Raw genomic sequence first — 72089 nt, forward strand, 5'->3', positions numbered from 1 at the left:
CTTGACGTAATCTGCAGACACGAATTGACCGCATCACTCAACTTTAACTATGAAATGATAACACATTTGTCCTTGCGTAGGCTATAGACAAGAAGTGACTACACGGGACAGCTTTTACCAAAAATTAAATGACAACACATGTACCTTGACATATGGAATCTCTGCCCAGTATCAATGCCACAACTTTTCCATTCTTAAAGAGGGAATCCAATGCTCCTGCCCTCCTCTAAGCCCTTCCACCCACTCTTTTCTTCAAGAGAGAATCCAATGCTCCTGTCTTCCCCACCATAAATAACCCAACCTTCATATATGGATACACCACTCATTTCTCAGTTCTCTCAACTGCAATATCTTTCTCAACTCCACCAAGCCACCAAGAAACATTGGGGGATTTTCATCCCTCAGGGGATCGAACCACTGATGTACTTCTGTAGTGACCGTTGTAGGCTTCACGAGTCACATGACATCTCATATACCTATGGGATGCGCTTCTTCATGTGTGCCAACTACCAATACGACAAGCCTCAACATGGACCATATGAGTATCCACTGGTATAGCAACAAAGATCAGCCATATCTTTTCTGATTTCACACACTGTTTTACTAATATCTCATCTTGTTCTATTTGTCCAGTCCCCTCCACCGATCTGTGACTTTATTCAATGGCTTGACATTGAGCAAAATAAAGACCAGAAGTGGTGGGTCGACATGATCATACGGTGGAGGAGGGAAGCTTACACACATCGAGAATACGAGCAACAGTAAGAGGAACTACGCCTGAAGTGGCAGGAAGAAGAGCGCATGAGGAAGGCAACGCAGGATCATACCACGGTTCAGGCTCGGGAAGCTGAGAGGGCAAGGAAGCGAGAGAGGGCTTGTCGCGCTAAGGCAGCAGGTCTCGATGCCCTGCGAAAGGGCAAATATCCTAGGTGCACTCAGTAGAGAGTATCTAATGTAACCCGATATTTTTCCACTCCCTAAGGCATGCTATGATTAGGAGCGGCGCACTATTAAGTAGGTCTTTATACGAATCGTACATGCTATCTTTTTTTTCTTGTCGTGTCATCGTGGTTACACTCACATGTAATGTTTTCCATCATACGTATAATCTTATGTTTGTCACCGTTCGCAACCTCATTGCCGCGTAATATGCTGCGAGTGCTTCACATATATAATTTGTTCACAAATATTGATTTTTATCCTCCAAATAATACATAAACTACTCCAAAATCTCGCTTCCCCAATATGCCGTTTTGACCACTTTTTAACCATTTTAATTCCAAATTTTGCAAAAAAATTAATTTCAAATATTGAGTAACATTTTCCAGTAAATTTTGCAACTTAGAAAAAATATCCTACCCACCCATTGAAAGACGGTTGGCAATGTACCTGCCCTTTCATTGGGAGGGAGAGGCCACCCGCCTTCTTAGGGGCGGTAAGGTTTCCTAACCGTCCTCTGAGAGGGCTATAGCCCTCTTATCTCAGGGGCGATAAGAAGACTGCAAGCGCCTACTTTTGCAATTATTGCGATGAGGAATCTATTTATTTCAATTTTTAATCAAAAAATATAAAAATAAAAAAACTCGCCAAACTCAGCGCCGCATCACGATCGTTGGGGCCGTTCCAGTCTTGTTCGGTAATATCTGTCAATGGCCCATAACAACGCTCGCCATTTGCCATACCTTTTTTTTTAGTGGGCGATTTGCCATACTAGTAGTTTGTGTTAGGAAATAGGAAGTTTTGCAATAGAATTTCGGTCCGTTTTAATCTTTAAAGATTTGGTTTTTAAAATAAATCTCTATATCTTGGAGAGTAATTCAATCTTAGAGATTTTTGGCACTATATATACGAGGCAACACTCCTCATTGTAAACATAGATGAATAAAGAATGAGCAGTTTTTCCCTTGCATTATCTCCTTTTGCAATTGTTTTCTCGAGGAACCACTGGACTACACCCGGTAGCAAAATAATTTCTCAACACGTTATCAGCATGAAACTCTACTAGAGACCACGCTAGCAGAATGCATCTACCTGCGACCGATCTGCATTACATCAACATCGTTGTCAAGTGAGTAGGTCATGACCTAGCCTATATGCCCTGCGCGGCACGAATCTGTTCACAAGAATTGAAAGGTATGATCAATTCGGTATGTATTCTCGCTACTGTTGTTTTTGCGTCAAAATAGATCTAGAATCGCATCGCATGTACAGTAGTGGATCGTATGAAAGCATTGCATCAAGCATGAACAATATCTTGGAACAAATCTGTACATCACAACATTAACAGTACCAAAACAGTAGCGCATACGACATAGCATCGTCGGCGCAATCATGATTGGTGGGGCCCACAACCGCCACCTCACCGCAGATCAGAATCCGGTGGCCGTCACCTTGCATAGAACACGGTAGCTCAATGGCCACCACCACAAGATCGAAAAAAAGGGGCGAGGAAGCCGGAGGCCTTCTAGCATTCACGTCGTTCGAAGCGGTGCCACCACCGCCGCACCGACCAACTGCAACTCATCGCTCGCCGTGCGCCCGAAGTAGTTGGGCCATCGCCCGCCAAGCATCACCTTTGCGTCGCCCGGAGCAGTGTTGCTGCATCGCAGCCCTAGTAGCGCCATTGCGCCCTACCACACTATGCTGAGCCACCGGGTTGCCCACCTCCGTTGCTTGGCTGCACCAAAAAAGCATCCACGCCGGAGCACTGTCCGATGGACGCCACGTCGCCGCTTGCCTGCCGAGCAGCGCCCCGCTTGAAGCCGGTGGCCTGCCGCCACCAGCACTACCGCTTGCCTCCACTCTGACCACCACACGCACCGTCCGAAGCGATGCCACTAGACCACCCAGTCGCCCGAAGCGCGTGTCACCACACCGCTCTTGCCGCCTGAACTACGCGTCACTATAGCCCCGTCGGAGCACCACGCTGCCACTCGGAGTCCTGCCGACACCGGCCACCACAGGCCCCCGCGAGCCATGCCGGCGCCATCCCTGCATAGGCACTAAGCGCTGCACGCCCGCTCCACTCTTCTCTCTCACTCCCTTTCCCTTTAGTTGATCCCGCTCTCTTGCTCCAGCGCCGCTCTGCCCTCCTCGCTCCCTTTCCTTTCGCAACACGCGGTTATCTCACGTCGCTCCGCTCTCCTCAATCTCCTTATCCGCATGCCCTGATGGCTCGACCCCGATAAAAAATTTGTTCAAGGACGTCTGCCTGCGAGAACGGCCGCACGCTCGTCGTCCTGGGCTTCACCGCCGCCTACACAACGGTGCTACGCGCGCTCACCGCCGATGCAAGCCGCGCCCTAGAGGCAGCCTCCGAGTCTGCATGCGCCGCTGCAGGCACCCAGGTGGGCATCCCAACCATCGTTCCACTCATTCGCATGGCAGCAGTGGTGAAAGGCGATGCGACATCACTGTACAAGGATGCGTCGGCTCTAGTGGAGGCTCGGGTGCGTGACCTGCTGGGTCAAATGACACCGTGTGAGAAGGTGACGCATATGGCCTAGATCGAGCGCACCTTCACGTCATACTGTCGCCCTTGCCGAGCTTGCTACCGGCAGCATCCTCAACACCGAAGGCATCACGCCCCGCGAGCATGCCTCCCCCACCGACTGTGCTGACATGCAGCGCATCATTTTCCCATCCAACCTCGGCATCCCCATCATTTACGGCACCGACGCCGTCCATGGCCACAACAACGTCTACGACGCCACCATCTTCCCCCACAATGTCGGCCTCGACGCCTTCAGGTATCGAATTGCGCCAGTTGATGCTGCACCGGTTTGGCCATCTCGCCGTACTAGCCCTTGTGGTGTTTTGCTCAGTTCTAGCAATTGTATGTGTTAACCTCCCATGGACGCAGAGCTCACGCGTAAGATCAGCGAGGTGACCGCGCTCGAGGTCCGCGCTACTGGCATCCACTGGACCTTCACGCTTTGCTTCACCGTGAGTAGAACTCAAAACTTTCCTAGTTAACTGGTGGTGTCTATGCGGGATCTCTTTGATGTACGTTTGGTCTGGTGCGTGTCAGGTCTGTCAGGATCCGAGGTGGGAGAGATGCTAAGAGAGCCACAACGAGAACCCATAGATTTTATGCTTCCTGACCACCATCTTCACAGGGATGCAGGGGCAGCCACCGGCAGACCACCCTCATGGCATGGTTATCCGTTCCTCGCTTCGGCTAGGTACTTCAGTGGTGATGTTTAGCGTGTTCTTCGCATGCCCACCACATGTTTGTGGAAATGCGTCTATGTGGTTTCCAAGGAGAACATACTTGCTTGCGCCAACATTTCATAGGGGATGGTGGCACGAACAAGGGGGTCAATGAGAAGAACGCCATTCGCTCATATGAAGATTTGGAAGGCATCCATATGGCACCTTACCCTGATTGTATAGCTCAAGGTGTGGCAGCGGTGATGGCATCCTACTCTAAATGGAATGGGGAGCCATTGCATTCAAATAGGTATTTGCTGACAGATGTTTTGAAGGGCAAATTAGCCTACAAGGTAGCAGGAGCTTATGGTGATTGCTTGGTATATTTGATGTAAGCTTAGGTTGTGATTATGAATTGTGCTCTTGTTTTAGGGTTTTGTGATTTCAGATTGGGAGGGTATTGACAGGCTCTGTGAGCCACGAGAGCCTGGAGGGTCAGATTATCGCTTTTGCATTGCACAATCAGCTAATGCGGGAATGGACATGGTATGTAGTTATCGAGTGTTCACATAAACTATGTTCCGCGGCTACTGGTTCTCCTGCCTTCACTGAGCAATCTACAGATTATGATACCTCACAGATTTGAGAAGTTTTTGGAGGATCTCACGTTCTTAATGGACATGGTATGTAGTTATCAAGTGTTCACATAAAACTATGTTCTGCAGCTACTGGTTCTCCTGCCTTCACTGAGCAATCTATAGATTATGATACCTCATAGATTTGAGAAGTTTTTGGAGGACCTCACGTTCTTGATGGAGACAGGGGAGATACCAATGTCTCGGATTGATGACGTTGTTGAGTGGATTCTTAGGGTCAAGTTTATTTCTGGACTGTTTGAGTATCCATTTTTAGACCCATCTCTGCTAGACATAGTTGGTTGCAAGGTAACATGTATGTTTGTACATCTATTTTCTTGTGTTGTTTCAGTCAATACTTCTCCTTATTCTTCTGTTTGAGATGTTTCATAATTGGTATCATCAACCATAGACAATATGTTAAGTTGTTAACCTTTTAGGAACATCAGCTGCTAACACGTGCGGTAGTTCACAAGTCTTTGGTACTTCTAAAAAATGGCAAGAACCAGAAGGAACCGTTCCTTCCATTGGTCAAAAATGTAAAAAGATTACTGGTCGTAGGAACACATGTTGACGATCTTGGATATCAGTACGGTGGGTGGACGATAACATGGCATGGAAACAATGGGAAAATAACTCTAGGTAAGAAGAAACTCAGATTTGCAAAAAATAATTAATTTTGTATTAATAAGTTTTTTTATGTACTTCATGCAAATTTTTGTACTATCAACCAATTGTTCGGTCCAGAAGATTATATATTGTAGTACGATGGAAAAGCTTACATGCTTTGCTTTTTTTTATCAATTGCAAACAGGGGACTGGGCTTGGCAGTTCTGATTCTAAGGGATGTTTCAGTAAGTGTTTACATCTAGGTCCTTGTATGTTACTTTCATTTTGTGCTACTTTTTTTGTGCAGTTGAACCTACAAACACGCTCAGTTTTTTTTGAAATTCTATTTTACATAATTGTTTTGTTCTCATTGTAGATTTTCAATTGAGCACTTCTTTTAAAAGTTCATTTTTATTTAAATTTCTCACACTCAAAATGTTAACTACTTGCAGCCCTAGTGGCATAGTGCAAATCCACTAGTCTTTTTGTTATGTTGATCCAATTTCCCTTTTTTATGTTGAGGAAAACATAAAGTAGTAAGGAAACATAAAAAATCACCGGGATGTGAGCTATGAGCACGATCCCGAGGTGAAATGCAACAAAGCTAGAGGGGAACTTGGGAGAGATGGGCCTCACGTCTCCTGAAAGGGTTTATGTGTTGAGCTCAAGGAGGGCTTGACGACGGAGGGCTTTCTTTTGGTTATTTCCTGTAAAGTTATCAGTACTTTATTATAGTTATGGGCAAGCACACTTGACTCTCTATTTCTTTTCCACAATTGCAGTCTGTAGCAAATATTGAGCTGATACGACTATAATCACTCAACTATATTATGTCATGCAAAATATCTTTGCTTCCGATGCAACACACATGCAATTCTCTATTCAATAAAAACACATATAGATCATATGGTTTGAAACCACCGGAAATTGTGTTGCTTTGCGGAAAAAAAATCTATGAACTACCAATAGTTTGTCATCTTACTGACAATATTTTTCAGCTTGAACTTGCAACTTTCATGTTACCCTATGTATTGCTTATGTTTCTGTTGCAATACACGGACACTCATCTATCATATCTAAAATGAGGAAAGCCCGTTGCACTGATTTCAATCATGGTTCCAGGGGTTTCTCTAGAAGGAATCCAAAATGATACTCGTTGAATATAGAATTGAAATAATAATAATCCTTGTATAGATATACATGTGTTTCGCTATTTTTATTTAATAATTTTTTACATCCATTATAACATATGAGCAGATAACTAGTAATCATAAAAAGTTCTAACCAATTTGGTGGCAGAGGGGATGATACAACGCCCACGACGCCCCTCCTGGGCCACGCGGCCTGTATCCTCCTCACCTCCTGACCCCAGCCCAACAGCCACGCCGCCCCTGATCACGCCCAGTCGACCGACGCCCCTGTTGCTCGCCCTCGCCCTAGCCGCCTCACCGTCCACGCGGCCATACCGTCACCGCCGCCGGCCACCGGGGCGCCGAGCCACTCTCGGCTCTCGCCGTGCTCGCGACCTCGCGCCCTCCAGTGCTCCAGGCCTCCAGCCTCGCCGTGTCAGCGTGACCGGTGACCCGTGCTCCGCAGCTCGCCAGCTCGGCGCCTCCACCTCCGCCGGGCGCCGAGCGGCGGCCCGCCCGACCGCCCCAGTGCCCCACGCCACTACGCTGGTGCCCCCGATGAGAGTAGATGCAGTAGTAAGATTCGCGGCTAACAAGCTTGATCTCTTTGTTGACCGTATTTCTAGTGCCACCAAGCTCAGAAAGCCGACGATTTGCGATCTCAGTTCTTGTCTCTCTGTTGTCAGAGCACACGATTCTTCAAAGAGAAGATCATTCACCAACTGGAAAGTCTGAATGTCTCTGCATCACTGCTATTGATGTAGGTTTGTACTGTTTGATTTGTTTCATTCTTCATAGACTCATAGTTCATACTGAATTGTTGATTTGTTTGATAGATTGATACTGAATTGTTGAATAGTTCATACTGTTTGATACTGATGTAGGTTTGTACTGTTTGAATTGTTCATACTGAATTGTTGATTTGTTTCATACCTCTCGTTCATACTGAATTGTTCATTTGTTTCATACCTCTCATTCATAATTTGCAATTTATATTCATGTAAAACCAACTGGTACTCTTATTCGAACAATCTGTATTGCATTTTTCTTAATTTGAACCTTAATTTCATTAGACTTGTGATATAGTGCATATGATATGTGATATATTGTGTTAGAACAGGCACACCATTTCAATTTTTTCTGGATCCACCACTGGGTCAAACAAGTAGCTAACAGGAACAATAACGCTGCTAGTGTTCTTTGTTTGTTCTTAAAGGGCGCTTCAACTCTCAACTTTTGTAAGAGCCACATGCATGATCTGTTTTATTATTTGGTCTGAATTCTTGTCATAAAGCCAGTAACTTGCCTTGTATGATCTGTATGGTCATGTGGCTTAGCCAGGAATACACTTCTAAAAGCAAATACCAACTTTTAAGGTGAACCGCCTAGTAGTTTCATGTAAGGGTGTACTTGTGAGTATGCATTATAGTTAAGAAATCCGTTTTTTAGTGATACCTTTACCCATCGACAACAATGTTTTTGAAGCATTTCATCTCCTCGGACAAAAGAAAAATCCAAAATGAGATTATCGGACTCTAGTAAGCCTTGTAGTTGGACAGAAGCACCCAAGGTTTTTGTGGGATTTATGGTCCTTGTAGTTGAAATGACTTCTCCTTAAATTGGCTTTAACTCACTTTTATGGCTCAATCTTCAGATTAATTTGTGACTTTTGGGGTATTTGTATCATTGTATGCAGGAATTTTCTTTAGAAACTTTTGATGCTCACATGTAACTGAGTTGAGTTTTTTTCATAAAGCATTTTTGAAATGTATTATTTAGCTCTGGGTATTGCATTACTCATGTATTGAGGGTTGGTCAGTTGTTGCTTGAATGTATTCACTTGTTTTAGGTGAAACAGGCGCCCACAAGAGGACAATATTATGAATGTTTTTTGCTCCTTCCTGTTGTTAGCTTGACAATGCCATGATCTTAATTCTCAATAGGAGCCATCCACCTGCTTACACCGCATGATCTGTGTTACTGTAGTTTAAAGGTACACCAGTCCCAGAGAAAAACACCTCGAATAAGTAAGAAATAACTACGTGTAAGCTGGTCTTAACTGTAGTTTCAATGTTTCATGAAGGATCTACATGTTGTTTAGCAACAATTGAAAGATGATTTTTGATGCAAATAAGAAGACCCATTAGTTTACTATTATCATCCTTGTTTCACAAGTTTGTTGAGGTGCTTAACTTCCATGAATGACTGGCAATTCATAGGAGTTGTGTGGACATGTGATTTTGCCCCCTTATTGCTTATGCATGAGCAAGTTTTGCTCATCCGTTGGATGTCAACTGTTTTATCATGTACCACAGGTTTAGTTTTGATATAGCTCACATAGTCACATGTCATTTGAAACATATTGTTGGATGCATTTAACTTAATTGCTGTTGAATTTGCTAGCAGTAACACTATATGCCTCACTTACACTTCTTCAGGTTTCTTAGAAGAGAAGAGGAATATCCAACATGGATGTCATGCTGACAAGTGACTCTTCACATCATGGAATTGTAGAAAACAGCCCATATAGAATACCATATGATAGACATGCAGAAGGTGGCCAACTTGGTAATTCATGGTATTTTAGTAGAAAAGAAATAGAGGAGAATTCCTTGTCAATGAGAGATGGTATTGATCTGAAGAAAGAGTCTTATCTTCGCAAGTCATACTGCACCTTTCTGCAAGATTTGGGGATGAGGCTTAAAGTGTAAGAATATATTATACCACAAATATTTATCATTACTTGTATTCCTGAAATTATAACAGTCATTTCATCTGTGATTTTCTTTTATTTCTTTCAAGTTTGTTATGTTATTTCACTGCAGCTTAATTTCTTCCTAATCAGCTTTTGTTTCCTTCTCATTTCTCCCGTCAATAACTTTTTAAATGCTTTTATTACTTATGCTGTGCTCACTGTATGTTACAAATATGAGGAAAATCTAGAGTATGAATGACAATTACATGGCAAGTGCTTGTAGATGACATTTTTGTATTCTAGAGTACTGTTATGTACTGACTTTTGGGGAAGGGTACCTAAGGGCGTGGATTGGAGAGATACATTTGATTGGTAGGAACTAGGGAGCAGCAAGAAAACAGGAGGAAAAAGTAGCATGCATTAGGGAGAACACAGAGAGGGAGAGGGATAGAGAAATCTGGTTTACTCTTGTTTGCCTTCCTCAATCCTCAGCAATGGCTTTGCCCTTATATAGGTCCCCTAACTATCAATATAACCAAATAGTAAAGATAAGATAGAATCCTAACAAAAGTTAAGTAATCTCAACAATAAGAAAATAAGGATAAGAGGATCCATCAAGTCTGATCCTGAATTGGCTAAAGATAGCGCTGTAATTGTTGCCTTCCTGTGCCCCTTGCATGGCCCACAGCCACAATAAGTACATTATGTTGCCTAGGCCATGCATTTACTAAATAGATACAACGTTTGGTGGGAAGATCTAATGAGAGTAAATAGTTTAAACATATACTATCAGAAACTTTGGTTAGAATATTAGGATAATCAAATGTTTTTCCGAATATTACAAGAACCCTAGTGTTTGAGGAGGCACAGAAGGTGAATATTTGAGGATACATAAAACAGATTTGTAGAGGTAGGTAACAAGAATTTTGCGAAGTAGACTACTTAAATGGCGACTTAATCATTTGTGCTACCATTGCATTGAATGGACTTGTCTGGTTCCTCCTAGTATTTTAGTAAATCATACTGAATACTAAATCATGTAATATATGTCCTTGTTTTAGATAGTTTATAAATCTGGTTAGTGAACTACCCAATTTATACATTTGTCTTACAGTTTGATTTATATCCATACTCGATGCCTTCTGAGCTTTGTATCTAGGCTCTATTCTCCTTACCAGCATCTAGAGATCATTCGGTGCTAAATATATTTGATATGTTGATGGTAAATCCGTAAATGTAGCCTCTCAATTATCAAGCCATATCACTTTCTGTTTGCTTGATAGATGTGCTACCACATGTCTGTTAACCCATTTTTATGGTTAAAAATTTGCTACATAAGTACATATACATGTGAGCACATCAGTGCTGTTCTTGTTTTTTTAATAAGGGAAAAAAGTGACTCGATGATTCTTCATAAACACAATACTGTAGGAAACTGTTTATAAAAACCAAGAGACAGTTTGCTACTTTGATTGGTTATGTAATTATGCTATAGTAACTAGTACTTTTTTTAAGGGGAAAATAGCTGGGGAAACCCCTACTGTGGTATATATATTATATGAAAAAAAAACTGAATAAAACCTTTAAGAGAGGCAAAGACAACTGGAGAGAGAAGAGGAAAAAAACTAAACAAAACAACTAAACCAAACAGAGAAAAGAAGATTAAGAGTCTCATTCATCCTGTGTAGTTGGAGAGCAACATCATTCTTGTTTAGGTAGAAGATTAACTAGTGCTTGTCAGGCATGCAACTTAAGGCGGTAATATCCTTGTTTAGGTAGGACAAAGTAACTGTGTTGTGATAGTCTACAAGCCAGTAAACATCCCTTTATGTAGTAGCATGGATTATGCTCCTTATTCCACTTGATACCTTTATATATGTAATGTATCCTTCTAACGACAAATAGCTTTATAATGTAGGCCTCAAGTTACAATTACTACAGCTATAGTATTCTGTCACCGGTTTTTCCTTCATCAATCTCATGCAAAAAATGATAGGCGGCCAGATTGTTACGGCGGCGTGGCAAGACGCGGCGACCCACCACCTTCATAACTTTACAGCGACATGGCGCGTGGCGTGGCGACGCTATACACACGTGACGAATACACGCATTATAGTCTAGAATATTAGCAAATTATAGTCTAGTCTACAAAACAGCTTAAGCTTGTGCTACTGGCCTACTGCTAGTCTACATAACAGAGCTTGAGCTTACTTAGTGCTAGTGCCTACGACTAAGTGCTATGTGCATGTGAGACTAGTCCAACAGGTCAGAGAGAAGCTACAGCCACCAGACCAACCCAAATACTCTCATAGTAGTACTAGTGCACAGTGTAGAGTGGGAGGCACCAATACCTTGTGAACACTGCCACTGCTAGCCCATGCCTTGTTGTCCCCCTCCTCCCTCCACACTCACGCTTTCACACAGACCACACAAAGAGCAGTAGGATGACAGCAGTCCCTTCTCCATCCCATTTCTCTTGTTCGACATGAGCACGACCACATCAGCTCTCTCTCTCTCTCTCTCTCTCTCTCTCTCTCTCTCTCTCTCTCTCTCTCTCTCTCTCCATGCGACCTTAAGGCAACTCCTGGGCGATGGCTGCTGCAGATCTGGACTCTGGAGGTCTGCGCCGGCCACCGGGGATGGAGAGGCGGCGGTCGGCGGCAGACGACTACTGGTGACGGCTGCTGTAGGTCTGAACTCTGGAGAGCAGCAGACGACGACCACTGGCGGTAGGGAGGAGAGGTCTGCAGCAGCCACCAGGGATGGAGAGGCGGCGGTCGGCGGCAGAAGGCTACCAGCTCGCGCCATACCCGCTTGCGTTGTGGCGTCGGCGTGGCGAGAGCCAGAAAACCGCCACGCCGATATGGCGACGCTATGGCGTCGCTATACCGACGCCATGACAACATTGATAGGCGGGTAAGTCTTATAATCTTATTAAATATATATATGGGCTTGCTGATGTTTGTGGAACCATTTTTATCTCTTTGTGTTCTTGACATGTGTCATGCCCGATCTTCCCCTTCCTCTCCTCTCTGCCTCTCTCTGTTGTGTGGGACCTAGTCGTCAGCTCCATCCTCTTCCGCTGCTCTTTCCTTCTCTGCGTCCGCCCGTTGGAAATCCTTCAATGCCGCGTGAGTAACGGAAGGAAGCCACGATCGTTTGGAAACCGACGCCGCAATGAAGAGGGCAGTCACACCGGTTCATTTTCGCGATGGAAAGTTGACCGAAGAAAAGGAAACCGAGCCCAATTTTTCCGCCACTCGCCGTTGCCTTCAATCCCCGCCGATCGATTCAATTCGTCATTTCCCCTCTATAAAACCTCAATTGACCCCTCGGCCGAGCGTCTTCGCACTCCACCGCGTTCAATTCCGCAAACCTCATCGAGTTTCCTCAAACCGTGAGCTCTAGCGCCGTCGCTGGACCTATTTTGCACCCCGCCGCCGTTGTTGAGTCGCTCAGCGCCTCCCCGATGCCGTCCGAGCCTCCGCCGGTGTTCTCCGTCCGCACGTCGTTGTCCTCGACCGTTCGCCGTCGAGCTCCGACCATTGCACGCAGCTCCATAGGCCACCGAAGCTCGTCGTTGAAGCCCCGCCGTCGCCGAGCCTCCCCAGTCTTCTTCGACGTCCGATAAGCCATCAAACGGAGTCGCCACAACCTCTACTTCCTCTTCCACCGCTCGTCGATGCTGTCCGACCATCGCAGCATCATCTTTGCCGTCTCCGACCGTCCTCCATCGCCCGAGGCGTCGCTGTCGTCGAATCGCCAGAGAAGAGGTAGGCGCCCTCTCTGTCGTTGGATCGTCGTTGTGCGGCGTAGATTAGAAGTAGCGTACCCCTTCGCGTTGGTTGATCTCGGCCGTCCGATTGAAATCGTGCGCGTAGGATTTAATGAGTCTCGCGCCGAGTCAGCCTAGCCTAGTCAGCAGCCACGTGTGCGTCCGTGTCCGACGTGGCTAGTCCAGTTAGCGCTTTTCAGTTGAGTCAGCAGCCAGATCAGCGATTGCGCAACAAACTCGATTTTCCTTTAGAAAATTAATTCACGATAATTCGAATATTCCGAAAATAGTTTTTCTGTATTAGAAAAATTCCAAAAAATAGAAAATGCTTTATATAATTGTTTTATTAGGTTTTCAATTCTGTTTTAATTCTAAAAAAATAGTTTTAGGGATAGAATAATGTTATTGTTTGGAAAAATAGTTTAGAAAATATATATTAATTATGATAATGTTTAGAAATGAATTCTTTGATAGAATAAATGCTTTAAATTTGTTTTTATGCATATAAAAATTAGTTTATTTCTAGAAAAATGCAAATAAATTTCATAAAATTGTTTTAATCATTTCTATGCTATAAAATAATTCTACAAAATTTTAAATAAATGTTTTAGGCCTTTTAAAAATTAGGTTTAATTCCAGAAAATAGTGTTTGTCGTTTTTAGTCGCTTAGAATTTCTTTTGGTCGTAGTTTTCGCTTCGTTGCTCCGATTTGGACGGTTCTTGTGCCCAAATCTTCCTGAATTTGTGCCCTACCTTGTTTTAGTGTTTGTCTTATGTGTTTGCTTTGTTTAGTGTCTGTTCTTAGTGGTGCTTGTTTGCTCGCTTGTAGAGGAGTTTGTTCCGGAAGTGTTCGAGAATATCCAGGATCAAGACTTAGGAGATTTCAAGCAACTCATCGGAGAAGTCAAGTGTCCTTGAATATTTTGCGCCTACTTTTGTAAAATTTTGCTTTACAAATTGCATGCTCGTCAAACATGATATTCCATTGTTATGGTTTACTAGTTTTTCCTCAATCTTCCTTGTAACCGTAGATTGGTTTTCATGTTAGGTAGAATGTATTTAGTTATACTTTCTCATGGGTAGCATAGTCGAATTATGTTAATATTGATGAACTTTGGTAAAAGTTCTTAGCCTAAGATAGTAGGGTCTGGGCAACAACAACAACAACAACAACAAAGCCTTTCAGTCCCAAACAAGTTGGGGTAGGCTAGAGATGAAACCCATAAGATCTTGCAAGTCTAGTCATGGCTCTGGCACGTGGATAGCTAACTTCCACGCACCCCTGTCCATGGCTAGTTCTTTGGTGATATTCCAGTCTTTCAGATCTCTCTTTACAGACTCCTCCCATGTCAAGTTTGGTCTACCTCGACCTCTCTTGACATTATCCGCACGCTTTATTCTTCCGCTATGTACAGGCACTTCTGAGGGCCTGCGTTGTATATGCTCAAACCATCTCAAACGATGTTGGACAAGCTCCTCTTCAATTGGTGCTACACCAACTCTATCACGTATGTCCTCATTCCGAACCCGATCCTTTCTTGTGTGGCCACACATCCATCTCAGCATGCGCATCTCCGCTACACTCAACCGTTGGACATGTTGCCTTTTAGTTGGCCAACATTCTGCGCCATACAACATCGCAGGTGTAATTGCCGTCCTATAGAACCTGCCTTTTAGCTTCTGTGGTACTCTCTTGTCGCAGAGGACGCCGGAAGCTTGGCGCCACTTCATCCACCCGGCTTTGATTCGATGGCTCACATCTTCATCGATTTCACCATCCTTCTGCAGCATCGACCCCAAATATCGAAAGGTATCCTTCTGAGGTATCACCTGCCCGTCAAGGCAAACCTCATCCTCCTCGTGCCTAGTAGTACTAAAATCGCACCTCATGTACTCAGTTTTAGTTCTACTAAGCCTAAAACCCTTCGACTCCAAGGTCTGTCTCCACAGCTCCAACTTTCCATTTACCCCCTTCCGACTATCGTCGACTAGCACCACATCATCTGCAAAGAGCATACACCATGGGATATCACCTTGTATATCCCTTGTGACCTCATCCATCACCAAAGCAAAAAGATAAGGGCTCAAAGCTGACCCTTGGTGCAGTCCTATTCTAATTGGAAAATCATCGGTGTCACCATCGCTTGTCCGAACACTTGTCACAACATTATCGTACATATCCTTGATAAGGGTAATATACTTTGTTGGGACTTTGTGCTTCTCCAAGGCCCACCACATAACATTCCGCGGTATCTTATCGTAGGCCTTCTCTAAGTCAATGAACACCATATGCAAGTCCTTCTTTTGCTCCCTGTATCTCTCCATAAGTTGTCGTACCAAGAAGATAGCTTCCATGGTCGACCTCCCAGGCATGAAACCAAACTGATTTTTGGTCACGCTTGTCATTCTTCGTAAGCGGTGTTCAATGACTCTCTCCCATAGCTTCATCGTATGGCTCATCAGCTTAATCCCACGGTAATTAGTACAACTTTGAATATCCCCTTTATTCTTGAAGATTGGTACTAATATACTCCGCCTCCATTCTTCGGGCATCTTGTTTGCCCAAAAAATAAGGTTGAAAAGCTTAGTTAGCCATACAATTGCTATGTCTCCAAGGTATCTCCACACCTCAATAGGGATACCATCAGGGCCCATTGCCTTGCCTCCTTTCATCCTTTTTAAAGCCTCCTTGACCTCAAACTCCTGAATCCTTCGTACAAAACGCCTGTTGGCATCATCAAAGGAGTCGTCCAGCTCAATGGAAGAGCTCTCACCTCCTCCATTGAACAGCTGGTCGAAGTACTCTCGCCATCTATTCTTAATCTCATCTTCCTTCACCAGAAGTCGATCTGTCCCATCCTTGATGCATTTGACTTGGTTGACATCCCTCGTCTTCCTCTCACGGATCTTGGCCATCTTATAGATATCCCTTTCCCCTTCCTTCGTGTTTAGCCGCTGGTAGAGGTCCTCATACGCCCGACCTCTTGCTTCACTCACTGCTCGCTTTGCGGTCTTCTTCGCCACCTTGTACTTCTCTACGTTGTCAAGTTGGCATTTTGGTTGGCCTGTGGATCTGTTCCAGGCAGAATTGTTGGCTTTTGGATAATTGGTTATTACTCTGTTGTTGGGTTGATGGCGGTCTTGCCCAGACTATGTTAAGGACCGGTTCGTGGAGCAACCATCCATGAAAACAGTACAACCATAAGCCTGGTATGGGACGGGCTTAGCTCAGTAATTCGCTTTTCTCTCAGCATTGTGAAGATCATTTGGTAGTACGGGGATGGAAGGGTGTACTTCCTGGAACCGTAAGACGTAAGAAGGGGTTTTTGGGGTGGAGGGTGTACTCCACTTATGTACGGCGGTGAAACCTCAACGGGTCAACACGTGCTGAGAGAGGCGTTGGAAAGGCTTTGCAGTGGAATTCTAGCCGCACACCTCGGAAGTGTGTAAGTGTTTGATCGACACGGGCAAAAAAGAGGGTATGTTTTGTGGGTAAAATGTATGATCTTTGTAGAGTGAAAACTAATATGTCAGCCGTGCTCACGGTCATAAGCGGCATAGACTCCTCACATGATTAGTTGGGTGGTTTTTTAGGTTGGTCTTAAAACCGGGTGTGACAACATGATTGTAAGTGATAGTTGGTACGCTTGTCAAACAAAGTGTTTCCCCTTTTACCTGTAAATCGTTTTGTGTACATGGTTGTCAGAGCTATCTTAGCAGGTGGTAAGTCATCAATGCTTGATGTTCTGGTACTACCCATATGTTGAAGACACAAAAATGATTTGTTGTCACATGTAAATCATATCTTTACTACTATAAAAAGATGGAGTTGGTGGTGATGGTGGTAGGTTCTACCCCCTTCACTGTCAAGGATTTTCTGTGGATTGATCTTTGTGTGCATATGCATGTAGCATGTAGGATCCCCTGTGTAGGATAGGATTACAAGCACAGCTGTACCATGTGGCTTACATAGTTACATATTAATCTCTGGTTACAATATGAATTTTAGGATTTAATATAATTGCTAGTGTATGATGAATAGTGTTTACAGTATTCGTCTATTTGAGATCCATTGCAACACACAGACACCTTGGTAGTGTTTTATTATATGTGGCAATTATTTTCTGATATGCAATTTAAAATTTGATTGGCAATGCATCCTTTTCTTTGTATCATGCACCATACATCATGCTGCTTGCTATTTGTTACTTTCTAGGGATAGAGTTTTTCTCATCAACTGCTAATTAAAAGTTGTAATATGTATGCTCATTATATCATGCAAACAATTGCAACAGTTTGTATGTTCTTGGTGGGGAAAGTTGAAGAAACGCCTAGACCTCTGAAGGGTCATACTCCTTTCCTATGAGATCATCCACAAAAAGGATCCTGCTGCAGTTCAGCGAATTAGGCAGAAGGTGAGATTCAAATTTGATTGAGAACATTCATCTTGATATTCCTGTTCTAGGTAAAAAAAAAATCAGTTGACAGTGATATAATTGTTTTTTCCCTGCTGTAATTCCCCTGAATCCATTTTACCCTTTAAGGTGGGGCTGCTCGATTCAATGCAATTTTACTTTCTTATTACTGTGGCATAGGATGTTAGTTGAGGCTGTTTGTGTTTTGTTTTGTTCAGGAAATGTCTGAACAACAGAAGGAACTTATTTTACTTGGGGAGCGTGTTGTTCTTGTAACACTTAGTTTTGACTTGAATGTGCACCATCCCTACAAGCCCTTGGTTGAAGCAATAAAGAAATTCAAGGTTGGTCAGAATGCACTTGCTCAAGTTGCCTGGAATTTTGTCAATGATGGGTATGCTAAAATTACTCTTCTTGTTACAAATACTAATCCCCAAATATGCCTATCTACTACGCCTTAAAAGAGGCGTACAGGCTCCACACTTCACTTTGCCTGCAATTTAAGCCCCACCATATTGCGGCTGGAGCAATCTTCCTGGCTGCGACGTTTCTCAAAGTCAAGCTTCCATCAGATGGCGATAAGGTCTGGTGGCAAGAGTTTGATGTAACCCCGCGGCAGTTGGAAGGTTGGTCTCTAGATGCAAAAGTCAGTTGGGCAGTCGGACTGCCCTACTGTGATATTCATTTTTTTGTAAGGGTCTGTATTTTGCAACATCGCTTGTAGCAGCAGTTGTTGCCACTGGTTAGCTATCTAGTAATCTCATGGAAACTGGACGACCGAATGTCATTTGTGTTGAAAATTATTGCGGAACTAAGTTAGGTCGAAGACGCATCATCTTGCGATCTGTGCACAGGGGAATCTCTTTTGACTTTTTGAGTATACACATCGTGGAATACATAAGGGTATGCCATATACAGGTACATACTGGAGTGACGTGCTGGGATGGTCACTACTAATATGGAACCAGATATATTTTGGTTGGCAATATCTTTTGAGTACAACTGTTTTGTTACACTATATATGTTTGCTACCACCATTGTCCGTTTTAGCCCTTTCTTTTCTTCTAATGTCATTTTGATGCTCTTGTCCATTCTTTTCTTCTAATGTTACTTTTGATGCTCATAATGTCAAGGATGCATGCTGACACTGTATTTATGATTACTCTTTCAGAGGTTAGCAACCAAATGTTGGAGCTCTATGAGGAAAACCGTGTTGCACCACCACCATTGCAAGGGAATGATACTGACGGGAGCTCAGCTAGTGTTGCTAATCAACTTGCTCCTGGGAAAGCTCTAGGAACTGCTGACGAACCTCCTTCCCATGAACATCATCAAGCATCCAGGCAGTTGAGCCAGCAAAACGTGTCAGGCCACCATTGCTATGACCACCCTCATCCTGAGAAGCAAAACTCAAACCAGAGGATACCTCAGAATGAAGCAAGGGATTGCAATGAAGGCCCAAATATGTCATCCTCAATGAAAGCGGCCCTGGAGAAACGGAGGAAATCCAAAGTTAAGGTTTCTAGAAAGGATGACTTCATGGATGATGATCTTATTGAAAGGGAGCTGGAACATGGTCTGGAGTTGGCTGCTGAGGACGAGAAGACCAAGCAGGAGAGAAAGCAGAGTTGGCCCCAACGCAGCTCGCTGTCCATGGACAGCCAAGTATACCGTTATCCAGAGCTTGACAATCGGAAGAGAAAGGACATCCATGAGCACCGGGACTACGATCGTGGTGAAAGGGACGTTGAAAGGCTCAGGTCATGAAAGTTGGACACCTTTGGGGGACGTTATTGGGAAGCAGCCGAATGTGGCCTGGGCTATTATGACATGATGATGTGGAACCTATTTTTCTGTCACAACTGTACTTGATGCTTATTTGGTATGCTGGGAGTTTTGAACTGTAATATGTAATTTAAGAAATGGTTTCCCCGGGCAGTGTGTACATGTTTACGAGGTGTTGACTAGCATTCCGCAGGCTTAAGCTGGAACAGGAACCGGCTCCGAGGGTAAACAGTATCATGATTTTGCTCCTGTTATGATCCGTTGGATTGAAAATGGGCAACTCAGATTTAGTGCTATACACCATCGTACTCATGTATAGTAAAATCATAGTAGGATTCTCAATGCCTGTGCTACAGTATTTTACTGCAAATGACTATTCATACTCACAAATTATTGTTTACAGCGCTGTTCATATGTGACTTTGCTTAGCAACGTCAGAGGAGCCAGTTCCGCTGGAACAATATGAACAAGGCTGCATCAGTGTTAGCATTTTTTGATCATGGCAGTTTTAGATCTCAACTAACGGCTTAATTGATTGGGTTACCTCCCGCGATTTGATAGGAAGTGTAGCCAATCAATGGTTGCGGTCCTGTCTTATGTGCGCTATATGAACAGAGGGAGCTGATACCTTATGGGCTAAGATTTTCATGTGAAGATAAGTCCTCCCTAAACACTCTAAATCCTAGTGATCGTTACGAGCGCATCAGTGAGGTGAAAACTAATGCTGTTGTTGCCACTAACTGCACTGGAATGTTGGCTACACCATCTACTATTGCAACATCTACACCATGTCAATGACGACGTCACTGACAGTTTGTGCGGCATCTACCCTCATCACCATGCATTGCTACGCCTATATCACACTCCTCACTGATCGCTAATGGCATCTCCGAACGTCGGTACGTCCATATGATTCCACTTAAGGTGGTGTTGAATATTAGCACTAATGATCTTGTGATTTAAGATGTAAGTTACTTTTACATTTGGTACCAGAGCCGAAATTAGCCATAATTGGGCCTAATTAGTCCTAATAAAGAATTGATTTAGTGCTCGGTTGATGTTGTTTTATGATCAATAAGGCTTAATTCTTTCTGTTTACATCAATTAGCTGTCAAATATGAATCTTTAAGATCAATTAGGCTTAGATCAAAGCATATAATCATGTTTTAGACTATTTATGTCTCAGATTAATGTTATTTGAGCATGTTTAGGTGATAATTAGCTCTTATTAATGTCAGTTTAGAACACAGATTCATAAATTAGGGTTCTTTGTCTCGAATTAGATGTGTTTATACTTGTATATGTATGTTCATGTGCTCATTAGAGCTTGGATTAAATGTTTTAAGGCTTGGATGAGGTTAATACGGCTCAGATTTAGCATGTAGAAAGAGAGGATTAAGCAATTATTCGCAAAACTCTTAGAATCCCCTTTACATACGTAACCCTAATCCCCAAAATCCTTCCCCAATCCGAAACCTCAACGGGAAATCCCAAAAATTTGAGCCCAAATCTCCAAATGCGAACTCAATCCCAATCGAAAACCTATGTCAAAAGAGAGGAGGGGGGGGGGGGTTACGTTTTTGCGCCTCTTACAACTAATCTACGACTGCTGGAGCTTCTTTCCTTCTCCGGCGGCGCGTCTCCCTTATCGGCTCATCCATCGCGCGCGGATCCCTCATATCTAAAGCAGCTTCTGCTGCTCCTCATGCCTCACATGGTGGTTTCCTCGGGCGTCACCACAGACCCATCGATGGCACCGCGCGCAAGCCTTGCCGCATGCGTGCACCGACGGGTAGTTCCTAGACAGCACCATGCTTGGCTTCTCTCTCTCTCTCTCTCTCTCTCTCTCTCTCTCTCTCTCTCTCTCTCCCTCTATCCATTTGTTTCTCAGTTTAAGGACGACAGTCATGTGTCATCAGAATCCGCCACCGGCTCTCGGACGGTGCAACCGAGGATAGTCAAAATGAAATTAGGTTTAGGGTTTGGGGTCGGTCGATGGTTTTGATCCGCGAAAACGACAATGAACCATCAATGATGTTGGGCGGCAGAGAAGCGTTGAGGCCGACGGGCCAGTGCGTGCGTTGCTCAGGCCACGCTAGGCCGAGAGTGTCGTTTGGGCTGTTTTCTTTAAGCATTGAGCTTTCTAATGTTTTATCCAGGATTTTTCTTCACCATTTATGCACTAGATAATGGCTCAAAATTAATGATAATTATTGTATAAAATCACGATTAATTCTCTGAACGAATTGGAACCAACGGGAAGATTTTTCTAGAGAATTTTACGATCAATTTATGTAGGTTCATAATTACTTTATGACCAAAGTTTACTGTAATTGTGCGTTATTTTATGTGTTAGTTCAAATTCTTTTTTGTTTTCTACTCAACGGTGATGTGGATTAGAGTTTTAATTTTAATTTTCTTCATGATTTTAATCAGACCAACGTAGGGTTATTTTCATGCAAATTATTGCTTTATGATAAATTTTCTAATTTGGCCCAAGTTTTCTCTCCAGCTCTTAACTCTTCCTATGTTGCCGCCACAATTGATGGCATAAAGCAACTTACCGGGAATAATTTTCCCGCTTGAAAAGCTAAAGTGATTGTTGTTCTTGGAGTTTTAGACCTTAACTATGCACTTAGGGTTGACGCTCCCGCTGCTCTTGCCATTGGCATGTAAAATTATGATAAACTAAAGAAAACTTATGATGCTCTTTCCGAGAAGTGGGAGCGGTCCAACCACATGTCTCTTATGATAATGAGGAACTCGATATCAGAAGATATAAGGGGTTCAATCCCAATCTCAGAAAAAGCTAAGACATACTTGACATCCTGGAGGAGTAATTCAAGGGCACCTCTAAGGTTTATGTCAGTACATTGATTCAAAAGCTCCTTAACACTAAGTACAATTATGGATCCGGTGGTATAAGAGAACACATCATGATGATGACAGACATGGTTGCAAAACTCAAGAGCATGAAAATGGAAATCTCTGATGGTTTTTTATCCATTTCATTATGACCTCTCTCCCATTTGAATTTTCTCCCTTTAAGATTAACTATAATACTCAGAAGAAGAAATGGACCATAAGCAACATGATCGCGATGTGTGTCCAAGAGGAAGAGATACTGAGAGCTAAAAAAAAAGATTTTGCTAATCAAGTTAGCTGCCCCGAAAACAAAAGGAAATTCCAAGGATATTTTAGCTCTAAGAAGAAACTGCATTTCATTGCTAAACATGGCAAGGCAGCGCAGAGGGTGGCCAAGGTACCTGCTCCTTCTGCTCCTGTATCTCAAGAATCTACGAATGACGAATGCCACTTCTGCTACAAGAAAGACTACTACCAAAAAGACTGTGTTGGTTTCTTAAAGTGGCTCACAATGATTTAATAACATTCATTGATGAATCTCTTTATGCTGATTTTTTCTTTAATTTTTGGTGGATTGACTCAGGTGCCACTATGCACATTACCAACTCCTTACAGGGATTCCTTACTACTAGAATATTAGGAAAGAGAGAGTGAAGTATTAGAGTGGCCAGTGGGAAGAAAGCTGAAGTTGAATATATCAGATCGCTTCCATTAGTTCTTGACAGTGGCAGATCCAGGATTTTGGGCCAGGGTGGTCCAACTTAACATATTTTTTTAATACCGTAAATATAACATGCCAACATACAAGTATAGAATTTTACCAAAAGCACAGTACAACTAGATTAATAAAGTCTTACAAACATCGTAAAATCAACAGTTAAGTCTGAAATTTGCCTTAAAGAAGCTTACACACATACAATAGTTCAAAGAAGATTGCAATTCTAATTCTTATTGGTCTTACGCCTTCTAATGGTTATGAAAGTATCGATTATACCATCTTCATTCACTTTGAAGAAAATATCTCGCTCAATGAACGTGACTAGACAATCATCCAAAAGACTATCACCCATCCTATTTCTCAACTTACTCTTGACTAAACTCAATGCAGAAAATACCATTTCAACACTTGCTGCCGCCACTGATAGAAGCAATACCAATTTGAGAAGCAAGTACACCAAATCATATACTTTATGTTTCTTTGTTTCAACAAGCTTAATTGAGAGCTCAACAAGGTTGTCTAGGCCTTTGAAGTATCATCTCTCCTCATGTCATCAATATACTTCCTCTGTTCATAAATAGTAGGCATATTTTATTTTAAAAAAGTCAAACTTTGTGTACTTTGATTAACATTTAATCAAATTATAAGAATATCTAGTGTATAAAAATTATACAACTAGATTCATAATTCAAAATGATTTCATACTATATAGGTTTTGTAACTATAAATGGTATATTTTGTGAGAAAACCTTAGTCAAAATCCAACTTTAAAGACCAAGCCCAAAATAAATACGCCTACTATTTCTGAATGAAAGGAGTAGTTATCAAGTCATATTTCAAGTTCTCCTCATTTCAATTTCTTAGGGTGGTCCACGGCCCACCTGTGTCACCCATTGGATCGGCCACTGGTTCTTGATAATGGCTTCACTCTTAGAATAATGTAGTTTATATTTCTACCATAAGGAGGAATCTCATTTCAGTTTCGATGTTAAATGATGATGGTTTTCATTGTAATTTTAAAGACAATAAGTGCATTTTTAAGTTTAATTCATATGTTATCGGTCTTGCCATTTGACAAGACAAACTTTATATGCTTCATCTTAATGAATACTCTGTGTCTGTGAATGTTTGCAATGTGAGCCATAAGAGAAAGAGAAGTACAATTAATGAGACTTCTTTGAAACTATGGTATTGTCATTTTAGCCACCTTTCGAGGGGAGAATAGAGTGTCTCATTAAGGAAGAGATTGTCCAACCCTTAAAGTTCTCTAACTCTGACCATCGCATGGATTGGATTAAAGAAAAATATGTTAAGTAAATAAAGAAGTTGGCCACTTGGAGCACAAACTTATTAGAATTAATTCACACAGACATCTGTTGTTATTTTCCTGTGACATCGGTTGATGGTTTTGATTCATTCATTACCTTCACTGATGACTTCTCTCGTTATGGCTATATCTACCCTATTAAAGATATATTTGAGTCTCTCGATAAATTCAAGATATTTAAGGCTAAGGTAGAAAATCAACATAATATAAAGATTAAATTAGTGAGCTTGGATCGAGGGGATGGTATTATGAGAGACATGTCCCTTACGGGCAAATATCTGATCCCTTTGCCAGATTCCTTTAGAAAAATAGCATAGTAGCTAAATATTTTACACCCGGCGAACCTCAACAGAACGGGATAGCTGAGCAACGCAACTGCATACTTATGGACATGGTGCGAAGTATGCTAAACTATTCTAGTTTACCAATTGAACTGTGGATGGATGCACTTAAGACAGTTGTGCATATTCTCAATCGGGTTCCTAATAAATCAGTATAAAAAACACCTTACGAATTATGGACTGGAAGAAAACCCTATTTGAAGTATTTATGAGTGTGGGGCTGTGCAGCTGAAGCTAAAGTTTTTAATCCACATATTGGGAAGTTAGATTCTAAGACAGTTTGTTGTCACTTTATCGGGTATCTTGATAGGTCAAAGGGGTATTATTTTTACTGTACAGATAGGATCACTAAGTTTGTTGAAACAAGAAACGTTGTATTTCTTGAGAACGGGGATCTGGAGCCCAAGGAAGGTGATCTTGAGGAAAGATGGGTTTATGTTCATACACCGCTGATCCTAGAGCCCTACATCCCTGTGCTCTAGGTGGTTGCACCTTTAGTAGAAACTAACGTCAGTGCACCCCCTGTTGAGGTCTCTGAAATTTCTAATGATAAACCTAACGATGAGCCTCAGTAGTCCCCTACAGTATCCAGTCCTGGTCCTGCAGTGCCTAATTGATCGATCAGGAGATCACAGTGTGACAGGAGACCTGCCATCTCGAATGATTACGTTGCTATATGAATGAAGATGTTAATGATATAGGGAATACAGAAGATCCCAACTTGTATAAAGAGGCCACGATAAGTGATCATTCACTTGAGCAGCTTAATGCCATGAAGGACGAATTAAAGTCTATAAATGATAACGATGTATAGGATCTAGTAGAAATCCTTGATAGAGCCAAAACAGTAGGCTCTAAATGTGTCTACAAAACCAAGCATAACTCTAAGGAGAACATCGAAAGGTTCAAAGCGAGGCTCGTAGTTAAATGCTTCTCGCAAAGAGAAGGGATTTACTATGACAATTTTTTTTCTCTTGTATCCAGTAAAGATTTCTTCAGAATAATTATAACTCTTGTAGCGTATTATGATTTAGAACTCCATCAAATAGACATAAAGATGGCATTTATTAATGGTAACTTGGAAGAAAATGTTTACAAGGCTCAACCGGAAGGTTTTATCATGGAAGGTAAGAAACATTTGGGATGTCGCCTTAAGAGATCAATTTATGGTCTAAAGCAAGCTTCTAGTCAGTGGTATCTCAAGTTTGATAAAGTCAATAGAAATTTTGGCTTTAAAGAAGATGAAGTTGATAACTGTATTTATGTAAAGTATAAAGGGAAACAATCACCATCTTAATTATTTACGTGGATGATATTTTATTGGCCAGCAGTAATAAGGATATGTTGTTTTTGACTAAGAGATTTATTTTCTCTAATTTCGATATGAAGGATCTAGATGAAGCCTCTTACATTCTTGGCATTGGGATTCACCGAGATCGGTCCAAAGGAGTATTAGGTTTATCTCAAAAGGCATATATTGATATAGTACTGAAGAAATACAATATGCATAAGTGCTTGGCCACACCTGCTCCTATTGTTAAAGGCGATAAGTTTGAGATATTTCAATGTTTATGAACCAATATAAAACTCATCAGATGAAGTCGGTTCCTTATGTTTTAGTTGTTAGAAGCATTATGTATGTACCCTAATTTAGCTTTAGTTACCGAGATGCTTGATAGATATCAGTCAAATCTAGGATTGGACTGCTAGAAATCCGTTAAGAAAGTCCTTCATTATTTGCAAGACACTAAGAATTTCATTCCCATATTTAAAAAATCTGATAACCTTGAAGTTATTGATTATTCAGATGCAAACTTTACGGGGTATGTGGATACTAAGAAATCCACGTCAGGCTATATCTTCAACTTTGCTGGGGAAGCTATCTTGTGGAAAACTCTAAATAGACACTTATAGCATCGTCAACGATGCAAGCTAAGTTTTTAGAATGTTATGAGGCTATCAGGCAAGTTGTATGGGTAAAGAACTTTGTTCCGAGATTAAGAGTGGTCGGCAGCATTTCAAAGCCACTTACGTTATACTGCGACAATCAACCCGTAATTTTCTATACGAACAACAAGTCGAGTGGTGCTACCAAATACATCGATATTAAATATCATGTTGTGAAAGATAGAATCCAAGATTAGACAATAAGTGTCAAGTATATAAGTACTATGCCAGTGCTTACGAATCCGCCCACTAAAGACTTACCATCCTATATTTTTCATGATCATGTTGCCGGTATAGGGTTATTAGAAAGCCTACAATTCTAGATAAGATGGCCATAAAGCAAATCATCTCCCATTAAGCATAATGAATATCTATTTTAATATGGAATAATGCACTATATGGACTGGGGTTTCAGTGGCATTTCATTAGCCACTATAACACTTTATCTTGGTGTGTTGTTTTATTGAGAGTGAGCTTACGATATTAGCTTTATGATCAAGGGGGAGAATGTTGGCATTTTTTATCATTGTCGTTTTAGATCCCAACTAAGTCCTAATTGACTGGGCCACCTCCCGCGCTTTAATCAGAAATGCAGCCAATCAATGGTTGCGATCCTGTCTCACGTGAGCTATATAAACAGGGGAGCCGGCACATCACGGGCTAAAGTTTTCCCGTGAAGATAAGTCCTCCACAAACACTCTAAACCCTAGCTATCACTACGGGTGCATCAATGAGGCAAAGACCGTCACCACCATCGCTAACAACTGCACTGGAACGCCAGCTACACCATCTACTACTGCTACATCTATATCACACCGGTGACGACGTCACTGACGGTCTGCACGGCATCTACCCTCATCACCACACACTACTACACCTATATCACGCTTCATTGATCGCTCATGGCATCTCCGAACATCGGTATATCCATATGCTTTTGCTTAAGGTGGTTTTTGATATTAAGGCTAATGATCTTATGATTTAAGACGTAAGTTAGTTTAACCATCAGAAGGCCATCTGTGCCTCAAAAAGTGAAATTTGTGCCATTCAAAATGACTATTTATTTGATTACAGGCTGCTGACTGAACCATTTTTGTGGCGCGGGGTCTGTCTTTCAACACTGTGGGAACGGGATTATGGGATGGGATTGTGCATGGACTTCTGGATGTCTCCGGAACCGTTATGTTCTGTACCTATTATGGTGTTTCTGATTTTAGTTTTTATGTTTATACCATCTCCAACTATATTCCTCTCATTTCGTTACCTTCCCGATTCCCTTCTCCGTTCTCATTCCCTTTATTTTCTCTCATCTCTAACAGCTTCCCTTTGAGGGAAATCGCGGAGGGAAAGTAGAGATAATCTCGTCCTGGAGGGAATAACTTTGGGAATCCCTTCGTGACGGGAATTGTGAAGGGAACGAAAATCCCGTCGTGAAGAGAATTTAGACACTGAATAGTCTGTAACATTTTCTTTTTGATGAGACCATCGAATAGTCTGTAACTATTAGATGAGACCATCGAAATTGGATTTAGACGGATTTAAGCCTGGGGCTACAACATGAACACGAATTGGTAATTTGCTATTAAGATCATCTCTAACGGTTTCGCTTTGTCTTATAATCTCTTCATAAAGGAATTTTTTTCCTTTCAGCGCTCCAACGATTTATCTTCATGGTTTTTATCACGAAAGGATTTTTAAGATCATTCTTTTCGGAACGAGATTCTCTTCTTTCTCTTCATGATTCCTTTAAAAATAATTATTAAAGATGAAAAGAAATAAAAAAAAATAAAAATAAAGAGAAGAATCGAAAAGAAAGTGAAATAAAAAGAATATAATTAGACGGAAATCATGAATGGCCCGTCCTTACTACTCACTGTTGGCACTCCGGAGTCGTGACGACACACCTGCGATGGAACCGATCGATCAGCAAGGCTACGGTACCCAGAGGCCAGAGTCCTACTGCTCTGCTCGTGTCGCCCTTCCCCAGCCGAGAACTCCTGTTGCCGCTGCACATAGACGGCACGCAGATCGATCGAGTCGCGACCGCGCGGTGCGGCGGGGCCAACCTCTGGGGAAAAGGATAGGGAAACGAAAAGACGGGGAGGCGTTTTGTCAGCTGTCACCGATGATCCCGGCATGAGTCATCATCATGATGCGATGCGAGGTCGATTTGGACTGTGCATTTGGGCTGTTCCGGCCACGAACTTGCCCCGGGGGAATCTGCCAGTGCGCGACGTTGTGGCCCGGCCGCTACTGTTTGTGATTTTGGATCGCCGTCGTGCCATCAAATCCAGGTGTAAAACTTGAACCGTTTGGAGCCTATCCGGATAAAAATGGTTTCGACACAGACCTTTATCTGAAGATTTAAACGAAATCCTGGGAATTCATAGAGCAATCAAACGCCCCTAAGCAATAGGGGAAGCTCTTGTCGGAAGATCGCTGTAAAAAGGGAATGATTAGGAGAATTCCACACTATATTCTCAGCTATGCACTAGGCACATATATATAGTACAAGGTGTACTAATTACAGAATTTGAATAGGAGCTAATCTAGGAGCCGAATTAAGGCAGCTAGCTATCAGTATGGACCATATACAATCTGCAATTAAAGGGTAGGATCAATGCGCCATAATCTGTTATAAAGAGCAGAATCAATGAGCCATAATCTGCCATAAATGTGGATATATTCCAACAATCGCTTGTAGAATTATTTCAACTTGGGTGCAATCTGCTTAGCAAACTGTTACAACTGGTATCTTTTTTCAGCAAACTGACTGCACAAAACTTGAGAGAGAAGAATAGGAGCACCGGCACGAAGAACCACAATTTTCACCACTCTTTGTCTACCGTCGAGCAACAGCTTCGTGCAATCTGCAAGGAACATCAGCATGTAACCATATCTGCTATTGGCAAAAAGGTTCGCAGCCGAAACAGAACTGAATTTGGCCGGTTTCTTCAAGTTTCCGCATGTTGCCAGGGCTAAGCCTGTGCCGGCGGCATCCATGGCGCCAATCTGCCGGTGCTCATCTTTTCCATCTCTTTTAGCCTATCAACTTGACTTACGCATAGGCCGGCTTCACGACAGGCGAGTGTTTTGACAGATTCCTCAGGCAGTGACAGTGATATCTGAACTGAAATTTCCCGAAACACACGAGTGCTGAGTTCTTAATTGTTGTTAGAACAGGAAAGTGGCGGAATATAGTATTTCGTTTTAGCGTTCGTAATGCTGCACGGATTATGGTGATGGCACCGATTTTAATTTTGTTTTACGATTTTTTTCATTTACCGGTGAAAAAGAACAAAAATCACGAAACTCTGTTGGAAATTTGGTCATCTTTCGTCCTCTGCTATATGGGTTTCATAAGACAGTGAAAAAAAAAAAATCCGAAATTAGATATTTTATTTTCATTCGAAATTTGTGAAATTTTGTCAAAATTTATTTTAATGCCCGGTGAGGACGTGAGGTCATTTCTTGGATTGAAGGTATATCCATATGCCCTGTATTGCGAGTGGGAATTGTTGGGTTATTGTGCATTTGGCTTGTTTGTTTACAATCGGTCAAATCTTAACGTTTGCTAATTCCTGCCATGTTTCTAGAACCCTGTGCATTTATGACAAAACAAGATTAAGAAACAATTTAACAGGTGAACTACATCTTGATGTGGTGGTGATGGATCAGGGCTCAAGCCCTAGAGGTTGATAGGGGTGCAAAATAGTGAACATAAAGGTATCCATCCACACCTTTTAGTTTAATCAGTACTATCATTTTTCTTAAATTGACTAAATTTTTAGAAAACTAGCGGTATTAATTAAACTAAAGAAGGTCAAGGATACTCTTAGGTTCATGATTTACACCTCTAGCGGTCACTTTTTACTGGTCATGAGAGGACTATTATTGTACTTCCAATACCTGTTTTTCCTTGAGATTTAAGATCATTCGTCTCGAGCGAGGCTTCAAAATGATCAATGTCCGAACACAACAAAGAAGGCACTTCAGGAGCACGAGGGTGTACATATATATTAAGAAATCAAGTTAAAATGTGTTTTAATTATTTATGATGAGTGATTGATATTGTTATTTATTTGGTTTGATGATCTTCGGTTTTGTATGAGTTTTGATGTGATTTGAATTGATTTGAGATTTTATTTGAGCATATTGATTATGGACTAATTGGAATTAGAGTTGGAGATATGTGTTTGCTTGTCTCATAGTGTGTAGGTGGTGGATGCAACTTGGCGGTTGATGGCGAGATGATCGAGGCCAAGCAGAGTACTTGGTGTCAGATGATCAAGGAGACCGGACGAAGTCAAGGGTGATCCTAGTTGAACACATGGAGGTCAAGCAAAACATTGAAGGCGGATAGAGACGACGTGTTGATGAAGTCAAACGAAGGGGATATCGGTACAAGTGACAAGGCGACCCGAGGAATCGGGAGTGGGAGAGACTTGTCGGCGATCAGGATCGCATGATGGAGTACATGCGTCGACATCGAAACGCTTGCTTAAGGTGTAAGCAAGGTGGTGAGTCACGCTTTGAGAAGCGTGCAGACGATTTCGCGGTTTAGCCTCAAAACTGTGGGAGGACTCGAGGAGTACGTGGCACCATCTCGAAACTTGCGTCAAGGCGAAGTTAAGTCGTGAAGGCGCCATGGCCGTCCGATGAATGAAGAAGAAAATAGACCAAAATACCCTCAGTGGTAGGTAGGAATGCACTACAAAAGAGGAATATTTTGGAGAAAAGTTAGGAAACTTAAGGGTCAAATTTTCTAGACCTATAAACAGAGGGGTAGAGCTATGAGAGAGTTTGAACTAGCCATTTGAGTCTCATTGTGTCACTCATTTGAGAGCTTTAGAGTTAGAGTTTTAGAGGAGAGAAGGATGAGTGCTTAGCCTATATAATAGGTGAGAGTTTTGAGAGATAAATCTTTGTAATCCGCCTAAAATAAAGCTGACCTCTTTAAGTAATAAAGTTTATATTTTTTGCATATGCTTGAATTCCTCTCCTTCTAGTTTTCTTTATTGGTTTCCTTGCAAGTTTACAAGTTTTTCGGTTTTCTATTTTGATTTTTGTTTTGTTTTTGGCTGAAATTTCAGCACCTTATAAAATTATTTTTCTTGTTGCTAGAGGTATAAAAACACATACGAGTGTATGCTCATGAGTCTTGAGTATCCTTGCCTCTGGATCATCAACTTGGAGAGATTCTGTCGGAGGGTTAACTCCTGTCGCAGGGATCCTGAGGGACCCCTTTTTAGAGATTCGGTCGGGGGAATGATTCTGAATATGTTTGCGGGATAAATAAATGGATGTAAATGCGATGGCAGGTGGGGTGGAATGATCTAATGCAGAAAAGAGTAAATGCGCTGGGGGGATTTTTAGACAGGTTCGGGCCGCACTGCGCGTAACACCCTACTCCTGTGTGGATGTTATAAATGCCCTAAGAATGTCTCTCAGGAATGTGCTGGTTACAAGAATATTTGTCTATCCTAGAGCCTCGGACTCCTTATTCTTCGGTGGTCACAGCCTCTATACCTGTATGAAGGTATTCTTCGATCTCTGAGCAAGAGTCTGAGAGTTCGAGTGTCCTCTGTTTGCTTCAACTTGTCTAGGATTGCCTCTACCTTGGCTCTGTGTTCGACCTGCCTTGTTCGTGCCTACCGGCTGCTTTAAATACCCGCCGGTGGTAGCGTGCCCTGAAAGGGAGGGCACGAGTTCCAAGGCGCCATAAATGGAAAGGGTGTCATCATGGCCTCTGCGTGAAGTGATGGGGGTTAAAAATGTGCCTCGCGCCCGGTCTTCAGTCGTCATGATGGTGCTGGCAACGGGCGCCGTGGAGAGGGCCCACCGGGTAGCCGCAGAGCGGCCCGGCGTGCCCGTCCGGTCTTATTCGCCTGCCACAGCAGCGTGGCAAACGGAACGCCTCGAGCCTCGCGATGCTATCCCGAGGCGCGCCGGATGACGCGGGATGGGACCCGTGCATTAAATATCCCCACGCCCTTCTGCCAGAGTATGGCAGGGACTGACACCGAGCGTGATGGGAACAGTTGGAGGTGACAGGCCACGCGCGCCCTTAAATGCGGCATCGGGCCTTTCACTGGCTGACACCTCATCGCTGGACCTCTGTGGGGGCCACTGACGAGGGGCTTCCTGGGTCGTCGGGGAACCGAGTGCTCGGGGGTCACTGTTCACCTCCCCGAGCACTCTCTCCCGAGAACGCCCTCTCTTGGTCCTCAGGGAACCGAGTGCTCGGGGGCCACTTTTCACCTCCCCGAGCACTTTCTCCCGGATTTGACTGTTCGGGTCCTCGGGGAACCGAGTGCTCGGGGGCCACTGTTTACCTCCCTGAGCACTCTCTTTCCTGGTCGTCGGGGGACTTAGGTGCTCGGGGGTCACTGTTCACCTCCCGAGCACTCTCTTCCCGGTCACTTAGTCTTCGCAGATCATCGAGGAACTCGGGTACTCGAGGACCACTGTTTGTGGCCCCAAGTGCCCTCTCCTGGGACTTAATCTTTTTTACCTCGCAGAGATGACCTCCGCGGGAGGGCGCCACATGGCGGATTGCTGGCCTGGCCTCGGGATTCGGGGACCCCTGGTTCCTGATTCACCGACAGATTCTTTACCCGGTGATCTTTTCTTTGAGCTGTAGTTTTTCACGTTTGTAGGATTATTTTTCTTGATGCTAGTGACTTAAACACTCACATACTCGTGTATTTGAGCAGATCTTGAGTCCTCTTGCCACTAGACTATCATCTTGAATGATAACCTTATCCGGTGTCTATCTTCTCTAGTTTCTTTAAAAGTTGTGAGTTTTTTTTCACAAAGACACATGGAATGATCTTGAATGGAAGCTATGATTCATATTTCATTTGTGGAGTCATGTTGTCATAGAACTAGTCTTCTTGTTTTATCTTTCTGATTTTGCTTGAGCGTTTTGAGTGCGTTATGTAAGAAATAAAAAAATCATTTATTTCAAAATTTTTTTATTAGGACACCTATTCATCCATCCTCTGATCACCATTTTCGTTCCTACCTTATTCTTCCCTACCAACTGAGTTAGCCTTCGTTCCTGGGCTGATGATAACAAGATACTAGCGTAACAAATGGAATTTAGTTTCCGTAAACAAGAAATGATGAACAAGTGCCAGAGATGGGATTAATTCGTGTAACCTTTTACAGTTCTGATCAATCATCACACCCACGCTAGATTATTACTAGCAGCAGTGCAGCACTGCTCTATGGCATTTTTCTTCTTCTTTTTTACTCTTACAGAAGCAAGTGGCAGGAGATAATAATTTCATTTTTTTTAGCTCCCCACTGCAAGTCTGCAACAGTAATATGATTGTGCAAATGAAGCTTTCAGCCGTACCGGGGAATCCAACTAGCTGCCTGGCCTTATTTTGGCAGTCCCCTGTTTTCTTTGCGCATGCGCCCATGGCCATAGCCCGCCTTCTTTAAAGCTGGCTCACGCTCACCACGACAACGCCATGCCGAGGGCGAAGCACGCATAGCCAGGCAGACAGCATTGCTCTGTAAGAGTAGTAGCTAGCTAGTTATTGACATGGCGCTGCTCGAAGCTGTGGTATTCCCGCAAGATCACCGCCGCCTCCCGTGCTGCAGGTCGTGCGGCATAAGCTGCGTCCTGTGCGGCTATGGCGTCGACGTCGTCGCCGGTGAGTTCGAGGGGATCAAGAGGGGCGTCGTGGTGCAGGACGACGAAGAGCACGTGGCGACGCCGCCGCACGGGAGCGCCTGCTGTGCCTGTCCTGCGGACGTCGCGGGGGCGGCGACCAGCTGGGTTGGTCCGGCGCCGTCGACGTTGACGTCGTCCGCGCGACGGCCGGTGCAGCAGGCTTCGAACAGGAGGCGGCGGCGGCGGCGGCGGAGGACGACAGCGAAGGCGGCAAGGGACGTGGAGGAGGCGGAGATCCAGCGGCTGAGCCACATCGTCGTGGAGCGCAACCGGCGGCGGCAGATGAACGAGTACCTCGCTGCGCTCCGTGCCCTCATGCCGCCTTCGTACGCACGACGGGTACGTATGCAGTGTACAGGACATTCACTTCCCATCAAAGCTTCGCGAGCCATCCTGTTCCTCGTTACTTCGTACTGTGCAAACGTCAAATCTTTCTGGTCAGAAGCGAAAATGACTTCTTATGTGTTATATTAGATTGTAACAATAAGAGTTAATAAAAAAAAAAATCAAAAAAACTGTGATGCTGTGTTCGTCCGTACGTCAACAGCTAGCTAACACAGCACGCATTTTGTGGCGTACGTGCCAGGGCGACCAGGCGTCCATAGTAGGGGCCGCCATCAACTTCGTCAAGGAGCTGGAGCACCGCCTGCAATCGCTGCAGGCTCACAAGCGCCACGCCGCAGCCGCCGGCCACCGCCCCGACCCCGACCCCGACCCCGAGCCATTCGCCGGCTTCTTCACGTTCCCGCAGTACTCCACCGCCGCCATGGCCGACGTCGACGACGCCCGCAGCACGCGGCGGGGCGTGGCCGACATCGAGGCGGCCGTGTCTGACGGCCACGCGACCGTGAAGGTGCTCGCCCAGCGGCGGCCGGGGCAGCACCTGCTGCTCAAGCTGCTGCTCGGGCTGCAGCAGTGCCACGGCCTCGCCGCGCTCCACCTCAGCGTCACCACCACGGCCGACCGGATGGTCTTTTACACCATCATTTTAAGGGTACGTATGTACAACATGCATGTCGCCGGCCGGCCGGCGAGCTCACTAGTACTCTAGTGGCTAGCTAGCTACCATGACATGAGTCATTACCACACGTACGCGCATGCGTTTCTCAAGGAAGATGTGCCATTTCGTTGTGCAGATGGGGGACGGGTGCCAGCTCTCGTCGGCCGGCGACATCGCGGCCGCGGTGCACGACATCGTCGCCGACGTCATGAACACCGCAGAAGGCGTGCTATTACGTACTTAGCTAGCAAATTAAGGAAATCGTGAGTTCATGTACATACGTACGTGTGCGTGGTTTCGTCTGCGTGCAAGTAAATTATGGTGCCCCCGATCCCAATGATCCTACGTCGCCATCGTATAAATCTAGCCGAATTTTCCTTCCTGTTTTCCGAAAACAACGGATGGAGAGCTTTCTGGCTAAATTCTCACGCGTCATGTCGCTACTGCCTACTAGTTCGGCAAAATTTCTTGGATTTTTTCATACAAAAAAAATCTTGGATTACCGGCGTTCTGAACAGGCACACGTCTCTTTCGTGAGCATGAACACGATGAAAACTTGTCAATTCAACAAACAGGAGGAAGACTAATGTAGTTTAACATTTCCTCTACAATTTCTTAATCCACCGATTAATCAGATACACATAATATAGAACAATCTGTGGTGAAATGAATCCAAAACTTTATATCGTCACGTAGCTTTTCAAGAAGAGGCACTTCCCGGTGACATTGCATTACCATCAAGAAGATATCCAGCATCTAACCTACCAGGCAGCTTAGCTAACGGCCGGGGTCTTTCTGTCAAGGGATCAAGGCATCCACGCCCCAAATGTAGGTAACAGCAACATAAAATATTTCTTTTACCGTGAAATGACAAGTGCAGTACCGATTTAAGGCTTATTTAGCCTAATTTTGGCTTATACTTGTAACAAAAATGAAGTTACAGGTCCATTTGGTTGCAAAGCCACGGGTTTGCCAAACCGGCTTTTGTGCCATATTATGGGAGACATGGTCTATATGGGTAAAACCATGGTCCTTTTTTAAGATTCTTTCAGAAAAATGATATAGTAGCTTAATATTCTACACCTGTTGAACCTCAGCAAAACGGGGTAGTTGAGAGACGCAACCGCACGCTTATGAACATGGTGCAAAGTATGCTCAGCTATTCTAGTTTACTAATTGAACTGTGGATGGAGGCACGTAAGACAGCTGCACACATTCTTAATCGGGTTCCCAGTAAATCAGTTTCAAAAACACTTTATGAATTATGGACTGGGAGAAAACCCTCTTTAAAGTATTTACGCGTGTAGGGCTATGCAGCTGAAGCTAAAGTTTTTAATCCACATATTGGAAAATTAGATCCTAGACAGTTAGTTGTCATTTTATCGGGTATCCTAAAAGATCAAAGGGGTATCGCTTTTACTGTCCATATAGGATCACTAAGTTCATAGAAACAAGACATGCTGTATTTCTTGAGAACGGGGATTTGGAGCCGAGGGAAGTTGATCTTGAAGAAAAGCGGGTTTATGTTACTATATCGCTGATCCAAGAGCCCTACATTCCTGTGCCCCAGGTGGTTGCACCTTCAGTAGAAACTAACTTTAGTGCACCCTCTGTTGATGTCTCTAAAATTCCTAACGATACACCTAATGATAAGCCTCAGCAGTCCCCTACAGTACCCAGTCCTGGTCCTGTAGTGTATAATAAACCGATCAGGAGATCACAACGTGAGAGGAGACATGCTATCTCAAACAATTATGTTGTTTATATGAATGAGGATGTTAATGACATAGGGAAGACAGAAGATCCCAACTCATATAAAGAGGCCATGATGAGTGAGCATTCGTCTGAGTGGCTTAATGCCATGAATGACGAATTAAAGTCTATGAGCGATAATGATGTGTGGGACCTAGTAGAAATCCCTGACGGAGCCAAACCAGTAGGTTATAAATGGGTCTACAAAACCAAACATGACTCTAATGGGAACATCGAAAGGTTCAAAGTAAGGCTCGTAGCTAAAGGCTTCTTGTAAAGAGAAGGAATCGATTATAATGAAACTTTCTCTGATGTATCAAGTAAAGATTCCTTCAGAATAATTATGGCACTCACAACGTATTATGATTTAGAGCTGCATCAGATGGATGTAAAGACGGCATTCCTTAATGGTGACTTGGAAGAAAATATTTACATGGCTCAGCCGGAAGGTTTTGTCATGGAAGGCAAGGAACATTTGGGATGTCGCCTTAAGAAATCAATTTATGGTCTAAAGCAAGTGTCTAGGCAGTGATATCTCAAGTTTGATAAAGTCATTATAAATTTTGGCTTTAAAGAAAATGAAGTTGATAACTGCATTTATGTAAAGTTTAAAGGGGAAAAATTTACCATCTTAGTTCTTTATGTGAATGATATCTTATTGGCTAGCAGTGATAAGGATATGCTATTTTAGACCAAGAGATTTCTTTCCTCTAATTTCGATATGAAGGATCTCGGTGAAACCTCTTATGTTCTTGGCATTGAAATTCACCGAGATCTGTCCAAAGGAGTATTAGGTTTGTCTCAAAAGGCATACATTGACAGAGTACTGAAGAAATACAATATGCATAAGTGCTCTGCCACACCTGCTCCTATTGTTAAGGGCGATAAGTTTGGGACATTTCAATGTCCAAGGAACTAATATGAAATTGATCAAATGAAGTCGGTTCCTTATGCTTCAGCTGTCGGAAGCATTATGTATGCTCAAGTATGTACGCGCCTCAACTTAGCTTTCGTGACCGGGATGCTTGGCAGATATTAGTCAAATCCAGGATCGGACCATTAAGAAAGTCCTTCGCTATTTGCAAGGTACTAAAAACCACATGCTCATATTTAGAGAATCCGATAACCTTGAAGTTGTTGGTTATTTGGATGCAGACTTTGCAAGGTGTGTAGACACTAAGAAATCCACATCAGGTTATATCTTCACCCTCGCTGGAGGAGCTATCTCGTGAAAAAGCTCCAAACAGACACTTACAGCATCTTCAACGATGCAAGCTGAGTTTGTGGCATGTTATGAGACTACCGGGTAGGCTGTATGGCTAAAGAACTTTATCCTGGGATTAAGAGTGGTCAACACTTATGTTATACTGCGACAATCAACCCGCAGTTTTCTATACGAGTAACAACAAGTCGAGTGGTGCTGCCAAACACATCGACATTAAGTATCATGTTGTGAAAGATAGAATCCAGAATCAAACAATAAGTGTTAAGCATATAAGTACTAAGTCAATGCTTGCAGATCCGCTCACTAAAGGCTTACCACCATATATTTTTCGTGATCATGTTGTCGGCATGGGGTTATTGGAAAGCTTATGATTCTAGATAAGAGGACCATGATGCATACCAACTCCCATTAGTAATAATGTATTTCCATTTCAAGATGGAGTGATACACTATAGGTTTCTGGGTTTTAGCGATATATCATTAGCCACTGTAACGTTTAGCCTTGGTGTGTTGTTCCATTGAGAGTGGGTCTATGATGTTAGCCTTACGATCAAGGGGGAGAATGTTGGAATTGATCTCGGCAAACAAACTAATGTATCCTAACTAACGAGACCGAGAGATGGGGAGTCCCGTCCCGTACGCGCCATGATCGGAGGCGCAACCAACATATGGTTGCGGTCCCGAGTCGAGCAGCGCCATATAAATAAGGGGTCCGGTGCCTTGCGGTGTGTGAGCTAATCCCGTGAGGTTCCAAAGCACCCTAACAAACCCTTCCCGATCCTAACGAGACGCTGAATCGACTTGAACACCGCCGCCACGACAGCGACAAACCGAGGACCTAATGGCATCTCCAGGCTCCGGTATGTGTTCACGCTTCCGCTTTTAGGGTGTTTTATCTTAGGGCTAGCAATAATGATGGTTAAGTGAAGTTTTATGACTAACATGCCATAGTTTTTATTTTGGAAAGTAATTAATAAATCTATACATATATTTCTATACTTATATAAAATACACGAGTTATGATAGATTTGATCGATCTTTACCGCTCATCCGAGTTGATCAAACGGTTATCGTGCAAAATTAGACTATGATTCTCCTTTCAAAAATACATTTAATCTCACATTACTTGTCTTCTATACCTAAACATCCAATATTTGTTTTTATATATTTTAAAAATACAATCAATCTCTAATTATTTATCTTCCATACTTCTTCAGATTGATATATCCTAGATTGATTTCACGTGTGTGAAATACATGTGCAGTTGCTAATCCTATAAAATGCACGAGTTATGGAAAATCTGATTAATCTTCACTGTCCACTTGAGTTAATCAAAACGGTCATTGTGCAAAGTTAGACTTCCAAAAATAAGTTTGTATGACAGCATTTTGGCGAAAGGTACGCGTAATATGCATTTCCATATATATATATATATATATATATATATATATATATATATATATATATATAGGAAAACTAGTATGTACTCCTGGGTGTATGTACTCCCACCTCTCATATACCACTTTTACACGTGTGTTATACTTCTTTATCACTTTAAATATACTTCATTAGTAATTATAAGATACTACAATACAAATCCCACAAATTTTTTTATGAAATTCCATGATTTTTATCATAATTTGCGTATATACTTCTTTTATGTATAAAAAAGAGTATATAGCAAAAATGAAAGGCTAACATTGAATTTTTTTTCATACAACTCATATTGGAGTATCTTAGAATTAGTATTAGAGTATACTAAAAATGATAAAAGAGTATAAAGTGTTTGTTTAGGTGGTATATTGCATGTGGGAGTACATACTCCTAGGAGTATAGAATAGGTGTCATATATATATATATATATATATATATATATATATATATATATATATATATATATATATGTCTAAGTTGTGGCCGGCCCACCTCTCTCTCCTCTTCCCTCCTTCTCCTTTCTTTTCTCCAAGCCCAAGCTCACTGGCCCACAGTCGGCCTAGCTATCACCTTCCTTTTCTCTCCACACCTAGCCAGCCCAGCCTGACCCGTCTTCCCCCACCTTATTCGTTCTGCAAGAATGGACATCCGAGGGGCGCCCTGTTCCTCTTCCTTCCTCGACCGACTCGCTTCTCCTCCACCCAGGGTGCACCGCAACCTAGCACGCGTTAGCGTGCACCAAGCTGCGCCACTCCATCGAGCCCGCTGCACCACCCCTCGCACCGAGCTGTTGCGCCACACCACGCCACTCCACCACGCCGAGCTGCCTCTCCCCTGGGCTCGAGCGAAGCAGGCATGCTGAACGCGCCGCCTCAATGCCAGTCCTCGAATTCGAGTTGTATTCATCACTTATCCCTATCCAAGTCGCTTATATCTCCATCCCTAACTAGTAACCATGCACGTGCGACACGCACATGCAATTTTTGTACACGCACATAGATGTACTCCACATCCAGTACATTGCATGGAAGCCACATACCTAAAAATAAAATAATGCATATAATGCACCAAACATTCAACAAACGGCTGATAATTTTCATTTGAATAACGATCACCCCATGTACATCGGTTGGTGTTCCTGATAAGATCAAACCAAACAAAATGAACATTGTATCCATATTTGTGACAAGCTAAGCAAAAAATTAGAGATGCAATTTGAATTTTAGTCTCTGTAACAATCAGCTAAGCTGCAACCAAATAGGTTGCATTTTATTGCAAACTTTAATATATGTAGCTTGGGTAAGGAACCGCAATGATCGTTCATCTATGATACATAGGCAGGCGTATTTTAAACAAACTTTAAATAAAGGTGCAAAAAGAACACATCTACCTTATTAAAGAACAAACGATCTCACATCTGGGCATTTTTTACAAAGTTACAATTCTGTAAGCATCTTCCACAAGAAGAATATTATGTTAAAGCCATATGTTATGAGCACCCATCTGAAAATAAGATCGTGTTCAATAGCCAACCGAGCTTTAGATGGTTAAAATTGCTAGAATGTATTCTCATATAGTCATTGGAAAGTAAATTTCACTATCTCTGAAGCATTTCAGTGAGCATGCCTATCATACACTGTGGATCACATAATTCTGACATCCATGCTCCACTTTGCATGTACAAGATACTATTTTCAACATCGATTATAATGTCTCCTGGTAAAATGCACCCTATCATTACTGATTAAGTGCAGCACAGACGCATAGTTGCTCTATATAAACAAGAAAATACATAGCAAAAATGCTTACATAGTGTAAACCAAGAGGACAAGGCCCATGTGAATTTAAGATGTTGATGTGACTATGCAGCTCTAGATTTCTCTACACATTTACCATTATGTGATCTAATAACAAGATGGAAACAATGTAATTTGAATAAGTTAGCCTGCACAATTATGATGTCATGATACCAATATATGAAAGCTTGCTTGGCTCCTAAAGTGTTATGTTTCTGGAAAAAAATATATTAAACATAGAGTCATTATGAAAACATCTACCCTATCTAGCAATGAATGGCTCCTTGTTAGAATTCTCAACAATTGCCAAAAATGAAAAGCATACTAATTGAAAATAAATGTGTATATGGGAAATTAAAACAAACATATGGTGGGCCGTTCAAAAAGTTTCATCTATGAGAAGAGTTTTAACAAACACGTTCCCATCATGGTCCTATTCATATCAAAGTTTACAGAAGTTGGTGACAAAACAAATCTAGTACCATACCCGTACGGTAACAATGAATTGTGAGCTCTTTGCCAGAGATGACTCTTAAGACAAATGATCTGAATATTTCATCAGACTTCGAAGAATCTAAGACATTCCTGTCGAGTCAGACCTTTTGCTTTCTAAATAATAACCAATCTTGGTAAATGTGACTTGAAGGCAAATCAAGTCTATGATGTTAAATGTTACTGGCAGATTTCTCGAGCTCACAATCATGTAACATATTATGTTTAGAAGGAAGATTTCGCATACAAGACTGATTTGAATCAGTGCTACAAGAACCGATCCGAATGAAAAATTAGAGCTACAATGGAATAAAGCTTCCTTTATCTCACTTCACTAACCATGACGCTTGGATGACCTTACTCCAACTTGAAACCACAACATGCATCAGTCACCTCATCTCATGTCGGTGACTCCAACTTGACAACGTCCGCAAGTGAAGCCTAAAGGAAACACAATACGCTCCTGCTTCCAATGCCATGCTGCCTGCCATAAGAAAAACCGTTTCCGAATTCTGACTGACATTCAAGATTTAGATCTTGAACTAAGCATTGATAGAACAACCAAAACACAATTTAATACAAAAACACTAAGTGTGCATTTTAGCAATGTGGCTGCATCATTTTTACTTAAAGTACTCAAGAATTATAAACACATCCAGCTAAACTATGATGCATGAGCAACAATAAACAGCAGGGGGCAAAAGGCTCCCTTGAGCATTAAACCAATTTAGATTCACAACTGAAGCAAAGTCTCAATAATCAGGATAAGATTTTTTTTTAAAAAATGGGAAAAGAAAACAGACTGCAACATGCCATGCACGATCGAAATTCATTACCTTTTTATGTTGAAGTACTACATGAAAACATATAGTAATCACCTTCTAGTTCAAGGCATATGTTATCCCAATCGAAATGTTAAACTGATAGCATGAGATGATCCTTTAAATGAAAATTGGTGTAATCTAGTTCCAAGTAATCGATGTCTCAAACATCGGATACATAACAATTGTGAGCAAAATCGGAGCAACCCAATTACCTTGACTTTTCAGCAGAAAAATGCCAAAATGCTACTTGCTTTGAACTGAATATCACTGGCCTTTTAATTCGTGCATGCAACATGCATGTAGATCCATCATTAATAGAAAGAAGAACAACTCGACATCCAAATCTATAAAAGAAGTGCACTAAAAAGGTCCAAGAATATCACATATACCTATAATACATCATCCCAATTCATCGAAACCAAAAGTTTTACCTGGTCATCAGTTAATTCTTGAACCTGGAACCAATTACACCATAGCCCAGACAAAGGAAGCATATTCATTTGTCTACAAAAGATGTGCAAGTTTCAGGGATCCCATGACAAACCATCTTAGCATTTGCAGAATGACCAAACAGAAGAAATGGAACGATAGATGATGAATGTAATAATTGAAAAGGAATGGAAATGGAAAATAAAAATGAAAGCAAAATCATAAAAGGCTTACCTTGGCTCATCAAGAAGACATAATAAACAAAATTTTCCATCTTACATTTGCAAAATGAGCAAATAGAGGAAATGGATTATAGATGATGAATGTAACAATTGAAAAACAATGTAAATGTAAATAAAAGTAAATGAAAAATCATAAAAGGCTTATCTTGGCTAAATAAAATGTTCATAGCTTGCAGGAATAAAAGTAATACTTTTGTAAGAATCAATCTTGACACCTACAGAACCATGCATATGGAAGAACCTCTCGGCACCCTGTACTCAGATACCATCTCTAAAAGTGTCCTGCATCTTGCAGCTTGACAACATAAGAATGTAGATATAGAAAAAAAAAACTTTCAAAAATGGAGTAGTCATGCAGCAAGCTACAAAAAATAAGTTAAACAAAAGAAGCAATAAACAATAGGGTGAAGATATTGATACACATTCTGCTAGCAAAATAAGTAATCAGAGGTTATGCTAGCCTCCCCTCCATATGCACAGACATCATAAGCCAAAAGAATAAATGTATTATAAGAAAACTGCTTATGTGCCAAAATCAAAATGCAAGCTTCAAAGCCTCACATAAATATTCTTCCCTACCTGCTATCTTTTACTACAACATAAATCAATACACTATTTATATCTCTGAAGAACAAAGTATTGGATCAGTTTGACTAATTAGCTAAAATTTGGCTTACCGTTCAGTAAGACAAATGAAGTCCAAAGTATCCTCAGGCTTCTTCCAAATATAAATTAATTTCGAATCTATGTTGTTCACATGCACAACATGGACGTGTATGATAAGGGAGAAACAGTGGATAGATAAATCAGTGTGGATTTTGAAAACACATATGTACATCAACGGCATGCGAATGACTCTTTGCAAGTTTTCCTTGTCAAGCACTATAACAAAATAGAGTCTCAAATGACCAGTATGTTGCTATATGTATTCAATATGAGAAGAGCATGGTATCAGATCAGTTTGACTAATCAACTAAAATTTGGTTTTAACATTCAGTAAGAAATAAAGTCCAAAGGATCTTTAGGCTTCGTTTAGTTAAAAAATAATTTTGAAACTATGCTTCATTCTAGCTTTTAACTCCAGCCCATTTAAACAAACTCTTGCAGCTATGCACACATTAAGGAAGAGATCAAAATCTAACAGGTGTGCATAAGCAAAATTTGTTCAAGTACCTAAGCAAAATTTGTTCAAGTACCTCCCCACACCTCCTCTCTATAGTTAGTTGTTAGCACGCAGCTCCCAGCGACCGGCCGGCCCTAGCTTTTGTGGTTAGGGAGTGCAGAAGCAGGGCTTGCCACTGCTTCTCCCTCCATGGAAATGGAGGTGTCACAGGAGGCAATAAGAGATATGCTCCTTCCCGCACCTCCACGCTCTCAGCCATCGGCGCTGTCATCGCTGTCGGCTTGTACCATGCCAGGCCAACCCACCCGCATCCATTGTGTCCTCTAGCACGCGATAACCTGTCCAACACGGCACTCAGCCTGGTGCGGCGCCCAACATCAGTGGCGGTAGCCCGTGCCCTTAGGCGCAGTCCACGCCACACATCCTCTTGGCGGTGGTCTGAAAAGCCGAAGAGGTGGTGACCCGAATCATCCCCAGAGCGGCAGCATCCACGACGCCCGTCTAATGGGCTCATCAGACATGGCGGCAGCACGACAGCCCCCAGGCATAGCACACAGCTCACACAGGCCAACAGGATTATGCCACCGACAACCCCTTCCTCAGATCGGGGAGCGACAGTGATGGTGCTAGCCGAGACGGTGGACGACCATGGTAGCAGCCCAAATTGGGCGCACCGACGACGAACGGTCGGCACTCTAGCGCCCTACGAAGGTCAAGGCAGCGCCCCTTTAGGCAGCAGCGACGGTTTTCGAGCGGAGTCATGATGGGCAGCAGCCTTTGGAGTTTGAACGGCAACGGCATGGCTCGATCCGTGCGGTGGCGGAGGCGGCGGAGCAGGGCCGCGTAGGGGCTGTGGTGCCAACCGCCGGGCGCGTGGAGGTGGTGAGCAAGGTTACGGGAGGTGCACGGGTGGCGACTGGTGGTTGGGAATGTGTGAGAACGAGACCTAGACTACGTTTTCGATCGGCCGACAGTAAATTGCAAATTTGGCTATTTTTTAGGTTTCGATGGATTTTTTTCCAGTTTTTCATTAAGTGGGAGTAGGAGGAGGTAGGATACAGACCGGGGCAGAACGCGATGGAAGGGAGGGAAGGCGTTGGATTAGATTTGGAGGGTTAGATGGGGTGCTCAACACCAAACATATTCGTGCCTTTATAATTTAGATGCCTCGATTTGAATTGAATCGAATCTGCCTCCAAATCCCAACAGACTCCGCGCTTATCTCCTTCGAGGGAACCCTGGGCCGCCTATATAAGGAGGAGGGAGGGGATGCCCGAGGGGGATCGAAGCTTGGGTACCTTGGCGAGGCCTTGTCGCATCCAGTTGTTGCCGCACAAAATCGTTGCCATCGCCGTGCAAGGTCGCCGCACACCGTGAACACCAACCACAAGCCATCATTGCCATGAACACCAGCTGCATCGCCACCGGTGAGCCCGGTTGTGCCTTTCCTTCCTATGTCCGACCACTGGTAGAATGACATCATTGTGCCCCGTTGCCACCGGCCAGAACCCGATCCCTACAGTTAAATCAGGGGTGGCAGCCCGGCGTGATGTGCGGCCACCAGCTCTTTCTCTCTCGATTTATCACCTGTCTTTCTTGCACATGTCCCCGACCATCGTGTTGTGGTGCTATCGCTACCTTTCTTTGTCTATGTGCTCTGTTGTGCCTAATTGGCGGGCTAACCGCCGTGCATCTTTGTCTCCGCCATTCGTGCGTCGTGGTGCTCATACTAGGCCTAGCCGCCGGTGTGTTTCCTCTCTTTTTTGTATCCGTATGTGTGATGAATGTCGTGCACCATGCTCAGCCTGACCCCTTGTTTGCCCTCAGACAGTAAATCAAAGTCGAGGAGTCCTTGACAGTGTCGGTATTGTGCCATGGATCTTGCTGCTGTGCTTCGATCGGTCACCATGTTGATGCGTACCGTGGTCGCTGTCGTTGGTGTGCGTGTTTTTTTTTGCCCCTTTCTTTTCCTGCTACCGTGATCCATGTGCCATCGGCTGGGAGTTAGCGAGCCGCCGGCATGACAACAGGGTGTCTAAGCGCCGTTGTGCGCGCGTGCCTCTGCATTGTTGGTCTATCTACCGTGTGGACCACCCATGTGCTGCTATCAGTGTGTGTACGTGCTTTTGGTGAAGTGTTCCCCGCCATTGTGGCCTGTGTTTGTGCCTAACTATTCCCGTGTCTCAGCCGTGCCCAAACATTTGTTGCCGCCGGTTTGTTCTGCTACTGCTATGCGCTGGAGCGCCTCTAGGTCTTGCTGATGGACCAGCCACATCCTGTCTCTCTCTACCTGTCACTATGTGCCATTGAAGCTCAGCATGCCCTGCTGTTGTTGGCCAAGGTCATGGTGTGGGTTTCCTCTAGTTACCCCAAGATACAAGCTATGCTTTTTGCCAAATCATCCAATACTGTTGTGATGTTCACCTGTTGTCGGTCCTGTGGCTCAATATTTAGATGAGATGATGGCTATTCTTGAATGATGAGATGATGACTATTCTTTAAGATTGTTGCTTTATCATTGATGGTTGATTGCAAAGTATAAAGATGGTGATTCTGTTGTGATTACCTCTATGCTGCTACAATTGCTCAATAATGGTGGATATGTTCTTAAGGTTCTGTTGCGGTTACTTGCTCTATTGCTGCCCTTCTACTGCTTATGAGAAAGATGGCTAATTAATAATGCCTTTGCGGCTTCCTGTTGTCACCACTTTGATGCATATGTGATTATCATACCCTTCTGGCTTTGATGTTTGACTGATGAGGCTTGTTCTTGCTTGCCTTATGCTGACATATGATTGATGGCTCTGACATCTTCCTTCTACTAAAGAAAAGGTGGTCATCCAATATGTGGTTGCTCTCTTGCTGTTTAACAGCAGCGTGATCTCCTTTTGCCTATGTGGCTCCTTACCTGTTGTGACTATCTGATGATGCTTATTAGAAAGAAGAAATGTGTCATTGCGATAGGAGCCTTCGTAGCTCAACTATGATAACCCTCGCCTTTGTGGCTTTCGTCTTTATGACATGTTGCCTTCGATTGGCCAATGAAGACACGTCTGAGATCCGAAGAGGGAGTTAGTGAGTCAAGCACGGTATCGAAGCTCCTGATAGTGGCCATGCTGGCGCTTCCGATAGAAGTTACGTGTCGTGTCACGCTCCTAGCTCATCTCTTCATACACACACAATTATGAGGCTATACATGACCGATGATAACCCCAGATACATAAACAATCTAAAAAATTTCATGCTAGACTTTTATCCCCTTTTTACCGTTTTATTATTTCTAATGCTTACTTTGCTTGGTCTTTGTTACGTATGACTACAACCTTGTAGGCTCGGAGACAACCTCGATATGACGACTATCAGCGTAGCTTAATCGAAAGTAGCCCGATGACGGGTATAATTAACCGGAGAGCTTCACGAAGCCCCAGGAACCAAGACAAAGCAATTGGAGCATATGAGATAATCAGATAGTGTGTTGTAGAGTAAAAATATACAACGAAAGGAGTCGTACTTTATGATTTTATATGAATAAATAAAATTTACATCTTTCTAATTATTATATTCTCTTATCTTTCGTGTAATTCATACAAACTTATAACAATACAACTCGATGCTTAGTTTCTCTTGCGTGAAACAATATTCAATCTCCCATTATTTATCTTCCATATTTAGACATCCAATTTATACTTTTCATACATTAAAAAATATCAAATCTCTTACTATTTGTATTTCATATCTTAGATATCTAATATTTAGCTTAAATTAATATATCCAAATTAGTTCAGTATGTGAAAATGATAGGTCCATTAAACCGAGCGGCACAGCTAAATCGCTGGCCACCGAGTCCTGTATACAACTTGGTGCACTATGCATATGCAAATCAGCACCGAAAGAACATAAGCCACCACGCCACGTGTCACACAGCTTCTCTCTCTCTCTCTTTTTTTTTTGCTTAGAGAGGTAGGGGTCGCACAGCTGATCCGGCAAAGTATATAGGCACGCCCTAGAGGCTTCCGTCACAGGCCCAGAACACAGAAATGACCTTCCAAGTTTGGGCCCGATCTTATACACTCTCCCTTGTAGAATTCCTTGGCGAAATTCCTGGAAAGATTACTGGATCTAAATGAGACTGGACTAGACTAGACTCGTAGCAGCACTTGCTATTTGACAAAGGAAAGTAGACTAGCAACAAACAGATCACTGCACTACTGCCTCTATCAAACCTAGAGGAAACCTAATCGTCTCATTCGTGTTAGGTGAGTGACCAACCGGATTGCAGCTAGACATCCATCGGTAGCTAGCTAGCTTGTTCTCCAACGCTTGGTCCTCTTCGATAAAGAACCCCACCCACAAGCACCAAAAAGTTCATCTTGTTGCCTTCAAATCGCAGTCCAATCGATATTATTTGCACGTAACTTATCTGCAAACTTTTACGTCACATCTTGCCTTACTGTAAGTTTGCAAGTCTCGAGTGCACCCTGTTGGATCAGCAGGTGAGATTGATACACCTCAAAGTCTTTGCAATTCCTCATCAAATTCTCTGGGGAATCATTGTCCAGTAGATGACTGCCTACCTGACAGCCTTTGCAACTCCTCATCAAATTATCTGGGGAATTATTGTCCAGTAGATGACTGCCTACTTGACAGTTGACGAGAATATATAATTATTTATTATATATTTTATAAATATGTTATATCTACTAGGATAATCAAGCTGTGCGTGCTCTTTATTTGTTCTGATATGATTTGTAATCGTCATGGAGTATCTAAGGTACGTAGATAAACATCAGGTAGGCAATCGTACCCGACAAGTAAAGTTATCCTTGTATTTAGGGGTGGACGAGAAGTTCGAAGCTCGCGAGTTAGCTCAACTCAGCTCGTTGTATTTTGTAACAAGCCATGCTAACATTTTAGCTCATTTTATTAACGAGCTAGCTCATGAGCCGGCCCTAGCCCATGATGAATCGATGCCTGAGGGAGTGAGGGACCACCCAAGACCTGAGGCCTGCCTACTCATGCGAGTATGCGACCACACATCCACTTTGCATTGGGTCTTTAGGAGGCTATTTGTCCTAGCCGTGGTCGCCTCCAAGCTCTAGCCCTTTAACACCATGCCACAAGAGCCCTCGACATTGGCACATCACGCTACGACATTACTGTAGCAAAAATAGCACCATTAGACTATAATTATAATTTTAGTAATTAATGAAAATATAGTCAATGAGACTAACATGTTTGTCAAAAATATATATTAGTAGGTCTCATAGATACAATACATAAAGAAGACACCGCATCTGAGAAAAAGTTGGACTGAATTGGAAAAGTCCCAGAAAGATTTGTCTCACCGAATGGTCGGTGCTCTAGGTATTGAACTCATCGGAGTATATTTGTCAAATAGGAGAGATGGCTCAAGATCTCACCGGAAGGTCCGGTGTTTGAGCAGAGTGCTTACTAGAGCAATTCTTCCAGAAAAGGTGATGTGCTAAAGAATATGTCTCACCATATAGTCTGGTGACCAGTGGGAGTTGTACCGGAGCATTTTCAGAGAAAAGAAGAGAAGGCTCAATCCATCGGATGGTCCGATGTTGAGATGGATGAATTCACTGGAGCATTATTACCAGAGAAGGATGCAACCGCCGAAGATCGAAGGTTCAACCCATCATATGGTTCGGTATGAATGGAACGAACACCAGACAATACACCGGACAAAGAACAGTGCAAAGAAGCATAACGAAGTTCAACGCAACGAATGGTCGGTGATGAAGATTGTGCACAACGAAGCATTATTTCTAGAGAGGGTTGCATTGGCTCAGTTGGCTGAAGTCAACTCACCGGATAGTCCGGTGATGAAGTGATGTGCACCGGATGCATACACCGAAGCAATTTACATAAAGAACAAGGAAAGATTCGGATGGCTTAGGATAATTCACCAGATAATCCAGTGATGGAGATGAAGTAGACACCAAAGTGTTCGGTGTTCACAGAGGCTTGAGTGGGGTTCAAATGGCTAGTTTGTGAGACTGTACTCACCGGATGATCCGGTGTTAGTACTACTATTCTTACCGGATCATCTGGTGTTAACAGCTTTTCAGAGTCATTGGGTTAATGGCTAGTGCGTGAGTTTTAGGCTATAAATACCCACCCACTTGTTCATTTCAAGGTGCTGAAGTCCAGAGAAGTTTATGTACACCTGAGAAGACATCCAAGCTACCAAAGTGCTTAAAGTAATCATCCAAGTCAATTAAGAACAAAATTAGAGATTTTTTAGTGCTTATAGGCCTAGAGAGAGTGTTGCTAGGTGACTGCTGCTTAGAGAGTGGATTAATGAGTGATCTAACCTTGTAGCAAGTGGTATGTCAGCACATTGAAATCTTGGTGACTCACTGGCAAGCTTCCTGACCCTCTGACTTAGTGTGATACGACGGCAAGACGATTGTGTGAGGACACGGAGACCCTTGCCTTGGTGGCTCAAGCTCCGAAGTGATCATAATGATAAGGAACCGGAAGAGAGGCTAGTGGTGAGACCTTACCTTGGTAGCTTGGTGGCTCATCCGGGTGGAGGCCTTGTCTTTATGACTTGGTGCCTTAAGAGCCGTGACCGAGTACTGACCGAGAGCATGTCCTTTGTGAAGCTCCACCGTGCACTAGGGGTATCATTCATGCCATCTATACCACGAGAAAAAAAATTCTTATGCCGAGTTTGCTCTCTCTCTACCTTATTTACTTTTTTTGCTTTTACGTTTTTGCAATTTACCTTCTTAGATAGGTTGCAAGTGCTTTAATCAGTAGAGTAGACACACTAGATAAACCTAGAGCAAATTTAGATAGAGATTAAGATAGGTTCATCTGTGTTGTTTTTAGAGCCAAAATAGTTCTAAGTGTCGTAATTCACCCCCTCTTAGGACGTTACCGATCCCTTGAATTGGTATTAGAGCTAAGGCTCACAATCTAGCTCTACAATTGTGTTAGGGCTTCACACCTTTCATAAGGTTTCGCCAATTCAAGTGGCATTTGAGCCTTGTCTCATTGTGATCGGTTAGGCTTCACCGTCTAATGAGTTTGTGACGTTCGAGGTTGGGATGGATTCTCATAGTGCTCCACTTTTCGATGGCACAAACTTTCACTGGTAGAAAATTCTAATGACTTGTTATTTACAAGTCCGAGGGTTGAATGTTTGGAGAGTCACTGAGGATGAGGTGAGACCTCGCATAACCAACAACGAGAGATAATTAGATGCATTAGACAAGAGTATCCTTTTATCATCTATATGTGTTGATCCATTTAATCATGTTTATTCTCTCATCAATGCATATGATATTTGGGTTAGTTTAATTAAAATACATGAAGGCACAAATGATATGCGCAATGAAAAATATCATATACTTGTTACTAAGCTCAATAGCATCAAGCAACAACCCCATTAAAGTGCTAATGATATGTATTCTCGTTTGAACATTCTTGTTAATAAGATCAATGGGTTAGGTTTGACGTCAATTGAAGATGATCAAGTGGTGAGAAGAATACTTCAAGCTCTTCTTCCGAAGTACAAGTTGATAGTCTCTATCATCTGCGACAACAATGACATCAAGAAGATTACTCTAAGTTAAGTGCTCGGAAAGATCACCGTCCATGAGATGGCAATGATCATAGGGGTGTAAGCTTCATCATCATCCAACACCAAGAACCTTACTCTCACAAGCAATCAAGCTTAATGCCAACACATGAAGGCAAGGATGAGGAGACAAGAGCAAGAGTCAAACTTAAACAAAGATGATGGTGATCAAGATGAAGAGAGCTATGAAGAGGATGATTGAAATACATCAAGTGATGAAGAAATTGATCATAAGATGGCCAAACTCTTCTCAAACTTAGAGAAGAACATGAAGAGGATCAATGCCAAGGTTGATCATCCTATATCCATTGAAGACTTGGTCAACACAATTGATCACATCAAGAAGGAGAAGAAGACCAAGATCAAGAATAGAGAGACAAGGGGAAGAGCCAAAGCACTTGCTAGCATAGGGAGATGAGTGAGCAATAATAAAGAGTCAAGCTCAAGTGATGAAAGATTCACCATCCTCCCATCCAAGTAAAGCTCTTCCTTAAGGTCGTTATCACATAAGTTATCATCGCGCAAGTCATCTTACAAGTGCCTTATAGCCAAAAGTATTGATAGCGATGGAAGTGATGATGAATCTGATGAGGATTCACCTTCCTATGATGAACTCCTTCATTTGATCAATGAGCAACAAAGGGCGCTTAAGAAACAATTTAAAGAGCTTAAGAAATTCAATGCACTTAATGATATTCATGCTACCATTGTTTATAATTATGAATAATTATTGTGCAAATTTAATTTGCTAAATAAGGAGCATGAAGAGCTTAAAACAAAATTTGAGTGCATTGAATCTCAAACTAAGATCCCTTTGAAGCAATCTACCTATCTATTTAATTACAATCATAAGGTCGATGCTTCCACTTCTAATGATTATTTAATTGTTTTATCTAGCTCACCCCTTTGCAATGAGAAATGCATTGAGAATATTTTTATAGAACCATCTAATGACCTCATTGCGCAAAAAAATGATGAGCTCAAGTAAGAAGTCAAAAAGCTCAAGAAGGACTTGGCAAGATTAAAAGACAAATGACGTGTCCAACCTCCTCAAGATAACCGTGCTTTCATGGTGGAGAAGCTTGCGGAGGGGTCCACCATGACATGCTTCAAATACCATCAAGAAGGTCACAAGTCCTTCCAATACAAACAAGTGAAGATGGATACTAAAGAGAAGAAGAAGATGACGAACCTCTCCAACAAGACCTCCAACCTCTACACCAAGCCCAACTACAAGATCAAGACCAAGAGCAACCATTACAAGCTCAAGAAGAAAGATAATGGTAAAGTGGTTGCACACATGGTTAGGAGAAAGGACCGGAGGTGGATGTAACACACTGATTTTTAGCATTTTAGAAAATAGAAAAAATCACTCCAAATTAAAACTTTTTCTAAATACTAAACCAGTATTGTCGATGAATCAGGAACCAGGGGTCCCCGAATCCCGAGGCCAGGCCAGCAATCCGCCATGTGGCGCCCTCCCGCGGGGGTCATCTCCGCAAGGTAAAAAGAACTAAGTTCCGGGAGAGGGCGCTCGGGGCCACAAACAGTGGTCCTCGAGTACCCAGGTTCCCCGATGATCTGCGAAGACCAAGTAACCAGGAAGGGGGTGCTCGGGGAGGTGAACAGTGACCCCCGAGCACCTGAGTCTCCCGACGACCAGGAAAGCCGAGTACCGGGAAGAGAGTACTCGGGGAGGTAAATAGTGGCCCCCGAGCACTCGGTTCCCTGAGAAACCGAACAGTCAAATCCGGGAGAGAGTGTTCAGGGAGGTGAACAGTGACCCCCGAGCACTCGGTTCCCCGAGGACCAAGAGAGAGCATTTTTGGGAGAGAGTGCCCGGGGAGGTGAACAGTGACCCCCGAGCACTCGGTTCCCCGACGGCCCAAGAAGCCCCCCGTTAGTGGCCCCCACAGGGGTCCAGCGATGAGGTGTCAGCCAGTGAAAGACCCGATGCTGCATTTAAGGGCGCACGTGGCCTGTCTCCTCCAACTACTCCCGCCACGCTCGGTGTCCGTTCCTGCCATACTCTGGCGGAAGGGCGTGGGGATATTTAATGCACGGGTCCCATCCCGCTCCATCCGGCGCGCCTCGGGATAGCATCGCGAGGCCCAAGGCGTTCCGTCTGCCGCGCTGCTATGGCAGGCGAGCACGCCGGGTCGCTCTGCAGCTGCCCAGTGGGCCCTCTCCACGGCGCCCGTTGCCAGTGCCATCATGACGACTGAAGACCGGGCGTGGGACGCGTTTTCAACCCCCGTCACTTCGCGCAGAGGCCATGATGACTGCCTTTTCCATTTATGGCGTCTTGGAACTCGTGCCCTCCCATTCGGGGCACGTCACCGTCGGCGGATATTTAAGGAGCCGGTGGGCGCGGACAGAAGGGGCAGAGGCTGGGATCGAGGTTGAGTCTGAGTTAGTACAGAGGAGCGCTCGAACTCTCTGGCGCTTGCTCAGAGATCGAAGAACACCTTCGTACAAGCATAGAAGCTTAGACCACCGAAGAACAAGGAGCCCGAGGCTCTAGGATAGACAAACATTCCTGTAACCAGCGCATTCCTGAGAGACATTCTCAGGGCATTTATAGAATCCACACAGGAGTAGGGTGTTACGCGCAGTGCGGCCCGAACCTGTCTAAAAATCCCTCCAGTGCATTTACTCTTTTCTGCATTAGATCATTCCATCCCACCTGGCATCGTATTTACATCCATTTATTTCTCCAGCAAACATATTCAGAATCATCCCCCCGGCTGAATCTCTAAAAAGGGGTCCCTCATGGTCCCTGCGACAGGAGCTAACCCTCCGACAAGTATAAAATCAAGAAAATATATATTTCAATATATATATACTTGTATGTGTGTATTCAAATATATTATTTTGGCTAAGTATTTCAAAGATCACTAAATTAATTTCTAAATGAATTGTTGCAATAAATTGAGCATATGCACTTTTGGCTTATTTGTTTTTATGGTTCTTTATGTGGCGATTTGAATTTGATGTTTTCTCAAATTCGAATCCATTTTAGTTCTTCTCGGCATTTCCTAATCCAAATCCCGAGGCTTCCAGTTCAAATATTATTCCTAATTCAAATACCCATATTTGAATGAATACCAAACTCCATTTCAAATCCAAATCCAGATCCAAATTCAAATACTCCTATTTGAATTCAATCACAAATATCCCAAATCTAGTTTCAATCAAATCTTCATCGTTTTCATATTCGAATGCGGTTCCAATCATTCGAGTTATAATCTAATTCTTCTGGTTCAATCGCTTTGCAACTCAATTCAATCGGTTCGAATCTTGGTTCAAGTTTGAATCTCGTATTTCAAAACCTCGTTCTAAATGAATTCGAATCCAAGCCATTCATTTGATTTATTCATTCCAATATCAATTCCTAATTCAAATCCAATTTGAATCATCCAAATCTGATCCAATTCAAATTATTCAATTTAAATTATTACAAATTCAATTACAATTCAAATGCTCTCTTTCACATCTCTCTGCCATCTCTCTCTCTTGTCTCCCTCCCCTAAAGATCTCTCTATTTGAGCTCTCTGACACTCCTCCACTTATCTTTCACTCTCTCATCACCAGCCCAAAAGTCCTCTCCCAGCTCTCACATCTCTCTGCACCGGCCACCGCAGCCCATGCCCTGCCTCTGGTCTTTCCACTGGATGGTAAACACCATCTTCTCTTTCTCCTCTCTTCCTTTCACTGCAAGGCAAGCACACACATGGCACCAGCACCTCACAAGCACAGCAACACCGGCGCCGGCCTTCTCTCCTTGCAAGCAACCACCCAGTCACTCATGCACATACACACAAGCATCACAGGCAGCAGCACCGGTCCGCGCCGCTGCTCGGTAGCCACCACGCCGCCCCTTCACACCTCTGTCGTCCCCGCCCTTCCTCAAAACCGACGTCGCGTCGCCAGCCACTCGGTCACGCTCTGATGCGCCGCGCCGCCCGACCCGTGCACTGTCTCACCACGAAGTCGCTGTAGCAACTCCATCGCCAACCGTCCACCACGGTGAGCTCCGCCGTTGCCGAGCCTCCACTGTGTCGCTTCCCGTCGCCGTGAGCTCCTGCCATCTTCGATGAGCACCCTGTCCTTCCTTTTCCTCTGCCATGGCTAAGCACCGTCGCATCCACGTGTTTCGCCATGTCATGCCGCTTGCACATCTGCTGCTCTGCACGTGCCATCGTTGTGCACACCCGCGCTGGCCCCCACCTCCAGCACGCGCCAAGCCTCCCCTGCGCGCCTTCGCTAGCCCACGCCGCTGGCCTTATGCGCGCCTTCGTTGGCCCACGCCGCTGGCCCTATCCACGCCTTCGCTGGCCCACGCCGCTGGCCCGCTTTCATCCTCCGAGCCACCGCTCCTCTGCGTTGTACTACTCGGCTGCGCGCCACGCCACGCCGTCCCACCGTCCTGCGTGCAGTGCTGCTGCTCCACCTCCCACTTCGCCAGCAAGCCCCGTCGACAACCTCTTTCTCTTTTCGGCCATCTTGGTCACCCTCCTTCCCTCCAGCCAGTCACCTTCACCACCTCTCCCAGCGTGCCTCCATCCCTCTATCTCCCGGGTGCTCTCCTCTGGCATCCTCTCACCCCGGCCGCAGCGCTCCCTTTCTCCCTCCCTTCGGCCACCATCTCCTCTGGTGCCCCTCTCCCTCTGGCCTTCTCCCCTCTACCCGCACGTCTCCCACGCTACACTGCGCGTGCCTTCGCAGCCCGCTCCACCGCCGCTCGGCCATCACACACCACGTCGCGCCACGCCCTCCACTGGCCTGGCCTTCCTTGCCACCGCCGGTGAACTCGATCGAGGCATCTGTCCCGGCTTTTCCCACCGCCTCCACATTATCTACGCCATTGTCGCCCGACGAGCTCACTCTGGCCATCTTCTGTCGTCGGCGAGCTCCCTCCTGCTTCCTCTAGCGTCGCCTCCTTTTTCCCGGCGCCCTCCACTCCCTCAATCCGGCGCCTCCCTCCCTCTCTCCCTTCTCCGGCTCCCTCTCAACCTCTCTGTGTGAGCCGCTCGGGCCAATGACCCAGCCAGACTTATTCGTAGCCCCCCTCACTGCCTCGTGGGCTCACAGGCCGGTCCAGGGTGGACTAACCACATGAGCCCCCCCTTGGTCCACCACGTTCACCACATGGTGCAGACCGAGTCCACAAATCTGGTGCACCGTAAACCCCTCACAAACTCCCTCCGGTTCACAAATTCATGAACCAAGTCCACGGAATAGTAATCCCTTTTTCAATTTCCAGAATTTCCAATTCCGGTAAATCTTTCGATAGCCATAACTCCTCCATTTCAACTCCAATTTCGGCAATTCTTTCACCAATATTCCTCTAAAATCATAATCTATCTTCCAGCCAAGTCTTGTAATTTTTGGAGTTCGTTTAATTTTCTCGACCGGTATTTATTTTGTGTCACCACGTTTAACCTAGAATTAATTTAGTCTTTTATTAAATAAAGTTGAGTTTAGATAACTCCATAATTATGTTAGGGTTAAATTGTATCATAGTCGCATATATTAATCTTTCTTAAGTGTAGGTTTAATCCTTATGTTAATTAAAGAATAGTTCTAGAATTAGAATAACAAAAATGTTTTCCTTTAATTCATGTGTAGAAATAGATTGTCATTTCATGCTATAGTTTATAGTTTTAATCTTAGTATAAATAAGTAATAAGATTAACTAGTGTAGGTGTCAAATAAATAAATATCAGTCCTTAGAATATGATAAAGTAATTTAACGTTAGTAATTAATTAATTGAATATCCTTTTAATAATTAATTAATTAGATTTAAAGAATAGTTTAACCTAGTTAATTAATTACATAAATGCTTTTACCATAACAATACTTTATGACTTAATTAACATGGCAATTAAACTACACTAGTTAATTATGAATAAATACTAGATAACTATGTTATAGTGCTATAGATTAGAAGTTTTATTCTGACACTTGGGCACATATAGCTTTAATCACTTAAGAGTTATACTTACGCGTATATGTATATGTGGTCACATACATATAAACGTAAGTATCACACATACATTTATCTCTATACACATGCACTTACTTACACATAGAAACCCTAACTATTGTCTTTCAACAAATAAGCTAACAAACGCTTACCTAGTTGTTAGTAACTTGTTTAGGCTTTTTCTTAAGTTAATGAAACATTTAAGTTAACAGCTTAATCTAGCTTCACTAGATAACCTCGCTAGATTCTAGATGTCAGTTTCGCTTAGCTTAGTGTTGCCGATCGTCTTCCCGTTAGGGTTAGCTTTCGTCGTTTTCCTCGGTCGTTCTTCTTCGTTTTGGTGTTTTTTTGGTTTTATTCTGGTGTTCATTTGCTTAGTCATTATGCGCTTTTGTCGTTAATCTGCGTAGGCTCGAAGTCAAGGTCCTTAGCAAGAACGCGAAGAAGGAACTGAAGGCGAGGCCCGATGATAAAGAGCCCAGAAGACCTAGACGACGAGACCAATTGTTAATTGACCTTAATGAAGGTAAGTCCTATCTCCTTGATCATATTGAACCTATGTTTTCAAATAATCTACATGATCAACTTAAAACTGGACTTATATTTCATGTGCTATGTATTGCGCTTTTACAAACTGCTTGTAATAGTTCATCCTATTCAACACTTGCCATGTCGTAAAGGCTATCATCCAGAGCGCATATCACCCTAGGATTACATGCCATTATCTATATTAACATCGAACGATACCATGATATCTAGCATGCTTAGGATTGAATACGTCCCCTCAGAGACATCGCTTTTAGAAATATGTCTCTTCAAAGATATCGCTTCATCGTTATCCATGTTAACTCATATACTATGAATCTTTGATGGTTGTGAATTCTGTGATGGTTGTGAAACCGTTGATGTCGTGTGGGATATAGAGGGTGATGTGTAAAAATGGGTGAAAACTGTTTTGGCACGGGCAGGTAGAGTGGTTGTCGGTGTATCAGGAACCGGGGATCCCCGAACAGCGAGGCCAGGTCAGCCATCTGCCACATGGTGCCACCCCGCGAGGTCTCTCTTGTGGGATGAGAAAAGGCCAAGTCCCGGGAGAAGGTGCTCGGGACCACGGTCGGTGGCTCCCGAGTACCCCAGTACCCTGATGATCCACGGAATCCAAGTGCCGGGAAGAAAGTGCTCGGGGAGGTGCCTGGTCACCCCCGAGCACCCTAGTCCCCTGACAATTAGAAGGGCTAAGTTCCGGGAGAGAGTGCTCGGGGCTGCGTGCGGCAGCTCCCGAGCACTCAGTTCCCCGAAGATCCGTACAAGAGTGCTCGGGAGAGAGTGCTCGGGGCTGCACATGGCAGCCCCCGAGCACTCGGTTCCCCGAGGGTTCGTGCAAGAGTGCTCGGGGAGGTGAACAGTACCCCTGAGCACCCGGCACCCCGAGGACAAGGATAGGCATTCTCGGGAGAGAGTGCTCGGGGATGTGAACAGTACCCCCGAGCACTCAGTACCCCGACGACCCGGAAAGGCCCCCGAGGGGCCCACCGATGAGGTGTCCACCAGTCAAAGGCCCGAAGCCGCATTTAATGAGCGTGCGTGGCCTGACACCTCCAACTACTCCCGCCGCGCTCAGCGTCAGTTCCTGCCACGTTTTGGCAGAGAGGCGTGGGGTCATTAATTGCACAGGCCCCGTCCCGTGCCATCCGGCTTGTCTCGGGATAATGTCGTGAGGATCAAGGCATTCCGTTTGTCGCATTGCTGTGGCAGGGGAACAAGACAGGGCGAGCACGCCGGGTTGCTCTGCGGCTGCCCGGTGGGCCCTCTCCACGGCGCCCGTTGCCAGGGCATTTATGGTGACGGGCGACCGGGCGTGCGACGCATTTTTCACCCCCGGTCACTTCACCCAGAAGAAATGATGACGCCCTTTCCATTTATGGCGTCTCGGAACTCGAGCCCCCTCCTTTCCGTTCGGGGCATGTCGTGGCCGGCGAGTACTTAAAATAGCCGGCAACACAGACAACACCAACAACGGCAGAGACAACACCACCAACAACGAGGGACGACCCCGACCAACGACGAGAGACCGAGAGTAGACGCGAAGAACACAGCACAAGAAAGACACCGTGAGCAAGGTTGAGCACAGTTCTAGCCGAAGAACAAGGAGCCTCAAGCTCTTAGTTAGGCCAACATTCTTGTAACCAGCAACATCCTTGAGGGACTTCCTCAGGACAGTTATAGCATCCATAGAGGAGTAGGGTATTACGCCCCCGTGCGGCCCAAACCTGTCTAAATTTTGGTGCATTTACTTCTTCTCGCACTAGGTCGACACCCCCACCACCGGCCGTTGCATTCATTCCCATTTATTTCTCCGATGAACTTATTCAGGATCATCCTCCCAGCCGAATCTCTAAAAAGGGGTCTCTCGGGATCCCTGCGACAGGAGTTAATCCTCCGATAGTGGTCCTCCGGGGAGGATGCTCTTAGGGGCTTGAGTTACCTGGTGGTATTCATTGCCAATGAAGATGTCTAGCTTGACCGGTTAAGGACCGAGTCATTTTGCAGCCATGCCTTAGCAACTTCCGTGCAACCATGCATCCTGAATGGGCAGGACTTGACTTCTCCTTCACCAGATTGAGTTGGGAATCATACTAGGAGGCTGGAAGTAGCGAGCAGTCAAGTGGTCATTTGTCCCTCTATTTGGAGGTTACTAGTAACAGCCTAGGCTTAAAAAGGGACTGGCCTTCAGTACATGGACTCTGGTGCTTTGGGGTAAATCTCATAGAAAAGCCCGACAGGGAAGGTGATTAGAGTGTCTCGGTATGATTCGATCCTCTGCTTGCAACAGTTGGAGGCTGAGCATATTGTGTGGGTAAAGCTGTTCAACCTCTACAGAGTGTAAATCTATTCGAATAGTCGTGTCCACGATCATGGACATGCGAAGGCAGAACCTTTTTGACTAGACTTCGTGCACGTGTGTCTTGATGAGTGAGTGTGTGGACTAGATGTCCGTGTGATGAGGTTTTTAGCTAAATCCGCCAGGATCTGTGTGGTATTAGAGGTACACCAGATGTGATGAAAGGTATTGCGGAGTTAGGTGTAGCCCCTCCCAAGACCGAAAAAACCCCAGATATAACTTATAATTGCTTTCTGGGTTTTAAACCGTTTCAAAAGCTTTGCTACCAAGTTACCTTGTTTAAACCATTTCAAAAGCTTTGCTACCAGCTTACCTTTGTTTCAAAAGATTAATAGTAGAGAATATAACTGAATACCTGTATAAAATCTGTTTTACGCTTAAAACTATGTCGTAAAGCCTTATCCTTGAAGATCCATTATGCATCTATCAACCCCTTGAAGTAATATAGGACTTGTTGAGTACCTTTTGTACTCAGTCTTGTTACTTTCAGATCATTGAGTCGAAGATCAACCTCAACCCAGACAAAGTTGAAGAGAAGAAGTCTAAGGTCGTGTCCGCACCCAAGTTGTCTGTGGCATTGGGTTGTACCATTGTTCGCTCCGCTCCATTGTAGTCTCTTCTACCTGGCTAGTCTGTTGTGGATACTTGTCCACCAGACCATCTTTTGCGTCTTTCAAGTAATTATTTTAGTTATTTTTTTGAAGTATGTATTTGATATCATTCTGTTGAATTCTGTGTGTATTAGCTACTTGATCTAGGGACTGATACAGAAGGCACAGGGGAACCCGAGGTCGGGGTCCTTATAGTGGAACCAACCCATTTTGGTGTCCAAGAATGTCATCACCAATATGAAGGGGCCCTAATCGGTTTGGGTTCCAAAGAAAACGTTAAGCCCGAAGCGGCTATGGGGATTTGGATACTTGACTTACAAAATAAAGTGAAGATTCAAGCAAGTATACAAGATAGGCGTATTAATGAAGATCATGATCATCACATATCCAAATCTCTATCCAAAGGTAAAAGAGGTAAATGGGAGCTAGACTTATGTTCATGCATTTTTGTTTTGCTTCTAGCTTATTTGCATCATCTAGGATTGTATATGCTTATTTTAATTTATTGCAATGTGTCGGTGTATCAGGAACCGGGGGTCCCTGAGTCTCGAGACCAGGCCGGCCGTTCGCCTAGTGTCACCATCCCGTGAGGTCCCCCCTGCAGGGTGAGGAAAATCTAAGTCCCGGGAGAAGGTGCTCGGGGCCACAGCCTCTGGTTCCCAAGCACCACAGTTCCCCGATGACCCGCAGAGTCCAAGTACAGGGAAGAAAGTGCTCGGAAGGGTGCCCGCTCGCCCACGAGTACCATAGTCCCCCGATGGGCCGATCTGCTCAAGTGCTCGGGAGAGAGTGCTCGGGGCTGCACGTGGCAGCCCCCAAGGACTCGGTTCCCCGAAGGATCTGCTCAAGTGCTCGGGAGAGAGTGCTCGGGGCTGCACGTGGCAGCCCCCGAGGACTCGGTTCCCCGAAGGTTCTACAGGAGTGCTCGGGAGAGAGTGCTCGGGGCTGCACGTGGCAGCCCCCGAGGACTCGGTTCCCCGAAGGTTCTACAGGAGTGCTCGGGAGAGAGTGCTCGGGGCCGCACGTGGCAGCCCCCGAGGACTCGGTTCCCCGAAGGTCCTACAGAAGTGCTCGGAAGAGAGTGCTCGGGGCTGCACGTGGCAGCCCCCGAGCACTCGGTTCGCCGAAGGTTCGCGCAAGATCACCCGACGACCCAGAAGGACCCGTCGGCGGGGTGTCAGCCAGTCAAAGGTCCGAAGCCGCATTTAATGGGCATGCGCGGCCTGACATCCTGACATCCTGACATTCTCAACTGGCCACGCCATAGTGTCAGTCCCTGCCATGCTTTGGCAGGGGGGCGTGGGTCCATTAATTGCACGGGTCCCGTCCCGTATCATCCGGGGTACCTCGGGATAACGTTGCCAGGATCAAAGCGTTCCGCCTGCCACCCTGCCCTGACAGAAGAACAAGACAGAGTGGGTGCGCCGGGCGCCTCTGTGGCCGCCCGGTGGGCCCTCTCAACGGCACCGGGACGTCCACAGTGGCGGGTGGTCGGATGCGCGCCGCATTTTTTCCACCGCCCCTGTCACTTCGCCCGGACGGAATGATGACGCCTTTCTCCGTGGTGTCTTGGCACTCGCGCCCCCTCTTTCCCATTCGGGGTAAGTCGAGGTCGGCGTGTGTATAAAAGGAAGGGATGGATAACACAGGAAAGCAGACCTAACTTGATACGAGAGACCCAGCTAGACCTAACTTGATACGAGAGACCCAGCTAGACCTAACTTGATACGAGAGACCCAGCTAGACCTAGCTTGATCCAAGATCAAGTAACATAGGCTTGAAGACCTGAACACCAACCCGACACTCTCGAAGACACGCCCGAAAGACTCAGAATCCTCACAAGAAACCTCGAAGAACACCACAAGCAAGCTCGAGTAGAGCTAGAGCACGGGAGCCTCAAGCTCTCTGTTAGACAATACACCCTTGTAACCAGACACATCCTTGAAGAATTCCCTTCAAGGAAGGATATTGCATCCACACAGGAGTAGGGTATTACGCCCCCGTGCGGCCCGAACCTGTCTAAACCCCGGTACATTTATCTCTTTTTGCACTAGATCGATCATCCCCCACCACCGGCCGTTGCATTTATTTCCATTTCCATTTATTTCAACGACGAACTCATTCAGGATCATCCCCCCGGCCGAATCTTTAAAAAGAGGTCTCTCGGGATCCCTGCGACAGGAGTTCATCCTCCGACACAATGCCTAGTGTAGGTTTTCATATGGTAGGTTGTTTGTGTTTATCTCTAACCCATGAGCAACCTGCATGGTTTATTAGTTGTAGGTTCTTTACATAGTACTAGTTTCTACAATTGGTATCTTTCATGTGCCATGATCCAATCTATAGGATAAATTCTCGTTGTTATCGATAAGAAGTGCATATATGTCTCATAAATATTTAACACTTGTATGCACATATTTAAGGGGAGCATATCCTATAGGTTGTGATTTTGAGACTAACAGGTGTTTCTAGTGACATCTTTTGAAGTCTTATGGAGCAATCAATATGTCCTCGGAGATATGCAATGCTTAAATGCTTTAATTGGTATCATTGACAAATCTTTTATTTATTTAAGCTACCTTTATGCATAATATAGCTTAAACTCCCTATCTTGATATATTGTCAAGTTGTGCGTATGTTTCTTTCTCACCAAATGCTAGGTGGCTAGATTGATAAAAGAGAAGCTCTTGCATAAATCGTTCGATGGAGATAGTGGCAATAGAGAAAAAGAGAGCCACAAGAAAGAAGGACTGAGTGATAAAAATATGAATCCAAGTAATGTGGTAAGACTTTGTGCTCTCTTATTATCTTTATATTTGGTATCATTTATTATTTGCTACTTTGCTTTAGTTGTGTTGTCATCAATCACAAAAAGGAGGAGATTGTAGCGAAAATAACCCCATTAGATCATGATTATGATTTTGGTGATTAATGATAATATAGTCAATAGGACTAACATGTTTGTCAAGAATATATATTAGTATGTCTCATGGATGCAATACATGAAGAAGCAACTGTAGCCGGGACAAAGTTGGACTGAATTAGAGAAATCTCAGGAAGATTTGCCCCACCGGATGGTTCGGTGCTCTGGGTGTTGAACTCACCAGAGTATATTTGTCAAATGTGAGATAGACCGAAGACCTCACCGAAAGGTCCGGTGTTTGAGCAGAGTGCTCACCAGAGCAATTCTTCCAGAGAAGATGATGTGCAGAAGAATATGTATAGTCCGGTGATCAGTGGGAGTTGCACTGAAGCATTTCCAGAGAAAAGAAGAGAAAGCTCAACCCACTGGATGGTCCGGTGTTGAGAAGGATGAATGCACTAGAGCATTATTACCAGAGAAGGATGCAACCGCTGAAGATCGAATGTTCAATCCATTGGATAGTCCAGTGTGAATGGAATGAACACTGGACAATACACTGGATAATGAACAGTGCAAAGAAGCAGAACAAAGTTCAACGCAACGGATGGTCTGATGATGAAGATTGTGCACACCGGAGCATTATTTCCAAAGAGGGTTGCAATGACTCGGTTGGCTGAAGTCAACTCACCGGATAGTCCGGTGATAAAGTGATGTGCACTAGATGCATACACTGGAGCAATTTACACAGAGAAGAAAAAAATGCTCGGATGGCTCGGGATAACTCACCGGATAGTTCGGTGATGGAGATGAAGTATATACTGGAGTGTTTGGTGTTTACAGAGGCTTGAGTGGGGTTCAAACAGCTAGTTTATAAGACTCTACTCACCAGATGATCCGGTGTTAGTACTACTATTCTCACCGAATCATCCAGTGTTAACAACTTTTTAGAGCCATTAGGTTAATGGCTAGTGCGCGAGTTTAGGCTATAAATACCCACCCACCCGACCATGTGAAGGTGCTAGAGTTCAGAGAAATTCATGTACACCTGAGAAGATATCCAAGCCCCTAAAGTGCTTAAAGTGATCATCCAAGGCGATTAAGCACAAGATTAGATAATGTTTAATGCTTATAGGCCTAGAGAGAGTGTTGCTAGGTGATTGCTGCCTAGAGAGTGGATCAAAGAGTGATCCAACCCTGTACCAAGTGGTACGCTGGCACCTTGAAATCTTGGTGACTCGCCGGTAAGCTTGTTGACCCTTCGAATTGGTGTGGAGCGGCGACAAGGCAATTGTGCGGGAACGTGGAGACCCTTGCTGCCGGAGGATGAACTCCTCAAGCGGGGATCCTGAGGGACCCCCTTTGTGATTCGGCCGGGGGGATGATTCTGAATCTACCTCGTACGTGAAATTAATGCGAGTATATGGGAGATGTAGGCAGGACGAATGATCAGGTGCTAGTGGGAGTGAATGCTCAAGGGATTTTAGACAGGTTCGGGCCGCACGGAGCGTAATACCCTACTCCTGTGTGTATGCTATAAATGCTCTGGGAATACCTTTCTATGGATCTCTCGTGTTACAAGGTTTTTTTTCTGTCTAAGTCTATAACTTCGGTCTTCAAGCACCGATCTCTCTAAGCTTCTGCTTGGCTTCGTGCTTCGTGTGTGGTCTCCTTGTTGCCCTGACTTGTTTTTTTCTTGTTCTTCTCCGGGGTGTACTCCCCCTTTTATCCCGTCGACCCAGAAAGGAGGGCACGAGTCCCCATGAGCCATAAATGGAAAGCAACCATCATGGGGCTGCAGTTTGATGTTACGGGGGGTTGAAAATGCGTCCCCGGTTGGTCCTGTCGCCCATCATGCCACCTTTTAGCGGGTGCAGCAGGGGGGCCCACCGGGCAGCCACCGAGCAACCCCGCGTGCCCGCCCGGTCAGAGCAAGCCTGACACAGCAGGGCGGCAGGCGATATGCTTCGAGCCCAGCGACAATATCTCCAAGCCGCGCAGGATAACGCGCGATGGGACCCGTCGCATTAAATATCCCCACGCCTCCCTACCAGGCAGTGGCAGGGGCTGACAACAAACGTGGGGGGAGTGGTTGGAAGTGACAGGCCACGCTCCCTCTTAAATGCAGCATCAGACCTCTCACCAGTTGACACCTCACCGCTGAGCCCTTGTGGGGTCCACCGGCAAGGGGCTTCTCAGGCCCTCGGGGAACTTTGGGTGCTCGGGGACCACTGTTCATAGCCCCAAGCGTCCTCTCCCGGATACGTCTCTTCTCGGTCCTCGGGGAACTCGGGTACTCGGGGACCACTGTTCATGGCCCCGAGTGCCCTCTCCTGAAACTATGTCTTCTCGGGTCCTCGGGCAACTCAGGTACTCGGGGACCACTGTTCATGGCCCCGAGCGCCCTCTCCCGGAACTACCTTCTCGGGTCCTCGAGGAACTCGGGTACTCGGGGACCACTGTTCATGGCCCCAAGCGCCCTCTCCCAGAACTGCCTTCTCGGGTCCTCGGGGAACTCGGGTACACAGGGGCTACTGTTCATGGCCCCGAGCGCCCTCTCCCGGAACTACCTTCTTAGGTCCTCGGGGAACTCGGGTACTCGGGGACAACTGTTCATGGCCCCGAGCACCCCTCCCGGAACTGGGTCTTCTCGGTCCTCGGGGAGGTAGTCCCCGAGGGATGGAGCCACATGGCATTCTGCTATCCTGGCCTCGGGACTCGGGGACCCCTGGTTCCCATGTCATCGACACTTGCCTTGGTGGCTCAAGCTCTGAAGTGATCATGGCGTAAGAAACCAAAAGAGAGGCTAGTGGTGAGATCTTGCCTTAGTGGCTTGGTGGCTCATCCAGGTGGAGGCCTTGTCTTTGTGAATTGGTGGCTCAAGAGCAGTGACCGAGTGCCGACCGAGAGCATATCCTTTGTGAAGCTCTAACATAGACTAGGGATGACGTTCATGCCATCGATACCATGGGAAAAATCCTTGTACCAAGTTTGCTCTCTATAGCTTATTTACATTTTCGTATTTACATTATTACAATTTACCTTCTTAGATAGGTCGCAAGTACTTTGATCGGTAGAGTAGACACACTAGATAAATCTAAAGCACATTTAGATAGAAATTAAGATAGATTTATCTTGTGTTGTTTTTAGAGCTAAATAGTTCTAAGCGTCCTAATTCACCCCTCTTTCTTAGGACATCATCAATCCCTTCAGTCTTAGGACATCATCAATCCCTTCAGTCACCTGGAGCCCTCGACATCACGCCGCCTGGAACCATCGATGTCCACTTTGCATCAGGTCATGTTTGAGCTATTGTCAACTATTTTGTTGAGTTCTTAGTTCATGTTTGGCCTATTGTTTCATGTTTGACCCATTGTTGAGTTTTTAATGCTAGTTTGTTTCAGATTAAGTTATGCAAAAATATAGGTTGCACACATACATCGTCTGGCTCACGAGCTGGATCGAGCCAAGACTGTCTTTTAGCTCGTTTCTCAAATGAGCTGAATCGAGCCAGCTTATTAGCATAACAAGCTCGACCGAGCCGAGCTGGACCGAGTCAACTTGGTATTCACCCCTACTTGTATTTGGCAATCTCCTCCAAGATATCCGAAGGATCAACGATACACGAAGGATACGCTTGGAAGGGTCCTAGTAGCTTACACCAATGTTACCTCGACTATAAAAGGAGAGAAGTGGTATGTCCAAACCATGCCAATTGAAGCCTACAAACAACATAGCAACTCGCTCCTTCAAGACCCACAGAATCACGAAACTCTAGATTAAGCCTAGTTAGATAGAAACCATATACCTATTGAAGATCCATGACAGAAAACCATCATTATCCAACTAGGGCTTAGAAACAATAACACGGAGAAATCCACATAGATTCTTAGGATAGATGAGATTTAGAGTTATTATTCTCTGGAAGGTCTGGACTTAGATAAATCAATATCTTCTTTATGATACTCTTCTGTGATATTCATGTATCTGTATTTTTACTTTTAATATTTTGGCAGTCATTTACAATCATGCCTTTAACCCAAATAATGAACTATCTAAGCTGTCACTCACCAAACACAATAATGTTATCAGGTTCAGGCATCCAGCTGCTGCGACTAGCATCTATATTACTTTAGACCTGACCACAAATAATATGCAGGGCTAGTAAGATCACAAATTATCTTTGACCCCAACGAGGATTGGGCTACACTTCTACTGATCCTCTAAAACAAATCTGCCTCAAATGACCTTGGAGGTAGATACTCTGATACTACTAAGTCACCAATGAAAGCCATGGCCAACCACAGACATGGCCAGTCTGGTGACAATGCCAAGCCACCAGTTACATTAATGTTGTGATCTTTCTTCTCCGTCCTTGCAAGAATAACGTCTGATGCGTGTTCACCATGAGAAAGATGTCGTAACTGAAAAAGGCGGCGAAAAGAACTTTACGACCATGCTAAACTTGTTTTCCGAAAGGTACCTAACCAACAAAAACAAAAACAAAAACAGAAACCTGATCGGTGCTAGAGTCGTTTCTAAGGCATTTCGTGTCGATACAAGCAGGACCAGAGGAGCTACCGAAAGCACTGGTTGAAAACAACGGAGTGGCTCCTACTTCTTCCTACTCCCAACTAACTCCAATGAATGCCACTTCACCAACTCCCAGCTGTTGTTGCTTTTCAAGAAGGGAAAAAACCCAAGTCTCCCAGCCGCTGCGACGTATTGTCACTCACAGTGGCATGTATATAAAGGGCTCGTGGCTTGAAATCTGCTCTGCATCTCAACAGAGTGGCGCATTGGATCTGCTTTCTCCTTGTTCCTGTTTGCTTCATCGATCCCAGCTACTGCAATGGCTTATAGTGGCGTGTCACTGTCCTTGGTCGCGCTGCTCCTCGTGAGCTGCGCCTCGGCGGCGGCGGCGGCGACCAAGTACACCGTCGGCGACACGTCCGGCTGGACGACCGGCTCCGATTACACCACCTGGGCCAGCGGCAAGAAGTTCAAAGTCGGCGACACTCTCGGTTAGCGCCATATAATCAAGCTGCTAACATTTACTTCCTCGTACTGACGTTCTCGCTGCTTCCGGGCTAGTTTATGGTGCGCTGATGCAGTCAACACAATGCATCATTCTTGCATTTTTTGTTTGTTTGTTTGGCTCTGTTTAGTGCACTGATGCTGTCCTACCAAACGTACGACCACAACAGCAGAACACTGTGCTAAACTGCTACACTTCACCTGCCCTGCTGCCCAATAACATCACAGTGCATTAGTGTATGTTGCACCGCTCATGCACGCCGCACGCGGCGCGTTCTGTTTCCTCCAGAGTTCAACTACGCCGGCGGGGCGCACACGGTGGACGAGGTGAGCGCGGCGGACTACGCGTCCTGCTCCTCCAGCAGCGCGCTCAGCAGCGACAGCACCGGCACCACCACCGTCGCGCTCAAGACCGCGGGCAAGCACTACTTCATCTGCGGCGTCGCCGGCCACTGCAGCGGCGGCATGAAGCTCGTCGTGGACGTCGCCGCCCCGGCGCCGGCCCCGACAACAGACACCCCGGACACCACGCCATCCACGACCCCGACGTCCCCCTCGAGCTCCGGCGTCACGCCCAAGACCCCGGTCACGGTGCTCGCGCCGCCGGCCAAGCAGTCCAACTCCGGCGCCACCGGGCTCAGGGCCGCAGCGTGGGCTGGGTTGGGTCTGGCCGGGCTCGTGGCCGTGTTCTAGGGCCGCGGCTAGGGTGGAGGCAGTGCTATTATTGTTAGGTCGCACATCATTTATTCATGTATTTGTTGAGGAGCTGAGGTTTCTTTTGATTGAGGGAACCGGTGCTTTTGCTGTGCTGGTGGCAGTAGCTGGATACTATGCTATCGTTTCTTTCATGCTTTTCTATCTTGTTTCTGTACGCTGAGCATTAATTTTCTATCTTGTTTCTGTACGCTGAGCATTAAAATGTGATTGGTTGTTCACAGAAAAGCAATTTGTCCCGTTGGATAAGTATAATTTTTAAAAATATTATTTTAGGTTGTCTAGTGGATACAGTCTGTTCTGGTGGGTGTAAATGTACGTTTACAGTCTAGCTCGGGAGGTCCGTAGTTTGGCCCGACAAACACTCTTGTATTCGCTCATGTAGCTAGGCATACTTATCAGTATCACAAAATTATTTTTATACAAGCAATCAATCATAATTTTAACTTTTACATCCGTTTATGTAATATTAGATTCGGTAAAAAATAGAAACTCAGCTCAACCTGTTCAAATAGATACTCAACAAATATGTTAAAAAAATATGAGCATGGGTAACTGTCAGAGGGTGAACTCCTATTGCAGGGATCCCGAGGGACCCCTTTTTGAGATTCGGTCGGGGGGATGATTCTGAAAATGTTTGCGGGAGAAATAAATGGATGTAAATGCGATGGCAGGTGGGGTGGAATGATCTAATGCAAAACGCAGTAAATGCACTAGAGGGATTTTTAGACAGGTTCAGGCCGCACTGAGCGTAATACCCTACTCCTGTGTGGATGCTATAAATGCCCTGAGAATGTCTCTCAGGAATGTTGTTGGTTACAAGAATGTTTGTCTATCCTAGAGCCTCGTGCTCCTTGTTCTTCGGTGGTTTCAGCTTCTATGCCCGTACGAAGGTGATCTTCGAGTCTTGGCGTCTGCGCTCTCTGAGAGTCCTCTGAATCAACTAACTCAACTGTCTTTATTCGTGCCCGTCGGCTCCCTTAAATACTCGCCGGCGGTAACGTGCCCTGAAAGGGAGGGCATGAGTTCCAAGGTGCCATAAATGGAAAGGCAGTCATCATGGGCTCACCAGCGCGAAGTGACAGGGGGTTGAAAACACACCCTCGCCCTGTCTTTGGTCGTCATGATGGCGCTGGCAACGGGCGCCGTGGAGAGGGCCCATCGGGCAGCCACCGAGCGGCCCGGCGTGCCCGTTCGGTCTTGTACGCCTGCCACAGTAGGGCGGCAGGCGGGGCGCCTTGGGCCTTGCGACGCTATCCCGAGACACGCCGGATGACACGGGATGGGACCCGTGCATTAAATGTCCCCACGCCCTTCTGCCAGAATATGGCAGGGACTAACACCGAGCGTGGCGGGAGCAGTTGGAGGTGACAGACTACGCGCCCTCTTAAATGCGGCATCGGGCCGTTCACAGGCTGACACCTCACCGCTGGACCCCTGTGGGGGCCACCGACGAAGAACTTCTTGGGCCGTCAGGGAACTGAGTGCTCGGGGGTCACTGTTCACCTCCCCGAGTACTCTCTCCCGGAAACGCCCTCTCTTGGTCCTCGGGGAACCGGGTGCTCGGGGGCCACTGTTCACGGCCCCGAGCACTCTCTCCCGGAATTGACTGTTCGGGTCCTCGGGGAACCGAGTGCTCAGGGGCCACTGTTCGCAGCCTCGAGTACTCTCTCCCGTAACTACCTTTCTTGGGTCCTTAGGGTACTTGGGTGCTCGGGGGCCACTGTTCGCAGCCCCGAGCACACCCTTCCCGGTACTCAGCTTCTCTGGTCGTCAGGGGACTTGGGTGCTCAGAGGCCACTGTTCATGACCCCGAGCACTCTCTTCTCGGTCACTTGGTCTTCGCAGATCATCGGGGAACCTGAGTACTCGGGGACCACTGCTCATGGCTCCAAGCGCCCTCTCCCGGGACTTAGTCTTTTCATACCTCACGGAGATGAACCCCGCGGGAAGGTACCACGTGGTG

The 72089-nt window shown here is 44.5% G+C and overlaps 2 protein-coding genes and 2 pseudogenes across 2 annotated transcripts; all 4 read left to right on the forward strand.

Annotated features, from left to right (window-relative positions):
* The first annotated feature begins 3380 nt into the window (after positions 1-3380).
* Positions 3381-5624, forward strand: LOC133927570 (uncharacterized; annotated as a pseudogene).
* Positions 5625-6744: 1120 nt separating this feature from the next.
* On the forward strand, positions 6745-19594 carry LOC133926504 (cyclin-T1-3-like; annotated as a pseudogene).
* A 14233-nt stretch (positions 19595-33827) lies between these two features.
* LOC133925819 (transcription factor bHLH94-like) lies at positions 33828-35443 on the forward strand. Its single transcript, XM_062371569.1, has 3 exons — positions 33828-34420; positions 34668-35075; positions 35218-35443. Exons 1-3 carry the CDS (start codon positions 33950-33952, stop codon positions 35323-35325), a joined length of 987 nt encoding a protein of 328 aa, XP_062227553.1. The 5' UTR covers positions 33828-33949; the 3' UTR covers positions 35326-35443.
* Positions 35444-69100: 33657 nt separating this feature from the next.
* Positions 69101-70351, forward strand: LOC133926505 (blue copper protein-like). The gene is made up of 2 exons (XM_062372477.1): positions 69101-69396; positions 69699-70351. Exons 1-2 carry the CDS (start codon positions 69225-69227, stop codon positions 70100-70102), a joined length of 576 nt encoding a protein of 191 aa, XP_062228461.1. The 5' UTR covers positions 69101-69224; the 3' UTR covers positions 70103-70351.
* The last annotated feature ends 1738 nt before the right edge of the window (positions 70352-72089 follow it).

Source organism: Phragmites australis, chromosome 8, assembly GCF_958298935.1.
Source record: "Phragmites australis chromosome 8, lpPhrAust1.1, whole genome shotgun sequence".
Classification (NCBI taxonomy): Eukaryota; Viridiplantae; Streptophyta; class Magnoliopsida; order Poales; family Poaceae; genus Phragmites; species Phragmites australis.

Bases quoted from the DNA above. Each gene is read 5' to 3' on its own strand.
- LOC133925819 (XM_062371569.1), top strand. From the start codon at position 33,950: ATGGCGCTGCTCGAAGCTGTGGTATTCCCGCAAGATCACCGCCGCCTC. The intron at 34,421-34,667 runs GTACGTATGCAG...CGTACGTGCCAG, and splicing joins CGCCTTCGTACGCACGACGG to GGCGACCAGGCGTCCATAGT. The intron at 35,076-35,217 runs GTACGTATGTAC...TTCGTTGTGCAG, and splicing joins TTTACACCATCATTTTAAGG to ATGGGGGACGGGTGCCAGCT.
- LOC133926505 (XM_062372477.1), top strand. From the start codon at position 69,225: ATGGCTTATAGTGGCGTGTCACTGTCCTTGGTCGCGCTGCTCCTCGTG. The intron at 69,397-69,698 runs GTTAGCGCCATA...TGTTTCCTCCAG, and splicing joins CAAAGTCGGCGACACTCTCG to AGTTCAACTACGCCGGCGGG.